At 35.7% G+C, this 71,526-nt stretch overlaps 5 protein-coding genes and 1 long non-coding RNA gene across 10 annotated transcripts; all 6 read left to right on the forward strand.

Moving 5' to 3' along the window:
* Positions 1-15,936: 15,936 nt before the first annotated feature.
* LOC149708999 (uncharacterized) lies at positions 15,937-16,881 on the forward strand. The gene is made up of 3 exons (XR_016380159.1): positions 15,937-16,101; positions 16,173-16,551; positions 16,655-16,881. It is a non-coding gene; the product is annotated as an uncharacterized LOC149708999 (long non-coding RNA).
* Positions 16,882-18,716: 1,835 nt separating this feature from the next.
* LOC149709000 (NPC intracellular cholesterol transporter 2 homolog a-like) lies at positions 18,717-22,814 on the forward strand. Its single transcript, XM_089864438.1, has 4 exons — positions 18,717-18,875; positions 21,615-21,728; positions 21,894-22,069; positions 22,575-22,814. The coding sequence occupies exons 1-4, from the start codon at positions 18,788-18,790 to the stop codon at positions 22,659-22,661; spliced, it is 465 nt and encodes a 154-aa protein (XP_089720564.1). The 5' UTR covers positions 18,717-18,787; the 3' UTR covers positions 22,662-22,814.
* A 117-nt stretch (positions 22,815-22,931) lies between these two features.
* On the forward strand, positions 22,932-28,632 carry LOC149709001 (uncharacterized). Of its 5 annotated transcripts, none has more exons than XM_089864433.1 (9): positions 22,932-23,068; positions 23,134-23,858; positions 23,913-24,842; positions 25,453-25,559; positions 25,625-25,727; positions 25,803-26,103; positions 26,700-26,914; positions 27,621-27,910; positions 27,985-28,632. In XM_089864433.1, the coding sequence occupies exons 3-8, from the start codon at positions 24,807-24,809 to the stop codon at positions 27,819-27,821; spliced, it is 963 nt and encodes a 320-aa protein (XP_089720559.1). In that variant the 5' UTR covers positions 22,932-23,068; positions 23,134-23,858; positions 23,913-24,806; the 3' UTR covers positions 27,822-27,910; positions 27,985-28,632. The 5 variants fall into 5 exon arrangements, with proteins under 5 accessions (XP_089720559.1, XP_089720560.1, XP_089720561.1 ...); XM_089864434.1 differs by having other exon boundaries at positions 22,971-23,858; positions 23,913-23,967; positions 24,412-24,842; XM_089864435.1 differs by having other exon boundaries at positions 22,971-23,858; positions 23,913-25,204; positions 25,271-25,559.
* Positions 28,633-31,687: 3,055 nt separating this feature from the next.
* LOC149709002 (uncharacterized) lies at positions 31,688-34,265 on the forward strand. Its single transcript, XM_089863895.1, has 7 exons — positions 31,688-31,770; positions 32,007-32,073; positions 32,149-32,310; positions 32,371-32,539; positions 33,127-33,347; positions 33,454-33,770; positions 34,001-34,265. Exons 1-7 carry the CDS (start codon positions 31,688-31,690, stop codon positions 34,263-34,265), a joined length of 1,284 nt encoding a protein of 427 aa, XP_089720021.1.
* Positions 34,266-54,058: 19,793 nt separating this feature from the next.
* Positions 54,059-62,421, forward strand: LOC149709003 (multidrug resistance-associated protein 1-like). Its single transcript, XM_089863198.1, has 12 exons — positions 54,059-54,311; positions 54,508-54,654; positions 55,963-56,053; positions 56,554-56,924; positions 57,633-57,800; positions 58,193-58,377; positions 58,904-59,009; positions 59,107-59,631; positions 60,278-60,477; positions 60,648-60,774; positions 61,459-62,228; positions 62,296-62,421. Exons 1-12 carry the CDS (start codon positions 54,117-54,119, stop codon positions 62,405-62,407), a joined length of 2,997 nt encoding a protein of 998 aa, XP_089719324.1. The 5' UTR covers positions 54,059-54,116; the 3' UTR covers positions 62,408-62,421.
* Positions 62,422-65,768: 3,347 nt separating this feature from the next.
* Positions 65,769-69,516, forward strand: LOC149709004 (uncharacterized). Its single transcript, XM_089863201.1, has 9 exons — positions 65,769-65,847; positions 66,818-66,881; positions 66,947-66,986; positions 67,061-67,137; positions 67,360-67,426; positions 67,488-67,649; positions 67,710-67,878; positions 68,757-68,977; positions 69,086-69,516. Exons 1-9 carry the CDS (start codon positions 65,796-65,798, stop codon positions 69,404-69,406), a joined length of 1,173 nt encoding a protein of 390 aa, XP_089719327.1. The 5' UTR covers positions 65,769-65,795; the 3' UTR covers positions 69,407-69,516.
* Positions 69,517-71,526: the final 2,010 nt, after the last annotated feature.

The following is a 71,526-nucleotide window of genomic DNA, read 5'->3' on the forward strand; positions in this document are numbered from 1 at the left end:
TTGGTTTATAAGTAAACTATTAACATAAGCATATGGTATCTCTAAGATTATAGCATGTAAGTATATAACAAATAATACTTTGATATTTACTAAATATTAGTCACTCTTTGTTCGTGCCACAGTTTCGAAGCATCAAAGGTCCTAGTTTTGTAATCCCCTAATAAGATCAATGTCAGAATTGAAATTGTTTGTTTTTATCTTACTTCTAAAGTTTTTCATGTTAGTGAAATGTATGTAGTTGGACTACACATGTATAAAAACATAGTTCTTCATATGATGGATTTTTTATAGTTAAAAATAATGATATTTTGACGAAATTCTTTTTTAATTTACCCTTATTTTAGGGCAAAGTTCTCATTGAACCATTTTTCAATTTTGCCTTTTAAAACTTCATTTATCTACAGGGAACTGCAATTTAGCCACTAAAACCAAGAATAAATTTACTATAAGAATGCCTAAGTCATTAGATTTTACGCTTCTACTCTTACGCCGGTGTTAGTGGACAAATAAGCCCCACCCCTTTCATGTCCGTCATTGCTCTGCGCTTTCCTATTGGATCCCGTGGGAATAGGTCATACACACGCGATTGACGTATGCCAACTAGAGAAAAAACCTCGAGAAAAGTAAACAGAAAATGGAGGCTGCCAGCGGTGCTGAAACGGTTAGGGAATGGTTTTTAATTGCCATTAATAAGTAAGTTAAAGGTTTTGAACCAAACTTAATGGATTTTGAATACGTGTCTCTACGTGAAAATCGTTTGTTCTATAATTGTTTCTAAGTCGAATCAAGTGTAGTATGCTTATGATTTCGTCAGTTCCAAAAACCAAACCAAGGCTTTATCTCAAGGTAAAAGAGATAGATGGTGAAAAACATAGAGTAAGATAAAATATTAAGTCCCGCCTTGGTTTCCAGCCTCCCCCACCCATGAGGGGGGGATTGTCGACTATCACGCGCGCACCGGATGCCTATTTAGGTCTTCTTATAGTAAATTCCTTCTTGCTAAAACCAAAGGCAAATCAAAAGAACCGAAAGTAGAGAAGCAGGAGATGAGATTGACGTTCCCACAGAATCCGTCTGTGCTAAAGGAAACATATTTAGGGTCCCATGCACGAGGTACTAGCGCGAGTTCGCACGTAAACTCAGTTTCATTTTCCAGTTCTGCACTTGATCACCAAGAGTTTTCTTCACATCGGCTGGAAGAGGAGGTCTTTCTGATGCGAATCCATTTCGTTATGTCTTTTGTAATGGTGACTTATAGTTTTTTAACTCGCTATAAAAATGTTTTACGGATAATTCAGGAAATTTTTAAAATTTTCTATTACTAAGAATCACACAATTTGCTGTCAAAAGAGTTTTAGCCCAATACTATCAGAAATTAACAAAATTTTGATGAAATTGGTTAAGCCTTGGTACTTCGTGAGCTATTTGAATATGCAGCAGCAGACGCCATTTTGATCGAAGCCAACAACGCACCGAAAAAAAGGCGCTCAGCAACTTATGACTTGGCGTTGCCTAAATAAACGCAACTGATAAAAACCGGATTTTCCTCTTGAGGGTTGTTGAACACAACCCTAGTTGGTCGAGCGAAGAAACCATAGAGAATTCGAGATTTCACGTCGAAAACATTACAAAGGGCACTACGGAAGTCTTCGTTGAACCCCGAGTGCCTCACTTTCAGTTAGCTCTATTTGCCTTTGCTAAAGCTAATCTAATTCGTGTCTCTAGTCTGTAAATTCTAAAGGGGGACTAGCTAACCATCAAACTCGATCAAACCGGAAGGGCTCTGATCAGTGGGAGAAGAAATCGTGCATGGCCCTGACAAGATGATTGCCTCAGTAATGTTAATGTTCAACACACCCGCAAATTATAAAATCATCTCCGACTTTAAGTCCCCCTTTCGGTGTAGCAGATAGGCCTTATAGAATGATGTGCTTTTTTTTCAATAAGTTACAATTATAGATAACCCCCCTTTGACACCTAAGGTTATCTACTTGAGTAATAATGATATAAATCACCCACTTTAACTGGCTGTCGATATAATTCGCCTTAGGGAATGGGAAAAACAAATTTAGCCATAGAAATAGCGGATTGTAATAGATTTTATATTGAAAGACGAACGTAATATAATTATGAAGGACTATTTCAATAACTTGCGAGAAAATTAAGATTACTTAATAATAATGTCTACGTGTTAGCGATAAAATAGATTAGTATTAAGGAAAAAAAATATATAATTTATTAATTTAAAAAAATTAAAAGTAGGCTAAATTCAGCCTTAAAAAATAATGATAGACTGATTAAGATTTTCTTATCAGCAATTTTGATAAGGAGTTGAGAATTCAATCGGAGCGTTTCTTATGTAACACCGTGCACTTTTAACGATCCTGACATTGAATGAACTAATTTTCTTTAGGTAAGTGTAATGTCTGTTAGCTTAATTCTCAAAAATATCACCTCAAGCAGGAAAGTAGTAAGTAGTTCAGTAACAATTATACATGTTAAACTTCACTTAAACCGCGTTTAAACGAGACAATTTGAATCCGTTTCAGCAGTTTTGGAAAGGCCTAATCCATTTTGAAGCATAGTTATGGCATGCTTTAAACAGAGATATGTTACGTTTTCACCTTTCCAAAAAGGTTGAAAACCGCTTCAAAATGTCCCGTGTAAACACGGTTTCAGATTGTAATGAAAATTTCAAATTTAATAAAAAATTTTGAATAGCATTCGCGGCCACACTTAGGACAGGCAGTCACAATAATAATTTATCCCGGTTCTCTAGAAATATCCTGCAATTTCGTTTATATTCTTACCTGTTCTTTAAATTAATACCTAACAAAAGTTTCTGTAAACGTCTTCGGTAATAGTTAGTGTCAGGAATCATTGTCGTGATTTAAGGTTTTGTAGCGTCCGTGTGTTCTAGCAGTCGAGAAAGTACTCGTTTATTCATGAATTTAAGAACGGCTTTAAACCAAAATGAAGGCCACAATAATACTAATTCTGTCTGTCTTTCAAGTAAGAGCTACATCATGGTAGTGCAACGTTTTTCAATTAGTTCCTCATCAGAATTATTATTCGTGAGGTTTGATTACATTTGGTTTGATAAGAAATACTTACTACTACTATAATCGAACGGAAAGATTGAAAATAATTCAGTTAGATCAATTGAAAATTTATTCCTGAAATATCACTGTTCGAGAAAGACAAGCGAGAATTGACTTTATTCGGTTTTGCAGTCCATATTCCTATTTAGTCTGTGCTAAGCTTTTGACAGCGTGTCACCAGGCGTCGCTTTACGAGAGTCTTTGACGTTTCACATGCGTCACTTCATGACAAGCTCTCAGTGGCTCATGACAATCTTATGAACTTATGCTATCAGGTAAACTCTAACAGAAGATAGTATTAATTTCGAGCTGCAGTTCGAACAACAAACAATTTGATCAACATCCATTTGACAAATCGAGTTTGATCAAACCGACCCATCATTTTTATATAATATAAAAAAATCAAGTTGATTTAATCTGGGGAGAAATCTGATCAGTTATCTAATTTCAGTTAAAAAACTATTCAATATACAAGGGCAAGAAATGAAATAAATTTTGTTGTAGATGTTTTTCTTTTTTCATTGAAACTCTTGAAAGTTAAGAAAAATGCACGAAGAATTTTTTTATTTTGGCTTCAGAACGACCAGCCCCGTAATAATTTTAGTGCATTAGTGTAGGAAGTTGGCCCGGGGCTCCCATTTAGGACGTATCGCGGTTTTACAAGTGGAATGAACCTTGATTTTTTTTTCATCTTCTTATAATCCAAACGGCTTTTCCCATACAAGCTCGCGCTTAACATCGTTGCGGCCTAGATTTATATTAATTGTACCCGGATCAAAGGTAAGGATAATTAGCCGCGGTTTAATAGCCGAGAAACGTTTTTCCTAAACCGGACAAAATGATGTATTTCTCTTTATATTTTTGATATGAAATCTTCGAAAATAGAATGAAAACTCGTGGGATCGTTTTAAATTGTAAAACTTAAACGTGAAAGTTTAAAGTGAAAGTCATTAAGATGGGGGCCTACATGTGTTAAAGATACAGGAATTAACTTCGTAAGGTAAATAAAGAATTCGAAAATCGGTCTTCACAATTAAAGTTGTAGTTAGTGTGAAACAAGGCAAAATTAAACCATAGTATTTTTCAAGCTTTTATAAATCTCCATTAGTGAGGTAATTCGGGTGAAATGTTGCATATTAACTTTAATTCACTATCATATAAGATCGAAGTCCTGGAACATATTATTTGGGGTGAAAACAAAAAAAAGCATTATATTGCAGCTATGTTTCTGTTGTCCCACGATAGCTGAAAATGTAATCGATTTATGCTTTATGTAATTTAATATTAATTTATCTATATGCGCATGCGCAATACATGGCAAATTTTCTATAGAGCGAGTCCTAGTGATGCCATCGAAGAAAAGACTTAAACAAGTCACGCAAATCAATGCTTTCCTCCTAGCTACGTGTGGTTGCGAAAGGAGAGTTCCTATTTGTCTACGTAGTACAAAGCCCATGTTTTCTAACTCTCTTAGACAATATACGGGACCGCCCTACGGTTAGTTTACATTACGTGCTTACTCAAAGAATATTATTTATAAAGCATTAATATTTAAAAACTGACATACAAGTCCTGAACGCAATAGCTAGGATTGGTTGTTCCTACATGGTATATAAGAAATATTTTAAGAAAATGACGTGTATCGCAATGCAGCGTGTTTTAAAACAACTTTCCAATTTTTATTCCATTTTCGCTGTGTCATAAAATATTGACAACCAAACCTACCACATAATCAGGAAAAGAAGTAACATAGAGAACGAAACCAATTATCCCTTTAGTCTCTTAATCAACTGACAGTGAAAGGAACCGAGGTGTAAGATACTCTGTAACAGAGAAACATTTTTCCAGAATTTTAATAGTCAATGGAAAATGCTTTTATTTCGAAATACAAAATCGCACCCATTTACCCCTTGTTAAGATACGGTTATCGGAATTCAGGGACGACATAAAAAGCTTAAGTAAACAATGCGTTAAAACTATTTTCTAACTCTCCCAATAAGAATTGTTAGCTGGATGCGAGTCTTATCTTTATCAGTTTCTCACCAGAATTGTTTTACGTGTGTTACAAACACAGATAAACAAACGAACGAACAAACATGATCACAAAGTTAGGCGTGTTAGGTAAAACAACTAGCAAAAATAAAAATTTACGCTTAACAAACATTTTTCCATTTCACTGTTGAAGTAGACAACATCAGAGAATCTCAAGAAAAGATAATATTGGTATCAAAGGTTCAAAATCTTTGCTCAATTTAAAATGTTTGAGTGAATTTCTGCATTCTAAGTGCTACCTTTGCTACTGTCTATACATTCGTATGAAAATCTACTAAACATTCAAAAATCTTTCATTACACTAGGTTTTTTGAATACACTGTTTATAATTGTAAAACTCCCTAGCTGATACAGATATTCAAACACAAAAGGAAAACTGCGCTTTGCAACTCAAAAGTTACTCTCCAACACCAAATTTTTAGAGCAATTCTAAATTAATTAAATTAATTAAATTTATGTTACTTACAATGCCGTGGATTCGTAATAATAGATAGCTGAAAAATCAATACTAGAGCCGAACCACGTTTAAAAAGTAAATAAAATCGTGTATGGCCTGGGGCGTTATGGCAAACCGCTATTGGATAGATTCCTCGTGTGGCAATAAATGGTCAGCGCCCCTCTTGGTATCGCGTAACTTCACGATGACACAACCACAATGATTCTAAATATCTTGATAGACAGGCTTATTAGGTGGTATAGAGGAAATCTTTTTTTTTCTCATACTTTTAGACCCTCCTCACTCACACAATGACTATTCGAAGCTTTCACGTTTAGGTTCAACGTGTAGTACTTTATCCTTGGTTAGTTTCAGGTTTTTTTCAAGTAGCTAATCTTCAAAATGAATGTTAATTGTTTCTAGTATTATTTGTAATTACAAGAACCTTTATTAATTTAAAGTTAAGATTAATGAGATGTGTTGGATCGTAACTCTGTAGTTCATAAACAGGGGCTAATAGCATCGGTATTGTCTGTGCTATGGACGTAATCTTCGTTTAAACGTTTCTCCTGCAAACTGGAAATATTTCAAAGTTGATGAATATAATTATATGTAGAACTGTTATTTGAATTATGTTAAATTTTTTGCAGATTTTTTATTGAAATTATTTTAATTGTTGTTGCAAATCTTCGAAGGAGTGCTTCTTGAATTAAGGGGCTGGGAATTTATTTTTAATCGAAAGAGAGGCGCTTAAGATAATGAATATCAACTGGAACCATGTTTCTATCTACAATTTTAAATAGGATATTGCAAATATTGATGGGAAAAGTTTGGAGATTTGTTGTTTTGGAAATATTTGCAGAACTATTGTAGGAAATATTTGCGGAAGTGAACGTTTAGGCACTTGTGTATATTGATAGATTAAAAATTTAAATGCCACATTAATTGACACAGTAAAAACTTTTATTTAAAACAAAATATACAATGGTTTATCGAAAACACGCCACGACTAGTTTTGCCTTAACAACTTGATGATACTTTTGCAATTACAAACAATTTCAACTAACTGGAGTTTTGAAAAGTTCTACACCTTCTTAAGGTGGATTCTCACACGGCGATTTTGGGCTGAATCTTTGTTCTATTTTAGTGTTGTCAAACGCCGCGTTTAGCTCATTGCTCCACCAATGAAAACGCGATAATAAAATCGTCATCAATGACGTATATTTTAGAGGAAAAGTTAGTGATTTTATCCTATTGCGGAATTAATCTTGGAAAAATGGAATTGTTCAGCGAAAAAGGTCCTAAAACTTCTAGTGTTTGGCCTTAAAGAATGTGATGGTAAATAGAGAGCCATTTATTTGAGCATCCATATTTTAAGAACACAATTTTTAAAGTTGGACCCTGTTCAGACGTATTTTCATTTAAATTTTTGTATTTTTAACTAAAGATTTGCGAATGAATTAACATTTTGGTAGATTTTCTACAGTAAATATGTGAATAGAGTTTAATTATAATGATGAATGTGAAGAAGATGTCAACTGAATAATCACAATCAAACTGTTGTTTAAAGAAATTGGGACAAACAGACAAAGATAGGAGAGCGCCCTCTTATTTCAATTTTGATAAAAGCAAATCACGAGACTTCGTTCAGATTTGCCCTTCCAAATATTCAAATCACGTGACTTTGAACAAAATTTGCCGTTCAAAATATTCAAATAACGTGACTTCGTTATATGTAAATCCGAAGGAATTGTTCTTTATTCGGAGTTAATTAATGATTGTAATACAATTTAACAGGGCCGGTATAAAAATAGAATTGTATTTATACTTAGCAGTCTTGTTTTTTACGGTTTATTATCTCAGTTTCCATAGCTGGGCTTTCTGATGGAGATGCTTATAATATCCTCGGGCTATAATCAGTGAGTGATGCGGGAACGGTCAAAAAACTCACGCTAAGTGATCCATCTTGTCTCGAATAACAACAACTCATCTTCCAATTGCAAGTACCATAAGTAACGTAACAGACAAGAGTACGACAGAAAAGGGGTTCCCTTAGTATTACATTGCAACAATATCACCCAGATTTGACCGAAACTCCTAGCCTTTAAAGCAATTAGAAATGAGATTCTTAAAACCGAGAGAAAACATTGAAGTGAGTGAGATTCTCAAAACCGAGAGAAAACATTGAAGTGAGTGAGATTCTCAAAACCGAGAGAAAACATTGAAGTGAGATTTTCGAAACCGAGAGAAAACACTGAAGTGAGATTCTCAAAACCGAGAGAAAACATTGAAATGAGATTCTTAAAACCGAGAGAAAACATTGAAATGAGATTCTCAAAACCGAGAGAAAACATTGAAACGAGATTCTCAAAACCGAGAGAAAACATTGAAACGAGATTCTCAAAACCGAGAGAAAACATTGAAACGAGATTCTCAAAACCGAGAGAAAACATTGAAACGAGATTCTCAAAACCGAGAGAAAACATTGAAACGAGATTCTCAAAACCGAGAGAAAACATTGAAACGAGATTCTCAAAACCGAGAGAAAACCTTGAAACGAGATTCTCAAAACCGAGAGAAAACATTGAAACGAGATTCTCAAAACCGAGAGAAAACATCGAAACGAGATTCTCAAAACCGAGAGAAAACATCGAAACGAGATTCTCGAAACCGAGAGAAAACATTGAAACGAGATTCTCGAAACCGAGAGAAAACATTGAAACGAGATTCTCGAAACCGAGAGAAAACATTGAAACGAGATTCTCGAAACCGAGAGAAAACATTGAAACGAGATTCTCGAAACCGAGAGAAAACATTGAAACGAGATTCTCGAAACCGAGAGAAAACATTGAAACGAGATTCTCGAAACCGAGAGAAAACATTGAAACGAGATTCTCGAAACCGAGAGAAAACATTGAAACGAGATTCTCGAAACCGAGAGAAAACATTGAAACGAGATTCTCGAAACGGAGCCTCCGGGATATCTAGGCCCATGCATGTCGATTTTTACGTGGGGAAATATCCAGTTTCATAGAGGAAATATTTTTACTCTTTGTGTGTACGAGGTGGCGCTTTAATGGCCGTTGCGACCGGGGTCTTCCATAAATTATCGATGACATTTTAGGGGCCAATTATAAAACTTTTATGAAAGAGAAAGGTTTCACCTTTAAATTAACGTAATTTTTTAGGGGCTATTCACTTTTAATTGAATCTATTGGTTAGATTGTATGGACAAAAAAGTAATTATGAGATTTTAACATCGTTGTTTTTTAGTAAAGCAGAACTTCTTGAAGTTGCTAAGTTTTCACATACCATTAGAGGACTTTTTACTCCTTCAAAACCTTTCATTTTTTAACCTTAACATTTTTATCCTTTACTTCTTTGGAATGATTGTTTAATAAAGGTCTTCGGAAATTTTCAAAATCATTTTTTAACTATCCGCGACCTCGGCTTCACCGCTCTACGTCTATACCTTGCCCTAATATTGTAGCAGTCGACGGGGTCATGAGGCTGAACTTGTTTATTTTACGGTGCTGAAAGCGCCCCAAGCGGGAAAACGCGGCGAACTAAATTAGTCAAAAAAATATTCTTGCTTCGCTACATGCATGGGCCTAGATATCCCGGAGGCTCCGCTCGAAACCGAGAGAAAACATTGAAACGAGATTCTCGAAACCGAGAGAAAACATTGAAACGAGATTCTCGAAACCGAGAGAAAACATTGAAACGAGATTCTCGAAACCGAGAGAAAACATTGAAACGAGATTCTCGAAACCGAGAGAAAACATTGAAACGAGATTCTCGAAACCGAGAGAAAACATTGAAACGAGATTCTCGAAACCGAGAGAAAACATTGAAACGAGATTCTCGAAACCGAGAGAAAACATTGAAACGAGATTCTCGAAACCGAGACAAAACATTGAAACGAGATTCTCGAAACCGAGAGAAAACATTGAAACGAGATTCTCGAAACCGAGAGAAAACATTGAAACGAGATTCTCGAAACCGAGAAAACATTGAAACGAGATTCTCGAAACCGAGACAAAACATTGAAACGAGATTCTCAAAACCGAGAGAAAACATTGAAACGAGATTCTCAAAACCGAGAGAAAACATCGAAACGAGATTCTCAAAACCGAGAGAAAACATCGAAACGAGATTCTCGAAACCGAGAGAAAACATTGAAACGAGATTCTCGAAACCGAGAGAAAACATTGAAACGAGATTCTCGAAACCGAGAGAAAACATTGAAACGAGATTCTCGAAACCGAGAGAAAACATTGAAACGAGATTCTCGAAACCGAGAGAAAACATTGAAACGAGATTCTCGAAACCGAGAGAAAACATTGAAACGAGATTCTCGAAACCGAGAGAAAACATTGAAACGAGATTCTCGAAACCGAGAGAAAACATTGAAACGAGATTCTCGAAACCGAGAGAAAACATTGAAACGAGATTCTCGAAACGGAGCCTCCGGGATATCTAGGCCCATGCATGTCGATTTTTACGTGGGGAAATATCCAGTTTCATAGAGGAAATATTTTTACTCTTTGTGTGTACGAGGTGGCGCTTTAATGGCCGTTGCGACCGGGGTCTTCCATAAATTATCGATGACATTTTAGGGGCCAATTATAAAACTTTTATGAAAGAGAAAGGTTTCACCTTTAAATTAACGTAATTTTTTAGGGGCTATTCACTTTTAATTGAATCTATTGGTTAGATTGTATGGACAAAAAAGTAATTATGAGATTTTAACATCGTTGTTTTTTAGTAAAGCAGAACTTCTTGAAGTTGCTAAGTTTTCACATACCATTAGAGGACTTTTTACTCCTTCAAAACCTTTCATTTTTTAACCTTAACATTTTTATCCTTTACTTCTTTGGAATGATTGTTTAATAAAGGTCTTCGGAAATTTTCAAAATCATTTTTTAACTATCCGCGACCTCGGCTTCACCGCTCTACGTCTATACCTTGCCCTAATATTGTAGCAGTCGACGGGGTCATGAGGCTGAACTTGTTTATTTTACGGTGCTGAAAGCGCCCCAAGCGGGAAAACGCGGCGAACTAAATTAGTCAAAAAAATATTCTTGCTTCGCTACATGCATGGGCCTAGATATCCCGGAGGCTCCGCTCGAAACCGAGAGAAAACATTGAAACGAGATTCTCGAAACCGAGAGAAAACATTGAAACGAGATTCTCGAAACCGAGAGAAAACATTGAAACGAGATTCTCGAAACCGAGAGAAAACATTGAAACGAGATTCTCGAAACCGAGAGAAAACATTGAAACGAGATTCTCGAAACCGAGAGAAAACATTGAAACGAGATTCTCGAAACCGAGAGAAAACATTGAAACGAGATTCTCGAAACCGAGAGAAAACATTGAAACGAGATTCTCGAAACCGAGACAAAACATTGAAACGAGATTCTCGAAACCGAGAGAAAACATTGAAACGAGATTCTCGAAACCGAGAGAAAACATTGAAACGAGATTCTCGAAACCGAGAAAACATTGAAACGAGATTCTCGAAACCGAGACAAAACATTGAAACGAGATTCTCGAAACCGAGACAAAACATTGAAACGAGATTCTGGAAACCGAGAGAAAACATTGAAACGAGATTCTCGAAACCGAGAGAAAACATTGAAACGAGATTCTCGAAACCGAGAGAAAACATTGAAACGAGATTCTCGAAACCGAGAAAACATTGAAACGAGATTCTCGAAACCGAGACAAAACATTGAAACGAGATTCTCGAAACCGAGACAAAACATTGAAACGAGATTCTGGAAACCGAGAGAAAACATTGAAACGAGATTCTCGAAACCGAGAGAAAACATTGAAACGAGATTCTCGAAACCGAGAGAAAACATTGAAACGAGATTCTCGAAACCGAGACAAAACATTGAAACGAGATTCTCGAAACCGAGACAAAACATTGAAACGAGATTCTCGAAACCGAGACAAAACATTGAAACGAGATTCTCGAAACCGAGAGAAAACATTGAAACGAGATTCTCGAAACCTAGACAGAACATTGAAACGAGATTCTCGAAACCAAGACAGAACATTGAAACGAGATTCTCGAAACCAAGACAGAACATTGAAACAAGATTCTCGAAACCAAGAGAAACATTGAAACGAGATTCTCGAAACCAAGAGCAAACATTGAAACGAGATTCTCGAAACCAAGAGCAAACGTTGAAACGAGATTCTCGAAACAAAGAGAAAACGTTGAAAAGAGATTCTCGAAACAAAGAGAAAACGTTGAAAAGAGATTCTCGAAACAAAGAGAAAACGTTGAAAAGAGATTCTCGAAACAAAGATAAAACGTTGAAATGAGATTCTCAAAACTAAACGTTGAAAAGAGATTCTCGAAACAAAAAAAAACGTTGAAATGAGATTCTCAAAACTAAACGTTGAAATGAGATTCTCAAAACTAAACGTTGAAATGAGATTCTCAAAACTAAACGTTGAAATGAGATTCTCAAAACTAAACGTTGAAATGAGATTCTCAAAACTAAACGTTGAAATGAGATTCTCAAAACTAAACGTTGAAATGAGATTCTCAAAACTAAACGTTGAAATGAGATTCTCAAAACCAAACGTTGAAATGAGATTCTCAAAACTAAACGTTGAAATGAGATTCTCAAAACTAAACGTTGAAATGAGATTCTCAAAACTAAACGTTGAAATGAGATTCTCAAAACTAAACGTTGAAATGAGATTCTCAAAACTAAACGTTGAAATGAGATTCTCAAAACTAAACGTTGAAATGAGTTTCTCAAAACTAAACGTTGAAATGAGATTCTCAAAACTAAACGTTGAAATGAGATTCTCAAAACCAAACGTTGAAATGAGATTCTCAAAACTAAACGTTGAAATGAGATTCTCAAAACTAAACGTTGAAATGAGATTCTCAAAACTAAACGTTGAAATGAGATTCTCAAAACTAAACGTTGAAATGAGATTCTCAAAACTAAACGTTGAAATGAGATTCTCAAAACTAAACGTTGAAATGAGATTCTCAAAACTAAACGTTGAAATGAGATTCTCAAAACTAAACGTTGAAATGAGATTCTCAAAACTAAACGTTGAAATGAGATTCTCAAAACTAAACGTTGAAATGAGATTCTCAAAACTAAACGTTGAAATGAGATTCTCAAAACTAAACGTTGAAATGAGATTCTCAAAACTAAACGTTGGAATGAGATTCTCAAAACCAGGAGTAAACATTGGAATGAGATTCTCAAAACCGAGAGAAAACATTGGAATGAGATTCTCAAAACCGAGAGAAAACATTGGAATGAGATTCTCATAACCGAGAGAAAACATTGAAATGATATTCTCAAAACCGAGAGAAAACATTGAAATGATATTCTCAAAACCGAGAGAAAACATTGAAATGATATTCTCAAAACCGAGAGAAAACATTGAAATGATATTCTCAAAACCGAGAGAAAACATTGAAATGATATTCTCAAAACCGAGAGAAAACATTGAAATGATATTCTCAAAACCGAGAGAAAACATTGAAATGATATTCTCAAAACCGAGAGAAAACATTGAAATGAGATTATTAAAATCGAAAGACACTGAAAGAAATTCTCTAAGAACCAAAACAAAAAACAACATTAAAATGAGATCCTAGACAGATTAGAGAACATCGAAATAAAATTCCTGAAAGGTTAGAGAGCAATGAAATAAGATTCCTGAACGGTTAGAGAACATTGAAATGAGATTCTTAAAACCGAGAGGAGATTCTCATATAAGTTAAATATTTTAATAAGATGCTTGAAACCGAGAGAAAACACTAAAATAAGATTCTCAAAATCAAGAGAAAACAATTTTCTAACATCAAGAGAAAACATTGAAATAATATCCTGAAAGATTAGAGTAAATTGAAATAAGATTCTTAGAAATGCCAGAAAACATTGATTTGCCTAAAGTTTTTCTTTAAACATTAAAACCTTAGCAAAAAGGTTTTTTTAAACCAATAAAATATTGCAAAAGCTTCTTATGAAACCAACTGAAAACACAATCAAATAGTTCATTTAAAACCAATAGAAAAACACTGACATTTTGTTCTCACAAAACCCATAAAAAATTTCATTTGTCCCTCTTAAAACGAATAGAAAGTATTGTGATAAGGTCCTCCAGAGAAAAATTCAAAATATTTGCACACGACTATTTAAAAACCAATCAAAAACACTGTCATATGGACGTCATAAAATTGTAGAAAACCCCTTTAAAGATTCTCTTTCTAAAGATTAGAAAACACATTCCTGATTTTCATATAAACAGCAACGTTAAGCATTATGCTAAATAAGCAGTTCAAACCTTTGGAATCGTACCTATGGCTCGATAAAATTTGTGGGTAATTAAACATACAAGGTGGAATTGCTCCGTTGTCACAATTAACTAGCATTACAGTGTTGGGTTGCATATAGAATTATTTAATAATTGTAATTGCGGTATTCTGCATTAATTATAAACAACCGCTTCATGAAAATCATTAAGCATCAATAAATTTAAATAGAAGGTGACACATCCGCTATTGTTAATGTTAGCAAGAAATTGCCGGTTAGGAATACTAAGATTAACTTATTGGGGTTAATTTATTCACTTATGCATGCAGAAATGGAGATTATGAAGCCATAACCCATCATTCATTTGCTATCCTTGTATGGAGTGTTCCGTCCAGTTCTGTCCTAGAACAGAGAGAGAGAGAGAGAGAGCGCGTAAAGGAGCGGTAACAACAAAGCCTCATCCATTACATATTGTATACCTAATTTGATTCGAGGAAGTCAAGTTCGTTTCCCTTGCAGAATCACCCGACTCAAAAGATGGGCTAAACGCGATAGCCGGGAAAGGGATTGGCACGGAACATCATGAACAAAAAAATTAAATTACGAAACCAATCTGCCAATCCCTAAAAACACCGGTTGAAGAAAAAGAATAAAATAATTACTTCCATTAGAAAAGAGAACGCGTTACCATTAGTCAAGAATGCGTAGAATTTCCATTTATTGAGATCTATCCGAACTGCCAAACCACTACGGATAGCAATTCCCAACGAGCACTAAAAAGATAAACTTACATGCTCAGGGTTTTTTTAGGTAATTATTCTTAAATTATTTCATAGCTTTTTCGAAGTTGCGTTCAATCTTTGGTCCGAATGACATATCTTCCCTTCTTTTTTTGGGTTTTTTTGATTTGAAATGAATTCATTTTGAACAATTTTTTTATTATCCCTGGCCGTTTATAAATTGGACACTAGAATTTATTTCTACGGAAAGTGTATATTTGTAACCAAATAATGACACAAAACCATGTGGCATACATGTTTTTCAGTACTATTTTATGACAATTCATTTTGTCTATGAAACCTAATTGTACTGATCCTCGTAAGATGGCGTGGGTTCGAATCCCACTTCTGACACCATGTTACAATAAGCAATTATACAAGCTTGAAAGTTAAATATTGTTTACTTAGTCTTAATAGAAAAATACATTACATGACTTGTAAGGTGCGTCCTATCTTATTAAACCCAAAAAACCCGTAACTCTCTTTATTGATTTTATACCTCACTAGGCGATATCTAGTTTGAACAATGTGAACTTATAAGAATTTATGATTTAACGTTCTTTATATAACACTAATTACGATTCATGACTGGAAATTTAATTGTTGATCTGAAAATCTCAGAGCACAGGGTTTGGGAAACGCTGATTTATAGCAAAGGTCAGTTCGTACATTACACATGCATACTAACACTGGCAATTTGAGTGTTGGTAGTAATAATAGAAAGAGGTACACTTAAATGGAGCTTCAATCTCCTAACCTCCTTTGCAATTACAAGACCTCTGGCCCCATCTTGAGCTGTCACTTAGGGAAATGAAAAATTTGCATTTAAAAGGAATACAATTAAGCAAGGAAATCGTGGTAATTTGTGCCTAACCACAGCCCACTCGATCACGCGCTATAGAAGCCCTTTAAAGAATTCGATTACCATGTGCAAGCGCGATTCCCGTATAATCGGGGGAAAATTCATAGGAACCCAAAATTAACATTAGGTTCTATGGGAGATTCAAGATTGTATGTTTTTTCAACATATCCTCTGTTCAAATGACCTGAAATTTTACTGATTCGAAGATATATTTAGTATTAGCACTGAATCTACCATTTTTGACATAGGTAAATCGTTTTTATAAAGAAAACCGTCCTTTCTAAATTTTTGAAACTCTTTAATATAATAAAACACGTCGAAACACACCTCTTATTAAAATTTCAGGTCATTTGGATCAGAGGAAATGGCCAAAAACCTTGGGTTTCGGGTAGGGACAGAGTTCACAACAGGCAGGCAATTGTTTCTGTTCCAGGGCAAACACACCACGAGGAGACGTTCCATAAGAAATTCGTCACCATGAGAAGTCCTTCTGCTCTTTTATAAAGGATGCATTCTAGTATTTAATTTTGTAACATACTTATGCAAAGTATAACAGGGTAGTTATGTAAGACCCATCCAACGTTACTTAACAATTGGGGCTGCAAAAGTTTTGATAATTTGCCCTGTTTATTCTAGACCCAGTAATCAAGAACAACGTGGGATTTCAGTATAGTCAAAACTTTGCTTTTATAAACGATACTGCATCAGTAAGAGTTCCAGAAATTAGACTAATTGGCAAAAATAGCAGAAGATAAATTAATAAAATATAAATCTATATAAGTAAAGGACCCGACTGACTGATAATCAAAGGTTCAATAACCTGCCAACGGTGCTTTACCCTGCCTGCATAGATAATTAACATTATTATCTATGCTGACAGGATTATCACTCTGAAATTTTCCCGGGTTGTTACTCTAAATAGTAACTACTCAATAATATCGAAAATGACTATTATACAAGCAACATATTAAAAATAACAATGACTCAATAGCCTTAATCTTTAATTCTAAGGAAGGTTTGTGTATGCTTACGTTATATATAGAGGGTTTGCCTGAAAACGTTATGCAAATTAAAAGTTCAGGGGAGCTCTAAACGACAATTATATGCTTTTATTTTAGCTCTGCCTTACCAGGGGTCGCTATTGATCAATAACCAGTTTGCCTTTGAAAAGTATGTTTTACTGGGAAACGTGCATTCATTACCGAATTTGAGTGTGATACTAATGGCAATAATTAGAACAATTAAATGACATGGTGCTCTTAGAAAATAATACGAACAAAATTGAGTTTTGAGAAAAAAAAAATTTCTGTTAAAAAAAACGTTTTTCAAGAGAAATGTTCCCGAATGCGCTACTGCCATCTCAGAAGTTTCCTAATACTAATATTAAAATAATTTATTAATTAAGATTCACATTTTATTTGTACTTAATTGCAACAGCTCTTTGGTTCTTAATTAACATAGAAGTATGGTATAATTGCTCTATTGTGCAAAATTTCATTTATATATTTCCAACGATAGACGGTGCTGATTAATGGTAGTTTTTGAAACTTCGGAACGGATTCACCCGATTTTGTAAAGCAACGTTTTGGAGGTATTTTGAGAATTTGAAGAATTTTGAGCGTTCATTATGAGAAATATTCAGAAATGGTTCAACCCCTTGGCCTGTACATAAAATGTACGGTTATGTGAGACTAAGGGAAACGTTGAAGTAGATAGTCAGTTAAACTGCAAGAGCTAATTTATATAGTTCGTAATATTTTTTTCAAAGCGGACTTAATGAGTCACTTCAATTTAAAACGAGCTTAAGACAATCATTAACCCAGCATTAAATTGCTGTCTTTTCAGTACAAAATAGTATAAAATTTACACGCATTATAATAATAATATTTAGGTTAAATCTTCCGTTATAGATTTTGTTATTAGATTTCAATTTCCTTTAATTATTATTTTTTAGTTTCGTCAAATAAAATAATATTCCGCCAGGGAAAAAATAAAAAAAAAAGTAGACCAAAACTTTTACATGTAATTATATTTTTTTTTACCAGTCCCACAAATTGTGACGTTGTACGTCGCGTGATATACGACTAAACAGAGAGATTTTAAATTCACCGGAGGGTAAATACCAGTTTGCTTTTGACTATGACATTCAATAAAACTTATCACGTGTGGTAACCCGTTGTTGTACTTTATGCACATCAGTTACGCCCTCAAGACGTAGCACACTGAATTAACAAGTTGGGAAAACAAAATAAACCTCACCAAGTCGAGATGCAATTTAGAGGTTTTTCTTAAATAATTAAATAAATATAATTGATATTAATTATTTTGATCGACATGAATTTACTTTAATTCTAGTTAAATCGATTTGAGAAACTGTATTACTAAAATCAATTTAAACATAGCTATTTTTGACCTTTGAATTCAAGCGTATGCCTCTTTAAAATATTTTTGAAATTTAGGGTATATATGGCGAAATAATCACAATAAATAACAAGAAAACCCGCAATTACGTGAACCTTTGGCGGAGACCCTGCCATTGAGAGGCTAGACGTTTTATTGAATAGTAATAGACCCTTTTTAAATGTTGGGGATACTAGAGAGTGGTATTACACCATCTTGTTGACATAAAACGGAATATCCGGTATGTGAATGAACCAAAGATAAGGTAAGGTGACAAAAGAAAAACTGCTTTTACGGACTGGTAAGGTTGAGTCCTCTCTAACGTTTTTGGCGCCAGCAGATGATTCACCGCTTTAATTTCCAGGGTTGTTTTAAATCTCTTTATTTTAAAACTATAGTAGAAGTCGTAAACTGCTGACTGTACAGGAAAAAAACCATCTGCTTTATTTTCATAATCTGCCGTTGTTGCTCGGGATTTTTCATTGTAAGTGAGATGGAGATAGTAATTTTATCTGAAGAAGAGCGGTCAAAAGATTAAAAGCCTTATCCTAATATTATTTTTTGTTCTTCTTTTTTCAAAATAACATGTGACTAAGCGGCCAACGAATATTTTAAAGATAAGCCGTTTCTCTGATATGCTTGTGTGCACGCCTACTTGGCAACGACTACTTTCTTTTCTACGCGATTGAACATTGTGTATTCGTGCGCCTCAGATTCCATCTATTATATCAAAGTATGATGGTACAAAACTATAGTCTAAGATAACGATTTAGAGAGGGTAAATTCATTGACATTGATTAGTTTGTGGAAAGCGTTGCCGTAGCGAAGTCTCTCCCAGTTTCGCTACCAATATGACAAACAGTCGAACAATTACAGCGGGTTTTCTAGTTTCTTTGTGTTTGGTCTGCTCGGTATTTGGGGTAAAATTCGAAGACTGTGGTGAGTTATTTACGTAGTTTTATTTCTGTGTCATATTTTGGCTAAATCAACTCAAGTTTTAAACGTGTATTCAACAAAAAGCTCTTAGAACTGAAATTATACCTTAGAACCCTTTACAATATAAGCCTTGAAGGTACGAAAAACGTTGTCGAAACTTAAAAAAATAGCATATAGCCTATTGAAAGCAATTTTGTAAAGGTACAGATTTTTCAGACCATGCATGGCTTCGTTAAAATTTACTTTCTGTAGTAGCAACTTAATTGAAACGCAAAATATTTCATAGTTCTTTATGGTAATCGTAAACCACTGGCCGTTATTTGAAGTTTTTCAGTCCCAGTCTCTCAGATGGTATATGTATGACACTGCATTGTCTAAAATATGAAACATAATATTATATGTTTAACCGGAGCCTCTGAGATACCTAGGTCCGCGCGTGTCGATTTTTATGTGGGGAAATATCCAGTTTCATAGAGGAAATATTTTAACCCAATATGTGTACTAGATGGCGCTCTTATTACAGTTGCAAAGGGGGTCTTCCATAAATTCTCGCTGATATTTTAGGTTCCAATTATAAAAAATTTATGAAAGTGAAAGGTTTCACCCTTAAATTAACGTAATTGTTTTAGGGGCCATTTATTTTTTATTGAATCTTTTGGTTAGATTGTGTGGACAACAAAATTATGAGATTTTAACATTGTTGTACTTTTTTAGTAAAACAAAACTTCTTGAAGTTGCTAATTCACAGTTTTATTATACCATAAGAAGAATTCTTTTACTCCTTCATAACCTTTCATTTTTTTTTAACCTTAGCTTTTTTATCCTTTACTTCTTTGGCATGATTGTTTAATAAAGGTCTTCGGAAATTTTCTAAAACGTATTTTTTTTACTATCCGCGACCTCGGCTTCACCGCTCTACGTCTATGCCTTGCCCTAATATTGTAGCAGTCGACGGGGTCACGAGGCTGAACTTATTTTTATTTTACTGTACTAAAAGCGCCCCCCAAGCGAGAAAACACGGCGAACTAAATTAGTTAAAAAAAAAAAATTCTCGCTTCGCGATAGGCACAGGCCTAGGTATCTCGGAGGCTCCGGTTTTGAGAGAATGATGTGTTTGTTTATTTGTTTGTTCTGTTAGAAATAGAATTTAACCGAACTAAATTGTTGATATCAGTTAGGCCTAACATCAGGGAACTGTTTTAGAAGTGGTTTTATAGAGTTCCTCAAGATTCGTTAAGCCTGTAAAGAACGTCCAAATCTTTGACTCGTAACATTATAGTTTTAGTATCAACCCCCAATGAAGCATTTTATTGAAAGTTGATAAAAATTAGGTTTAAAAAAAATGTCACTGGCTTGTAAAATTATTGCAATGAATCAGGAACTCGCAGAGGAAGGCAGCGTCTTCGAAGGAGAGTGAATGATCTGACATAGATTATTTATCGATTTTTACGGATAAAATAAACTTAAAAAACTTTCCAAGCCTTTCCTTCGATTTATTTATATTTTTAAAAAAGTTTTAAAAGTTGACATTTAAGACTAAGACTACTCGAAACAAAGGTTGCGGTCTCGGTCGTTAATTGGCCACTCGCATTGCCAGTTTTTCGTTATGAGGTCTTAAAGGGATGTACAATCCGTTATGTATGGGCGTGTCTATAAGACTCAAGAACTATATTTTTTACTAGTAGTGTTACTATTTCCTGGAGTAGTGATTAGGCTGTCGTCTGCTTGAACGTCTGTTTCTACGGTAGATGCCCATTCTGATAATGCTACGAACTTCACGCATGCTCTGTAGAGCTATATTTGATGGAAGATAAGTTTGATATAGGCCCCGCCCATACATAACGGATTGTACATCCCTTTAAGTTTAGAAGTCGACTTTTGAAGATTTGATAAGTTATATAAAATTAACGGAAAAGATTAACAAGTTTTATTTATGATATTGTTGGTAATTTATCAATATAAACGATAAAAAATGGTTGTCAGACCATTTCATTCTCAATTGACGTTGAAAGTGCGCTTTAAAAATTTTATTAACAGCTGTGTTAGCCGTATTTCGAGCGTAATATTGATAAATAAATGCAAATTTATGCTGAATTTCGAGTGATTTTTTTCTTCATGAAGTTCAAGTTTAAATGCTAAATATGCTATCAAATTCGTAAAATTAAGTGCGTCTAAGTGAGCTAGATAGGAACCAATTTCTAGGAACAGTTCTTATTTTATTCATATTGCAAGGTGCCCAGCCAAAAATTTTAATTCCTTATAGGAAAAATAGCAATTTTTTCCGGAATTATAGGACTAAAAATGCTCAAAATAATACTATTTTTGTTAAAAATCTCCAAAAAAATTGTATTTTACTTTCAAAATAGAAACTTAATTAAACTATAGTAGAAAAAAATCCTGGCCGAGTGTCAAGCCAATTGTGATCTCGATTAAAAAGCTCAATTTTGATAAATTTGATGCTAAACCATACGAAAACTTGGACTAAGTCGAAAATTTTGATATTATGCCTTCCATGAAATTATTGGATAATATAGGACAGGTTCAAAAAAATAAGATTTTATAGGAATTATTGAACCGCTAGGCTCCCTGATATTGAATTCGAATTTCATCAAAATAATCGATGTTTAATTAATATTATGGAGTGATATTTATTTATAGAGTTAATCTAACACACGTGGACACGTGGATAAAATATTACTTAAGTCATGTGATTCTTGAATTTAATAAACGTTTTTCTTACAGGAAGTGTAACTGGTAAAGTAGCAAGTGTTTCTGTAGTTGGATGTGCAGATGATGCGGACACTTGCGTACTTAAAAGAGGATCATTAGCTCAATTCGGCATCGTTTTTAAAGATCGTAAGTTTTGAAATACCAACACTATAAAGATAATTAAACAATTGATTCTCAGTTCGTTTCAAAAGTTCAAATCCGGAGGTTTCATCCGCCTTTGATTGGAAAACTTTCTTGTCTATCGTTATTACTACATACTTAAAACAACTTTATTGCTTTTAATTTATCCAGTTCAAGTTGCTAGTGCTGTAGAGGCGAAAGTACATGGAATTATAGCTGGTGTAGAAATTCCATTTCCGTTACCACAACAAGATGCCTGCCAGAAGAGCGGACTCGTTTGCCCCTTAGTTAGCGGGAAAATGTACTCTTACTCAACGTCCATCTCAGTACTGGAATCGTACCCTCCGGTAATAGTTTTTACTTAATAAGAAATTAATAACTATTCAAAAATCCAACTAATTTAGCAAAAAAAAATGAATTTTTTAAAACTCTATTTTCGAAAGTTTTACAACGTCACGATTTTGTAAAAACAAACTTGTTGTTAAGTGTGATTTAAGTAACGCACCTAGCTGTGCGATACTGTTTGTGTGTTTGATTTTGTACCCGGGGTATCACGAAAAACAAGGGTCTCCACAAACTAGTCATTAAAAGATCCACAACCAGTTTCAAATTCTTATTAGGAAAGCTATAATTCGAATTATTGCATGTTCCCATAGCTTTTAATGTCGTCCTTCAATTCTGCTAACCGTATATCTTCCAGTGCCAGCTCGAATATAGTAAAATTATTCAAAAAGTTAAATCTTCGTGAGATTTGTTTTTTCAGATTATAATGAAATACTTAAATTTTGAAATGATCTATCTTTGCCACTTTTAACCATTTAAATACTAATGTAAAATTGAATATCTTTACAGCTTAGTGTTGGAGTAAAGTGGGAGTTGCAGGACTCGTCTAATTCTAAGGATATTGTCTGCATCCAAATCAAGGCGAAGCTCGAATAGTGTTCGAGTTGTTCCTAATTGTAATATCAAAGAATTATTTTTTTTAAGATAATGAGAATTTTCCATTGTAACTACATTATCATTTAAAATTAGTAAATTCTATATTTAGAGTACTTCTAAATTTAAAACAAAATATATTAACATATATTGAAACATTTGCATTATTTCGTTTATCTAATTGCGGTTTTAATAGTGGCTTTTCAGTTGAAAACAAGTTGGGGAAACCAAATGTTTACCTCTCCGAGTCAAGACGAATATCATCATATTTTCCCAGAATATGCATTTTTTATTGCTACTTAATTTTAAGCTACTGCCGTTATAATTATGAATTATTTAGGTGGTGTAAATGGACCAGTTTCGATTCAATTAATGAAAAACAAACAAAGAAAAATGGAACAGACTTTAGGGTATATGAGGCTATTGATTCTCAGTAAATGATAAGGAAACCCGCAATTGCGTGAACCTTTGGTAGAACCCCTGCGATTGGGAGGCTAGACGTTTCCCGTAACCCTTGCCAATCACCGCGTACATCATAACCCTAAAGATGATAATGGAGTAGAAGCCAATATTTATTTCTGTGAACCGATAACGCGGTCCGGATATTGCATATACGTTTGCTCCGATTTGCCAACAGCGAACGCGATGACAGACTCACAGAACGTCAAGTATAATACCTCTTAGTGACGCCATCTTCGCTCGAAGGGGTAAAAATTCTGAGTTTTCAACCTATTAATAATCGAAAAATGTGTGCTTTAGCTGATCAAATTTTGTTTGATTGGTAACAAGTCTGTCAAATTGCATGAAATTGGATTAGAGCTAAGTATACTTTTAAGAAAGTCTTTCTAGAAACGCCAACGTAGGAAAATGAATGTATTAAAATGGTTGCTTAATAACGATCGATTATTCCAAACTTAAAGAGGTTCATTTTAAGGCTTAACAAAAGTTCTGCTAGTTGGAGTTTGTTCTGGTTCCTTGCTTTTGATTAAACCCTTTATTCGATATTAGTAGAGAAATATTACGGTACGCTATTATGAACCTTAAATGTAAAAATACCTTGGGAAAGGTAATATCAAAACTCAAGCGTGAAATGTAGGTCAAGCATAGCTCATGAGACTAGTATAATTTATTCGAGATTGCTCCAACTGTTCGTACTGCTGCTGAACCATTCCTGAAGACCACGGCTGAGCGTTCTTAAAGGTGGGTCCTTTAATTATTGGTCTTTTTCATTATTTAGCCACCATGTATTTTCAGATGTTGCATGTGAGTTCACTTCTAATAGATTTGAACTTACAATTGTAAGTAAAATGTAAGCGATTCTTTAATTGTTTATAAAAATGTGCCTGAAAGGACGTTTGATCAAATCAATGACCGTTCAACATCATAATTCTAATGAATATCATCCCATTGAAGAGGTTAACGGTAATAGTTAGTATAGGGCGCTGTAGGTTAGCTCTGGAATAGGTGTGCTAGCCACCACCCCTCTATGCCCACCTGTAAACAAGCCACAGGCTTAGTGTGGAAATCCCTTCATAGACAAAGCCTAGATTAGTATTTTTATTATTATTGTTATTATTACTTGAATTCTGATGTCACTTTTGTCACTACAACTAAAGAAAGTAGAAAGGGGTGGGGTAGAAGAAGGCTTGGTGGGAGAGATCTCGGTTTGAAATACTTCCTCTCAAGTGCGTTGATTTACTGCGCCTATTTATAAACAAGTTGGGAAACCAAAATTTACCTCTCCCGAGTCTAGACTATGACCAATTAAATATGCAACTACGTTCTTTAAAATTTAAAAAATGAAATATTCAAGCTTTATTAAGAGTTCCATTGACGACTCTATTGTTTGGTTTGTTGGTTTTCGTTATTAACTTTCATTCTCCCTATAAGCGTATTGTATAATCACCAATAGTAAATTGCTTGAATGATTTAAGTACTTGATGGATGTCATTAATACTAAATTTTGTTTACTCACGAAATACTTTCATAGCACACTTGGCTTTTTAAAACTTACAAATGCATTCAGGAAATTTTCATCATGATTGATATTAAAGGACACGCTTCAAGCTGATTGTAATACGGGAACCAGTAATGTTTCAACCTTCCTTCGTTTAGAGCATTGAATTTACAACCAATTAAAACAGCAGTATGGAAAATAACGAGAAATTCAACTTCAAATTCACTGTGAGTACGTTAAAGGCATAATATTATAATGTATACAGGGTGTTCCAAAAGGTTGGTGTGTTAAGTTCTATAGGCAATTTTGAGTCGAAATGTGCTTTACGGATGATCCCTTAAATTTAAGTAAAAGACAAAGTCAATAGTCAATACTAGTTTAATTAAGGGGACATCCGTAAAACACATTAATCATAAATTGTTTAGGATGTCCCTTAAGACAAAATATCATAGAACATTTTCAACTCAAAATCGCCACTGTTCTGTTCTATTTTTGGAATGCCTTGTATTAAGTTTGAGAAGTGACTCGACTTATTGTCAAAAAGTAAGATGTGAATATATTCTACCAAAATGATGCCTTGTATGGTCCTGTAAGTGATAACCCAGTCGAATCAACGTGAATTTAATCTAATTTAAATATTTGCATCTTTTCGAAGGCCTCATACGCTTCATTGGGCGGTTTTAACAATTAAGTTTTTAATTAATAAATATAAGAAATTGGCTTTTAAACTTCTTGTCAATTCTGACGCCTTAAACTCTGTGTCATACTTTTTGAGGATATATCATATCATTTAAAATTTAAAAATACTTCCTTCGGAAAAAAATTATAATATATTAGACAAAGTTGCCACCTGGAGAAATGGCCGATGTAATGGCTGGAAAATTCAGCCCAAGAATTATTTCGTCTGCTGCAAGTTATATACTACCAAATTTATTAAATATAACGTAAATCCGAAATTAAATCTTACTTAAAAAAAAAGAAAAAATAACTTCACTCTTCTTTGTGTTAGTCTTTCTTTCGTACCCTTAGCATCTGTCCAGAGAAAGCTCAGTAAATATGCCCGAGATACAAAGTCTAGAAATGTTTCATTGTTGACCGGTATGAAAATTGGAGTAAGTACACGCTTCTATTCTCCACTGAATGTTGCATTTTAGTACAGTTCATAATACTTCTATTTCCACGACCAGTTGGTGGATTCGGTTCTAATGAATGCTGTACCACATCCAAGTAATATACTGTCGTTTCATAATTGCCCTGGATTTTTGATCGAAGAAACAGTTTTATTTACTGGAATTCAAACTGAAACCAACGTTGGCAACAGAAGCTTTTCTTTCGGGGCAATAGACGAGTTGTTGTACGGAATAGCAATAATTGCTGTTTTTCTATCAGTTGTCTCCACAATCTTCGAAAATTTCATTCATTTTCCGTTACGTGGTTGCAAATATTTGGAATACATCTGGTTTCACACAACAGTTATTTTTATGAATGGTGAAGTAGTTTTAAGTAATCTTTATTTTAACTCAGGTTCAATCCCACTTGCTCAACAGGAACACTTATTTCCCTTTTATGAGACTTAATATTAATGAAAGCAGTTAGGAACAACAGAGAGTGGGGCACCATAGGCTTTGAACCTACGAAAAAATTAGTACTACCTTTCCCCCGCGGTTTATAAGGAGAAACTATTAGTATAGCATAAGTTCATAAGATATGTTCCATAAGTTTGTCACTGGTTACTGAGAGCTTGTCATGAAGTGACGTAGGTGAAACGTCATAGATCCTCGCAAAGCGACGCCTGGTGAGGCGCTGTCAAAGGCTTAGTTCAAACTAAATAGGATGATGGAAAGCAAAACCTAGTGTAGTCAATTGTCGCGTCGTTCACGGTCTACCTCTCAGAAAGTCTCTAGCATTACGAAGTATAGGAAGTGTCATACTTATGGAACATAACTTATGAACTTATGATATAGCAGAATCCAACCCTGGAAGCATGAAATGAAAAGAAAAACCCTACTTCCTAAAGGATATTTTTTTTTCTTTCTGAGCCTGGATTCCATTTTGATAGGTTTACTATTTCTATCAATTGCTAGCTTCCAAAATATTTCCCAGGCGTTTGTCAACGAAATTTCTGTTGAGTGGTTGGTTTCTTGCAACGTCGGTTTTAATGAGGTCGCTTTCTGGTAATTTGAAAAGTACCCTAACCGTATCTAAGTCATTGCGAATCAACAACTTTGAGGATTTAACGAACAGTGCTGGCACTACTCCCTTACTACGAAATTCAGCTTACGTCCAATATCTTATAAAAGTAAATATTACCAGAAATAAATTGGAAAAAACGATTCTACAGAGGGGAAGTTTACAGCTTTAGAAAATATGATCTGCATTTGTTTGGGTTTTAGGAAAATGGACACAGAAAGTTGAATTATTGAATTGTTAAACATTTATTTGAAGAAAATGAGGAGGAATGCAGTGAATTTCTCCGGAATGACTCTTTTTGATACATTTTCTACAACCAGTTCTTAGTGTAGACGCGATGGCGATTATCTATTTATATGCAATCCGAAATTTCTTCATAATGTCTGACCTCAACTCTTAGATTTTTGAGATTTATTGCAAAATGATGGGTAAACAAGAATCGTAGAATACGCAAGCAAAAACACCGCACCAGCGAACAATATTTTTTAGTTCTCCCAAATTCCTATGGGCCGTTGCCCTTATTCTTTTCTAAAAGGATACTGAACCATCAAAATTTATCTTTACAATATTACTTCATTGTAATTTCTCATTTTAACATTTGACGAAGAAAGATTAGTTCTAGCAAACAATGGCTTACGTAAAGAGCCGAAATATTTTCAGTTTACAAGGTCTTCCTGTATTCCCGGAATTTCGACACATATTAATGACACCTGGCGGATTTTTCCAAACTGTATACTTTCCTTCGTAGAATGATTTCATAATCCACCTGTGATACACCTTAATTTCGGATGAAATTTTGAACTTCTCTCTTTCAGCAAAGACACCAAGATCCTATCATCGCTGCTCTGTTTACAAACTTCAAATATGTAACAAATTTTTCACCTAAAATTTTCGATGTTTACAAAAATGGTACTAGCAAGTACGCCGTATTACACGGTATCAACATGGTTCAAGCGATGATAAATAATAATCCTGGTATTTCACCGGGTCTACATCGAATGGGTGTGAAAGTCTAAATCGGGAAAAAGGTTTATCACTGGGAATTTTCAGTGTTTCCTTTTTCCAAACATTTACCCAGACGAATCCTGGAAAATGTGGATTATCTGTAAGTTCATATCGACTTTATTTATCCAACAAATATGTGAACATTTAACATTGAAAATTGGTTTTATTACTCAGAACACACAGGTATGTGGAAACGGCTCAGTCACAGCGGGCAATAAGGGTTAGGGAACGTAGTTTTGCACGGTTCAAGGTTAACGAAGGGGATAACGCTATTCAACCACTCAAGTCAATATGCCTGCAAGAGTTGTCAACACCATTTTACTTCTGGTCTTTCGGAATGGTTGTGTCGTGTCTTTCCTTATTCATCGAGATTTGGATTTGGATAAAATCAATATCAAAAAGAAAACGAAGCCGCGGAAAATTATTCAAATATCACCATTAACTTTTATTTAAAACATAAATGAAAATGAATGTATAGCCAATTAATTAATTTGTTGCAATATATTACTGTATTTTAAAATGCATGTCTTAGAGTTGAGAGTCGGCAATCTACCAAATACCGCAGTAAATTACTGATTTATATCAAATAGTAGTACATTTTTAAATTACTAGTGATTTGGACAGGATATCGCTTATCTTTTAGCTCATAAAGATAATAAGCTACCCGTTGTTGCTTGTGTTGTTTTAAGGGACTGAATACCGGAAAAAACTTCCTATCGACGTGGAGACTAAACAAAAATATTCTTTGGAACCACTCTTATGAAATATTCGCATGAAATTCTTTGCAGCTTCTAAATTCAATAAATCGATGCTTAATAAGTTTTTTTTTTTGGAAATTGTCAATATATCATGCAATTTAATAGCGTTTTCTTGTGAAATGGAAACAAAACTTCGAGAAGTATTGTAAGGTGACAACCTTGTGGTGTGAAAGATTTTGAAGCAACTATACGGGAATTATCCCAAAGTATTTGAGACACGATTAAAATAATTTCACCTTTGACATGAATAAAATCTTCGTGAGCTTTGTTTTTTCAGATTAAAATGAAATATTTTTAACCCTTGATACTAAGGTAAAATTGAATATCTTTATAGCTTAGTGATAGAGTAAAGTGGGAATTACAGGACTCATCTAATTCAAAGGATATTGTCTGCATCCAAATAAAGGCGAAGCTAGAATATCTACGACTAGAATAGCATTCGAGTTGTTGCTAGTTGTAATATCAAAGAAATATATTTAAAAGAAAATGAGGATTTGCATTGTAATTATTAATCATTTAAAATTAGTACATTCGATTTGTCTCGTACGTCTAATTTCCAAAAAAATATGTATATATAAACGTATATAAAAATATATGCACTATTTCGTTTATTTGTGTAATGGAGGTTTTAATAGCGGCTCTCCAGTTGAGGTTCTTTTGAAGTCGAGGGGTTAGTCACTTGAATAATCAGGTGTACAGAACCGCTGAAATCGATTACTTTGATTTCTAGAATTCTTAAAAAATCATCAGTAATCACAATCATTCTTGTGGGTAATCAAAGGTAATCAGAAATCTCCGATAATCACTGGAAATCAAGTGAAATCTTGAGAAAATCAGAAATAATCACATGATTTACAAGTAATGTTTTGTAATCACAGCGGTAATCACACACACTCAATCGAGGAATTCGAAAATCCAAAAGTAACATCATAATCAGTTGCAATAGAAATAATCACTGCATTAATCGAAATTCACGAAGAATCCAGTAGTAATAACGGCATACACCAAAAAATCACCGGAATTCAAGCAGGAATCACAAGTAATCTGCGGCAATAACGGGAAATCAGTGCAAAGATTATGGAAATCACCGAAAATAGTCGTAATCATAAAAATTCAGGAATAAGTAATCAGGTGTACAAAATTTATCGAACGACTAGCCCCTCGTTTGAAGTCTACAAAAGTTCTGCTAATAGAGTTTGTTCTGGTTCCTTGATTTTAGTTTAAACTCTTTAATCGATATTTGTAGAGAAATGTTACTGTAGACCCTTAACTTCAACGGCACAAAAGAACCTTAAAAGTGCGAAAGGCAATTACAACTCAAGCGTGAAAAATAGGTTTAGCTCAGTTTTTTAAAGCGTAGCTCACGAAATAGAAATTATTCAGAATAATTTATTCTTGATTTCTCGAACTGCTCGCTTTGCGGCTGAACCATTCCAGGAGACCACTGTTGAGCATTCTAAAAGGTTGGTCCTTCAAATATTTTTATTTTTCATTATTTGGTCACCATGTATTTTCAGATTTTGCAAGTGCAGTAACTCACTAAATACACTTGACTGTAAAATAGTACTAAAAGACTAAGGGTTCTTTAAGCATGTGTCTGAAAGGATGTTTAAAAATTGCCAGTTATACATCAAAAATGTTAATTCTGATGTAGAATATCTAATTTTATTCGTTTCTTGAAGTCCGTCAATGAACAATTTGATCTTTCACTATTTCGAAGCGGACACAGTTCATCTTTTCGAATTGGTTCATCGGCGGTTTAGTTCTCTTGTTGAATCCAAAGTCGACTTCTTTATTAAATCAATTACCCGTGCTATAAAATAGGCTTCGGTATTTTGTTTTACCTATTAATAAATTAACAGAAGTAATCCCTTTTAAATTTACGTACACAAAAGACAAATAAATCGTAGTTACCTGTTTTACATGAAAATTAATAAATGAAGTGAATACTAGTAATTCATATTTATTTTTCAGGATTCGGTTTAAAATTTGATTGGGAAAAATCTACGATGAAGAGCGTTTCAATGCAAATAAGTTTTCTTTCAATGATAATAATTAAAGGTAATCATGCAGGGAGTCAATCTTAACCCATGTTATAACATCTGCTTCCATCATAATTATGTGTAAATAGTTAAATGCTAACAATGTCAAAAAGCTGGCAACCAAATACGCGCTACAACCGCTGATGTGAGGCAAATTGAGTTGGTCGCGTGGGAAAGTTAAGCAGAGATAAAACATAGGAAATTCCCTCTCACTCACAAGGCTGGGGGGGGGGGTTGAACTGGAAATCCATAACCGCCAGTGCATGAAAACAAAAATGTTTTCTCAGATATTTCATGGGCTTTTGACTTATCATATAGGTATCATGGCGGAGGAAATTTTCCCATACGTTAAAACATCTGACACTCAATTTATAAAATACAAGTAAGTGTTTTGATTGAAGTTTATTGTGTACTAAAATAAGGAAACTGTATTGATTTCAAAAAACAGATTTTCAAATGTAACCAACTTAACTATAGGCATTGTTACCGTGAGTGTGCTCGTACAGACGAGCGAAGTTTTAAAAATTTCATTTTTACTTCTCCGAGTGACGATGACGTCACGGAGAGGTATAGCACTGGACGTGTCTGTGTGAGTTTGTCTGTCACCACGTTTGCAGTTAGCAAATCGGAGCAAACGTATATGCAATATCCGGACCACTTTCGCAGATAGCAATATTGGCTTCTACTCCTTTATCATCGTTAGGGTTAAGATGTACGCGGCGATCGGTTGGGGTTCGAGAAACGTCTAGCCTCCCAATGGCAGGGCTTCCACCAAAGGTTCACGCATTTGCAGCTTGATTTATCATTAACTCTGAATCAATCTTCTTATATACCCTAAATTTACAAAAATTGTAGAAAAGGTGTTCAGTAGAAGCCAGACGTTAACAATAGCAATTTTCTAAATTAATTTTAGGAATAACATTTCTTGAAACGACTTAACTAGAATTAATGTACATCACTGACGATTAAAATAATCAATATCAATTATATTTATTTAATTATTTAAGAAAAACATCGTCTCGACTCGGAGAGGTTTATTTTGGTTTTCCAATTTGTTATATATAACTTCATATTCCAATGCAGGAAACAACTTATTTAGAGATTCTGCATACGCAGTTTAAAAGCACAATCCAGTACTTGAACAGAATGCACAATATCAAGTAAGTTGCTCCAATTTAACCGAATTCCATTCTTCCAGTCAATTTTTTTTAAAAGAACCTGTTATTTCTCAATTCCTATTTTTCCCAATATACTAGAAAATAGGCTTAGTAGTTTAACTACCGTGAATTGAATTAGATTTGCATTAAATTTAATGGACTGTGTATACTTATTTAAGAATAGATTGAATCTCAATTTTATAGCTTCGATAAAAATCGATTTTATTCACTCCTTGTAGTTTACAAACGTCTTTTATTTTTACGGAGAATATTCCGGAAGTTTATCAAAAGCCCGAAATCTATCGTGTAAGTTTCGGGACGTATGACAATCACATATTAGGCTGGGCAAAATAACGCTTCAAATTACCAAATTTTCACCAGAATGTCCATTTTGTGGCAATACCATGGGAACTAAGTCTATTCGAGAAAGAAACATTTTGGGCATCCTCTGGTTTGGTTGGAGTGACCGAAACAGCCATCATGTCGAGAGCCCCTCGAAAATACATTTCATCCAATCTCGATATTCTAAAAATGGATTCGATGGCAAGTTTTAACTTTTACCTCAAAAAAGGATTTGTATGTACTATTATAATTTTTGATTAGGTGAAGCATCTGATATTGACATCTCTGTTGTCTGTGGCTTTCATTTTGACGGCGAGTTGTGTTATGTACGGGGAATATAGATTAACTGCTAGTCGTCAATGCTTACTATCACTGACCTATCGTTTCGTCATTCATTTGTGGGACACTGTTTCTGTAATCTTCGCTGAACGTGAGTCCTTGGTATAAAAAGATGGTCAAGCCCATAATTAAGCCACCCCGTTTTGTATTCTCGCTATCCCTACTTCAATAAATTTACTTCAAGTGTAATATCCCTAGTATACCGGTGAGGGGGGGGGGAATATTTTTTTTCCTTGGCTGAAAATCACACGCAATGCTACCGAATTGCAATGCTGCCAATTTTCAGCACTCCAAATTGTCGCGCTCTCAATTGTTATACAACCAGTAGGTGTCACCCGTGACCCAAATGTCTCTCACTCAGTTGTCGTAGCGCAACTCTCAAACCCTCTCACAAATAACGTCTGTAGACGAGGCTGTATAGTATCAAAATGTCGATCCGAAGGTCTGCGGATTGGATTTCGGTCTGGGAACCAAAGTTTTGGGTCGTTGAGAGTAATAGTTAAAAATAACGAACGTAAAATTTTACAGAAATTATGTCAAACTTAAAGCATAGCGCGGCTCCAGTGGATCCCCTACAAGGGGACTTTCCTCCTGAACTCCGGGTTTGGCTTGGCAAAGGCTTGTGGGCGGGATTTATACATGCAGGTATGTTTCAAGAGTCAGAATTTTCCTTTGCAGCATATCCTCGAATCAGGGTTCGAGTTCCGGATCGGATCATCTGTTTGTTTTGGCTCTTGGGTTCTGTCATTATTGTTATCTTCTTGACATCGTTTATGCAATCAGATTTGATGACAGAAAGCTATTCTTATATCGATTCCGTATACGATTTAATCGATGAAGAATCGATTCAACCACGAATACTGCATGGTTCAAGTTCTAGCAATTACTTGGAGAGAAAGGTGACACTGACGAAAGCTGCAAACGAGATTTATTAGACCCTTTTGATCGGCAGCTTAATCATGCGTTAAATTAACTCAAATAAAGATTTGGTTTTTTTTTAATTAGTCACAAGAAGATCATAAAATAAAAAACTGGTTTTTAAAATTGGATACGTCTTGTTTCGGCACTGTCGTAGACTTTTTTGAAGTCGATTATTTTATGGAACTGTGCGATGGATCGAAAGCTTTCATTCTCAATAAACCAAACATCTTGTTTACCATCGGCTTATTGTTGTGGCAGAATATTGAGGATCGTAACAAATTGAAGGACCTTTGCCAAGGATTGTATTTCTCCAAATCCAATAACCAGGAATACATGAGTTTTCTCGTCAACAAATCTTTTCACGATACTCACCCTGAGCTCATGGAAAGCGCCGGCTTATCGTAAGTCGATCACTAGGAACATTGTTCTAGTTTCCAACACAAAACGGTCGATTGTTATGCAATGAAACCGACAGAGCGTCAAACTTGAGGGTTTATTTCCAGATTCTAACCCTGGTACTAGAAAATATGATACTTACATACAAAGTTAGCATTACAGCTACTAGAAATAAGTCACTCTTAGTTTTGTTGCAAGCAAATCATTTCCAAGTGTAAAAACTTTTGATTTACAGATTGCTGGTTCTCTTCGAATCGAAGCCTTTCGACTACTTGTACATTGGCATTCACGAATCTCTGAAGATTGTGACTTGGCAAAAAACTCAAAAGGAAGATTTCACACTAAACCTGACTGCCTTGGCATTCTATTTCAACATTTTATTTATTGGATATCTTCTTTGCATCACTGTTCTACTCTCGGAAATTTTCGTCGCGAACATCATGCGCAAATTAAGGGGAGCCAAGAAAATATGGCGGCCGCACTCCAGAATCTTCAACTAATGTTGTCATTAGTCTGCAATGAACGAGACAATCTAGTTTAATGAAGTTTATGTAGTGGTTTTCTCCTAAATGTTAAGGTTAAATTTACAGGGAGTAAAAATAAACTTGTAAGTACTTGCAGGAGCAGATGACAAAGGAGTCTCGGACGCTAGCTTCCACAATATAGAGGGCAATGGGACCCGCGTGCGTCACAGCTGTAGCGGTATCGTTTGCCATAGAGGCGCTATCAGACATTATAGCAGACGATGCTTTTGGTGGATTATATCTGGCACCAAAGTCTGCTGGGAATTTTTTTTGTAATAACGGACTAACGGTGGCTACTGAGGTTCGTCTTACCCGATCGCGACATAAATATACACAATATAATTACTTTATTCAAACAGCTGTAATCGTTGGTATTAAGATAAAAGATAAGACTACATTTTGCGACCTTAAAGGTAGGAATTAATTGACTGCTACAAGAGGTTGGAAACGAAATCACTGTCTCTTACTTTTTGGGTTTTAAAAGATCGTGAGTGATTTCTTTTCCCAACCTCTTGTAGCTATCATTTAATTCAAGAAGAAATTTAGAAAAATTTGGCACTGAAACACATTTTAGTTTTTTAAAAGATTAAAAAGTCGTTGAAATCCATTTTTTAACTCTAATACTCGTTAAGCCTAGGCTAATTATAAGCAGACGATACGTATTTTTAAAGAGAGGCTCCAGACGCGATTTCCCAGATCTCCTTTCGAGACTTTGCAGCCACGCTATTAGTTGGAAAATAAGGCTCAAATTTCCTACGAGAGGTGGCACTGGCGTAATGATTTTGGTTAATATCCGTGACGTTCGCGGATCCCATTGCCCTCTACATTATGGAAGCTAGCGTCCGAGACTCCTTTGTCATCTGCTCCTGGTACTTGCAGAGAGTTGAAAGTTCTCTCTCAGAGTCTCTATGAATTAGTTTTCTACTATCCATCGAAACTGTACGCTTAACAGGATGCTTTTGGTAAGCTGTGGCATAAGGCCAATCCACAAACTCTCATGCATTGTTATGAGATAGACCTGAAAATAAACGACAGGCTTAGTCTGAATATCGCTTCAATAGATATATCTTTGCAGAAGTGAGATGAGACTAGAAGTGAAGGGCTCTAGCATTGATAGTAGATCCTGGCACTAGTGAACAAATTTGAGGATTTTCCCACGCGCCTACACTACTGAGAAAAAAATTGGTCGAGTTCAAAAAACATTTCCTAACTCCTTCCCCTCAACCTAAAGCGGCCGAACACGGACGCGGCTCCTGAATCTAGTTCGGCCGTCTACCACCGCGAGCGTCTCACGTTTTGGAGGGAAAATTCTGAAACCTCCGCTAGAGGGCCAACCGTTGCTGTGTTATCAAGAATATTCACTTTCGCCGAGTGAAGAATTTGGTTAGCTCAGTACTTCTGGTCTCATCTCACTTCTGATCTTTGTAATAGTTTATCGAAAATATTTTTTTGTTTAAAGAACAAAACATGCTTAGGTATTATCAGATCTGATCGAAGTTTTAACTTCGGAACAGTCCCAAAAGCACAAATGACAGAAGCATTTTTAAATTATATCTTTCAAGAATACAGCATAATATGATTAAATTTAAATATACCCACAGCCTCACAGTTTATTTTTTTTTTAAATGTTTTTTTAGACTTTTTTGCTTTCAATGATTTTTAGCAAAACTACTGTATAAAATTTAAGACATAAACCGTATGATGCTAAAATAGGTTTTGTTCGGAAGTTGCGGCCTAGTATTAAATTTTCGGACATCTTTTTAGCAATTTCCATAAGAGAAGAAAATTAAATGACCGAAGTCCCAGATATTACATTTTTCAGTTTAAAGACATGATTATAAAACATCAATTATTTAAAAAAAATACGTTTCACAAAAATTACACTTGCATTGTTTTCGAAAGAGCACGTGCAAAGACATCATTAATTCTATATTACTTTTAGGCATTAAAAGAGTGAAAAGTACTAGAATAAATATCCGAGTATGGATAGGGGTTATTTTCAAAGGTTTCTCTTTTCGAACTATTAGAGGAAACATTGTCTCAACGACCTAAATGCAACCGAAGGATGGAATTTTAACTTTCATCATGAGAGGTAAAAACCTTTGGTATAATATTGCGTTCTTTGAGAACTGATGTAAAAGTTGAAGTTGAAATAATTCGGTATGACGCCGACTTGCTGTTTTATGAGGAACAAAAGGTAGAGTAAACGTAAATCATGAAACACGTGAATGTGCACCAAAAAATGGTGGGATGTGTATCTATTTCACTATTAGGCTTACTTTCCCCTATTATTTGATATATAGTAAAGCTTTAACACGAAAAATTTCGAAAAAATGCAAAGTTTAATGATAAAGCATTTTGGGAAAATGTGATTTTGACGAGAAAAAGTTATATAAGTAGCCTATTATTTTTCTCAAATAATTGATATCTTGTAATCATGTCTTTAAACTGTCTATTATATCTGTACTTCGGTCTCTTATCATTTACTTTTTCTAGTTTTTGTCCACTTAGACATGGTTTTTTTTATTAATATCTGTTCCTTCAGCCTTCATTTTGATTAAGATTGTTTAGAAACAGTTGATTTTTAAAATCAAAGGATATTTTTTTTTTCTTTCTGATTCTGGATTCCACTTTGATAAGTTTAATATTTCTATCAATAGCTAGCTTCCAAAATATTTCCCAGGCGGTTGTCAATGAAATTTCTGTTGAGTGGTTGGTTTCTTGCAACGTCGGTTTTAATGAGGTCGCTTTCTGGTAATTTGAAAAGTACCCTAACCGTATCTAAATCATTGCGAATCAACAACTTTGAGGATTTAACGAACAGTGCCGACACTACTCCTTTACTACGAAATTCAGCTTAAGTCCAATATCTTTGAAAAGTAAATATTACCAGAAATAAATTGGAAAAAACGATTCTACGGAGGGGAAGTTTGCAGCTTTAGAAAATATGATCTGCATGTGTTTGGGTTTTTGGAGAATGGACACAGAAAGTTGAATTATTGAATTGTTAAGCTTCTATTTGAAGAAAATGAGGAGGAATGCAGTAAAATTCTCCGGAATGACTATTTTTGATACATTTTCAACAACCAGTTCTTAGTGTAGACATGGTGGCGATTATATGCAATCCGAAATTTCACCATAATGTCTGACCTCAACTCTTAGATTTTTAAGATTTATTGCAAAATGATGGCCAAACAAGAATCGTAGAATACGCAAGCAGAAACACCGCACCAGCGAACAATATTTTTACCTCTCCGTGTGACGTAGTCCAGGAGAGGTTCTGTAACGGCCGTGTCTGTGTGTGTCTGTGTGTCTGTCTGTCCGTTGTTACACCCACGTGACCGCGTTCGCAGTTTGCGTATCGGAGCAAACGTGTTCGCCATTTCCGAACTGCTTTCACAGTCACGGAAATGGCTCCTCTACTTGAGTTCTCCCACCACCATCTTCTGGTCTTTGTCCATCCCACACGGACACCAGTCTGTACTTACTGGCTTCTAATCACCGCCGTCTTCTGGTCTTCGTCCATTCCACTTGGACACCAGTTTGTACATACTGGCTTCTAATCACCACCATCCACTGGTCTTCCGTCTATTCCACATAGACACCAATCTGTATCATTGGCTTCTACTCAATTATCATCGTTTGGTTTTAGGATATACGCGGCGATCAGCTAGGGTTACGAGAAACGTCTAGCCTCCCTAAGGTGGGATTGGCCACCAAAGGTTTTCGTAATTGCGCTTTTTCCTTACTATTATAATGGAATCGAATCGTATATATACCCCAAAATTTGAAGAAAGCGGGCAAGAGGGGTATCCTTCACTTTAAACGTCAATATTAGCAAAGTTTGAGAAGATAATAGGTATAACTTTATTTTAAACGATTTAACTATTATTAATGTTAATTATTGAAGATTAAAATAATTAAAAATAATTATATTTATTTAAATATTAAAGATAAACCTCTCGTGCAAAGAGAGAGATTATCATTGCCTCCTATATCTATCAAGGCCCGTGCATTGTGATATATTTCATTCATTGCCTCCTATATCTATCAAGGCCCGTGCATTGCGATATATTTTTCAAAACAACAACAAAAATGGGAAACCCCAACTCAGAAACATAATAACGTTTTCATTGGATACTTAAGTTTATATAATATTCTTGACACGGAGAGGTAAAATTTTGGTTTTCCCAACTTGTTTAAACAATAGTTCTCCCAAATTCCTATGGGCCGTTCCCTTATTCTTTCCTAAAGGGATACTGAACTATCAAAATTAATTTTTACAATATTACTTCATTATAATTTCTCTTTCTAACACTTGACGAAGAAAGATTAGTTCTAGCAAACAATGGCTTTCGTAAAGATCTGAAATATTTTCAGTTTACAAGTTCTGCCTGTATTCCCGTAATTTCGACACGTAATAATGACACCTAGCGGATTTTTCCAAACTGTATACTTTCCCTTAGTAGAATGATTTCATAATCCACCTGTGATACACCTTAATTTCGGATGAAATTTTGAACTTCTCTCTTTCAGCAAAGACACCAAGATCCTATCATTGCTGCTCTGTTTACAAACTTCAAATATGTAACAAAGTTTTCACCTAAAATTTTCGAAGTTTACAAAAACGGTACTTGCAAGTACGCCGTATTACACGGTACCAACATGGTTCAAGCGATGATAAATAATATCCCTCGTATTTCACGGGATCTACATCGAATGCGTGTGAAAATCTACACGGGAAGAAAGGTTTATCACTGGGAATTTTCAGTGTTTCCTTTTTCCAAACAATTACCCAGACGAATCCTGGAAAATGTGGATTATTTGGAAGTTCATATCGACTTTATCCAATAACTATATGAAAATCTAACATTGAAAATTGGTTATATTACTCAGAACTCACAGATATGTGGAAACGGCTCAGTCACAGCGTGCAATAAGGGTTAGGGAACGTAGTTTTGCACGGTTCAAGGTTAACGAAGGGGATTACGCTATTCAACCACTCAAGTCAATATGCTTGCAAGAGTTATCAACACCATTTTACTTCTGGTCTTTCGGAATGGTTATGTCGTGTCTTTCCTTATTCATCGAGATTTGGATTTGGATAAAATCAATATCGAAAAGAAATTTATTTTAGAAAATATTATTAACAACACAAATTAAAATAAATGTATAGCCAAATATTTAATTTATTATAAAACATATCTTGTATTTAAATATGCATGTTTTATAGTTGAGTTGGCAATTTACCGAATACGGCAGTAAATTACTAATTTATATCATATAGTCGTTGCACAGTTTTAAATTACTAGTAATTTGGACAGAGTATCGCTTATATACTCATAAAGATAATACTACCCGTTGTTGCTTGTGTTGTTTTAAGGGACTGGATACCGGATTAAACTTCCTGTCGATGTGGAGACTAAACAAAAAATATTCTTTGGGACCACCCTTATGAAATATTCGCATGAAGTTCTTTCCAGCTTCTAAATTCAATAAATCGATGCTTAATAAGATTTTTATTTGGAAATATTTAATATATCATGCAGTTTAATAGCGTTTTCTTGTGAAATGGAAGCAAAACTTGGAGAAGTATTGTAAGGTGACAACCTTGTGGTGTGAAAGATTTAAAATGATTTGGAAGTATTTCAAGTTCATTTGTGAAGAATGAAGCATTTATACGGGAATTATCCGAAAAATGTTTGAGACACGATAAAATTACTTCACCTTTGACATGAATAAAATCTTTCAGATTATAATGAAATACTTTTACCCCTTAATACTAAGGTAAAATTGAATATCTTTATATCTTAGTGTCGGAGTAAGGTGGGAGTTGCAGGACTCGTCTAATTCAAAGGATATTGTCTGCATCCAAATAAAGGCGAAGCTAGAATAGCATTCGAGTTGTTGCTATTTGTATTATCAAAGAAATATATTTATAAGAAAATGAGGATTTTCCATTGTAATGACTAAGCATTTAAAATTAGTAAATTCGTTTTGCCTCGTACGTCTAATTTGTAAAAAAAATATATATATATATAAACGTATATAAAAATATATGCACTATTTCGTTTATTTTTGTAATGGAGGTTTTAATAGCGGCTATCCAGTTGAGGTTTTTTTGAAGTCGAGGGGTTAGTCACTTGAATAATCAGGTGTACAAAACCGCAGAAACCGATTACTTTGATTTATAGAATTTTTAGAAAATCACCAGTAATCAAAATCATTCTTCTGGGTAATAAAACGTAATCAGAAATCTCCGATAATCACTGGAAATCACATGAAATCTTGAGAAAATCAGAAATAATAATAATCTAAGCTTTGCCTACGAAGGGATTTCCACACTAAGCCTTGGCTTATTTACAGGTGGGTTCCTTTACAATGCATAGAGGGGTGGTGGCTAGCCCCTATGCCACAGCTAACCTACAGCGCCCTATACTAACTATTACCGTTAACCTCTGCAAGTTTTGATGGAAAGGAGAAACCGGGTTAGACCGCGGAGGAAAACTCCTTTAACAAGCGGGGAGAGAACTTGCAAACTCTACGCAGAAGGATTTGTTCCCAGATTTTCACCCGGTGCCACAGTCCGGGATCGAGCCCGGGATCCTCTTGCTGCGAGGCGAAAGCGCTAACCGCTACGCCACTCCACCTTATCACATGATTTACTAGTAATCTTTTGTAATCACAGTGGTAATCACACATACTCAATCGAGGAATTCGAAAATCCAAAATAAGAATCATAATCTGTTGAAAAAGAAATAATCAGTTAATCACGAAGAATCCAGTGGTAATCACGGCATTCACCAAAAAATCACCGGAATTCATTGGAATTCAAACAGGAATCACAATTTATCTGCGGAAAAAACTGGAAATCAGTGTAAAGATTATGGAAATCACCAAAAATAATCTAAATCACAGAAATCATGGAATTCGTTCAGTAATCATCAGAATTCACATAAAAATTCAGAAATCAGTAATCAGGTGTACAAAATTTTGGCGAATGACTAGCCCCTCGTTTGAAGTCTAACAAAAGTTCCGCTAATTGAGTTTGTTCTGGTTCCTTGATTTAAGTTGAAACCCTTTAATCAAAAGCGGATTATGCTTCACACATAAAGTACGTAAGTCCCACTTTTCCATAGCTTTGGCCATGGATTTCATGACATTCCCGAAGTAAAAACTAAGCAGACGAAAAAGAATGCCTTTAACCAATCATAAGCCCCTAACCGTAGATAACCGCTTTAATGCCAGACCAATCGGCGACGGCTATTACTATTTTCTTGCATGGGACCTCGACTCGACCTCGCCGTCGACATAACCGGAAAGCTCGGAAGGCAAAATACCGTAATCGTTCGTTAGTCGTTACGTTATATTCAACGTTTTAAAGCTCAAGTTTCGAAAATTTTCGAGTCATTTAATAAGTCTTCAACTAAATATTATTAATTTTTTTTTTAATTTCAACAGAAAAATAGCTCTGCGAATAATAGTAGACTTGAAAACTACACTAAGCCTTGGCTAGGTATCAGCGGAATCCCGATTCCCCAGCCGCCAGTGGCTAAGCTCGCCGTAGCCGCGGCAATAGAAAACATTCCTCGTAAAAAACAGATGCACGGCGTCTTAAAAGTCCAAGCAAAAGCTACCCAGATTGATAAGATCTTTTTGCCTTACTCCCAAATAATCTTTCGTATTGTGAATAGTTTTAACTAAAGAATATTTTAGACACTCTACTCAATATTTATAGTAGTTCCCTAATTTCAACAGAAAAATAGCTCTGAGAATTATAGTAGACTCGACGAAAACTACCCTAACCCTTGGCTAGGTAACAGCGGTATCCCGATTCCCGAGCCGCCGGCGGCTGAGCTCGCCGTAACCGCGAGAACAGAAAACATTCCTCGTAAAAAAACAGATACACGGCGTCCTGAATAGTCCAAGCAAAAGCTACCCAGATTGATAAGATCTTTGTTCCTTACTCCCAAATAATCTTTGGTATTGTGAATAGTTTTATCTAAAGAAAATTTTAGACACCCTACTCAGTCTTTATAGTAGTTCCCTAATTTACGTACCAGGTAAATTGGTTCTTAAGGCGGAAGGATCGCAAGGATCCGAAAGAGCCGCGTTACCGAATTTTGTTCCTCCGCGTAAGGGGAGGTTCTTTCCTAGGAGCTTAGAGAATATCGTGTAACTCTCCCAGGCACCTGTTACGTACTTCATGTGTAAAGCCTAATCGGCTTCTGCTTTAATCCATATTAGTAGAGAAATGTTACTGTAGACTCAAAGTTCAACGGCACTAAAGAACCTTAAAAGTGCAAAATATAATATTGCGAAAGGCAATTACAACTCAAGCGTAAAAAGTAGGTTTTGCTCAGTTTTTTAAAGCGTATAGCTCACGAAATAGAAATTATTTAGAATAATTTTTTCTTGATTTCTCCAACTACTCGCATTGCGGCTGAACCATTCCAGAAGACCACTGATGAGCATTCTAAAAGGTGGGTAATTTCATTATTTGGTCACCATGTATTTTCAAATTTTCCAAGTAAAATAACTCACAAAATACACTGGACTGTAAAATAGTACTAAAAAAACTAGTAGTTCTTTAAGCATGTGTCTGAAAGGATGTTTAAAAATTGCCATTTTTGCATCAAAATTGTTATGAATATCATCACATTTCAATTCTGATATAGAATATCTAATTTTATTCGTTTCTTGAAGTTCTTCAATGAACAATTTGATCTTTTACAATTTCTAAGCGGACGCAGTTCATCTTTGGAAATTGGTTCATCGGCGGTTTTGTTCTCTTGTTGAAGCCAACTTCTTTAATAAAGCAATTACCGGTGCTATAAAATAGGCTTTGGTATTTTGTTTTTCCCATTATTGAAGTAACAGACGTAATCCCTTTCAAGTTTTGCATACCCAAAAGAAACATAAATAGTTGTTACCTGTTTTACCCGAAAATGAATAAATGAAGTGAATACTAGTAATTCATGTTTATTTTTCAGGATTTGGTTTAAAATTTGATTGGGAAAACTCCACGATGAAGAGCGTTTCAATGCAAATAAGTTTTCTTTCAATGATAATAATTAAAGGTAAGCATGCAGGGAGTCAATCTTGACCCATGTCACGCATCAATATGTAAACAACATTTGCTTCCATCACAGTTATGTATAAATAGTTAATGCTAACGTATTATGGATTCTCAACAAGGTCAAAAAGCTGGCTACCAAATACGCGCTACAACCGCTGATGTGAGGCGACTGTTGGTCACGTGAGAAAGTTGCGCAGGTACTCAGGGAGAAAACATAGGAAATTCCCTCTCACTCACAAGGCTGGGGGGGGGTGTTGCAAGTCATTTCTATACAGAAAGGGCATCTAAGCGAAATGCTCAGGGCCGGATTAAACAATTTCGCACCCGGGGGCCGAGATAATGTGCGCCCCCTTAAGTCGGAAAAAAAGGAACAGCAAATGTTGCTAAGGGGGAATAGTTTAACTCAATGCGCCCACAACAAGCCTTGCGCCCGGGGGCCAGTGCCCCCTCGGCCCCCCTTTAATCCGGCCCTGGAAATGCTTGTGAAAAGCAAGAACTGGGAATCCATAATTCCCTTACATAACTGCCAGGGCATGAAAACAAAGATGGGTTCTCAGATCTTTCATGGGCTTTTGACTTATCATATAGGTATCATGGCTGAGGAAGTTTCTCCATACGTTAAAACATCTGACACTCAATTTATAAAATACAAGTAGGTGCTTTGATTGAAGTTTATTCAGTGCAAAAATAACGAAACTGTACTGATTTCTAAAAACAGATTTGCAAATGTAACCAACTTAACTATAGGCGTTATTACCGTGAGTGTGCTCGTTCAGATAAACGAAGTCTTTTGAAATTTGATTTTTACTTCTCCGAGTGAGGACAGGTATCAAGGTTTGTCCACACTATCGGTTTTTCGTATGCTTTTCTCGCGTACGTAATACCGATTCTTATGTGGACTAGCAATGTGCCTCGAGCGCGAAGCAAACAAACTCGTGAAGTGAAAAAAATAACGTAGTGTGGACGTACCTTATATATACCCTAAATTTACAAAAATTGTGAAAAAGGTGTTCGCTAGAAGTCAAACGTTAACAATAGCAATGTTTAAAATGATTTTAACAATAACGTTTCTTAAAACGACTAAACTAGAATTAAGGTAAATTGCTGACGATTAAAATAATCAATATCAATTATATTTATTTAGTTATTTAAGAAAAACATCTTAATTGGGTAGATAGCCCTCGTCTCGACTCGGAGAGGTTTATTTTGGTTTTCGAATTTGTTTTATATATATACCTTCATATTCCAATGCAGGAAACAACTTTTATAGACATTCTGCTGTCGCAGGTTAACAGCACAATTCAGTACTTGAACAGAATGCACAATATCAAGTGAGTTGCCCCAATTTAACAGAATTTCTTTCTTCCAATGAAATTTTAAAAAAACAGTTTTTTCTCAATTCCTATTTGTCTCAATATACCAGAGAATAGGCTTTGTAGTTTAACTACCGAGAATTGAATTGGATTTGTATTAAATTTAATTGACTGTGTATACGTATTTAAGAAAAGATTGAATCCCAATTTTATAGCTTCGATAAAAATCGATTTTATTCACTCCTTGTAGTTTACAACCGTCTTATATTTTTATGGAAAATGTTCCGGAAGTATACCAAAAACCCGAAATGTATCGTGTAAGTTTCAGGACGTATGACAATCACATATTTGGCTTGGCAAAATAACGCTACTAATTACTAAATTTTCACCAGAATGTCCATTTTATGGCAATACCATGGGAACTAAGTCTATTCGAGAAAGAAACATTTTGGGCATCATCTGGTTTGGTTGGAGTGACCGAAACAGTCATCATGTCGAGAGCCCCTCGCAAATACATTACATCCAATCTCGATATTCTGAAAATGGATCCAATGGCAAGTTTAATCTTTTACCTCAAAAAAGGATTTGTATGTACTATTATAATTTTTAATTAGGTGAAGCATCTGATATTGATATCTCTGTTGTCTGTGGCTTTTATTTTGACGGCGAGTTGTGTTATATACGGGGAATATAGTAGATTAACCGCTAACCGTCATTGTCTACTATCACTGACATATCGTTTCGTCATTCATTTGTGGGACACTGCTTCTGTAATCTTCGCTGAACGTAAGATGGTCGAGCCCATAATTAAACCAGCAGCGTTTTGTATTCTCGCTATCCCTACTTCAATAAATTTATTTCTCCCTAGTATACCGGTGAGGGGGGAATTTTTTTTCTTGGCTACGAGGCAACGTGAATCACACGTTGCCAACGCCCTTAGTCATTGCCATTTTTTAATATTTCTACTACTACTACTGAGCTTAAACTATAAGTTCCATAAGAAGTTCATTAAATTAGCTCTGGGACTCCCCTCTCTTGTGTAGCGGTACTGAAGAATTGCTATAACGTTTTTCAGACCTTTGGTTTAGGTGCAACTCCTACTCCAAAATTTGCCCTATTGGGACTCTGGGAGAGAACCAGCTATTGTCTGAAAAATCATGCCTCGCTCACGTGAAGAGAGATTTCCAGGAGAGGAGCTCGAAATTTCTAACAGGCTTTGGAAATGGAAAAAAGAACCCCCATCTATGAAGTTAAAAGTTCCTAACTCTGCAGAGACGTACGCTTTACCAGCTTTTGTAATTGTTTACTTCCTAGGCTAATTTAATGAACTTCTGGTTCCATCTATATCTTGTAGCATAGGTTTATAAGATATGGAACATGAAACAACCATAGTATGTTTCACCAGTCAGCATTATCTTTTGCAGCATATCCTCGGATCAGGTTTCGAGTTCCGGATCGGATCATCTGCTTATTTTGGCTCTTGGGCTCTGCCATTATTGTCATTTTCATGACATCGTTTATGCAATCAGATTTGATGACAGAAAGTTATTCTTATATCGACTCAGTATACGATTTAATCGATGAAGGATCGATTCAACCGCGTATACTGCAAGGTTCAAGTTCTAGCAATTACTTGGAAAGAAAGGTGACACTGACTAAAGCTGCAAACGAGATTTATTAGAACGTTTATATCCACAGCTCAACCTTGCGTCTAATTAACTCGCATAAATGTTTGATTTTCTTAATTAGTCAAAAGAAGACCATAAAATTAAAAACTGGTTTTTTAAATTGGATATGTCCTGTTTCGGCACTGTCGTTGACTATTTGGAAGTGGATTATTTTATGGAAATTTGCGACGGATCGAAAGCTTTCATTCTCACTAAACCAAACATCTTGCTTACCATCGGCTTATTGTTGTGGCAGAGTGTTGAGGATCGTAATAAAATGAAGGACCTTTGCCAAGGATTGTATTTCTCCAAATCCAAAAACCAGGAATACATGACTTATATCGTCAACAAATCTTTTCACGATACTCACCCAGAGTTTATGGAAAGCACTGGTTTATCGTAAGTGCATGTCGAGTCATGTCAGCCAAGAAAAACATATAAATGAAAAAATTGAAAATTATTATCTCCTTCCTCATACATGTAATGAATATCAGCTACTTCTGTTAAAAACCGTTTAACCACTACCACAATGGCGGTTTGCTCATTTTGTCGCCAAAATGAGATTGTAACGGTGTTTATATAATCATTTGCTCTCTCATTGCCCAGCATATGCATTAAGATTTGTAACACGGTTGCACAACGTACCGCTAATCAATTTTAAGTGTGATTTGAAGTAGGTTAGCCTAGGAAGTAATCAAAAGTGGGGTCTAAGAGACAATAGGTTGTCAAAGAAACCGACAGCGTCAAACTTGAGGTTTTTTTTCCAGATCCTAGCCCTGGTACTAGAAAATATGATACTTACATACAAAGTTAGCATAACAGCTACTAGAAATATGTCACTCTTAGTTTTGTTGCAAGCAAATCATTTCCAACTGTAAAAGCTTTTGATATACAGATTGCTGGTTCTCTTCGAATCGAAGCCTTTCGAGTACTTGTACATTGGCGTTCACGAATCTCTGAAGATCGTGACTTGGCAAAAACCCCAAAAGGAAGATTTCACACTAAACCTGACAGCCTTAGCATTATATTTCTACATTTTATTTATTGGATATCTTCTTTGCATCACTGTTCTACTCTCGGAAATTTTCGTCGCGAACATCATGCGCAAATTAAGGGGAGCCAAGAAAATATGGCGGCCTAACTCCAGAATCTTCATCTAATGTGATCATTAGTCTGCAATTAACGGGACAACCTCAATCCAGTTTTAACGAAGTTTATGTGATGGTTTTCTCATAATAGTTTAGGTTAAATTTACGGAAAGCAGAAAGAAAACGTACTTGCTGAGAGTTGAAATGTCTCTCCCCATTTATTAGTTTTCTACTATTTATCAAAACTGTGCTTAACAGATTGCTTTTGCTAAGCGGTGGCGCAATGCCAAGCCACAAACTCTCACGCACCTGAAACCACGGGTTTAGTTCAATAGATAAATGTTTGTAACGGTTCGCGTAAATATTTCAGAGTTTAAAGAACAAAACATACTTAGAATAAGAACCGTACCAACTCTTAATTTTTCAACTGTTCCAAAAACACAAATGACACAAAAATTATGAAAAACATCGAATACTTCTTTCAAGAATACAATTTTATATTATTCAAATTATACAGGGTGTTTGTGAAAAGTCCATCAATAATGGAAGGGCGTATTTATTGGGCCATTTTGAGTCGAAAATGTTCTATGACATTTTGCCGTCCGAGCCACGTTTTTCGAGTTATGATTAGAATATTTTAGGGATGACCCCTTAATTAAATTAACGCTGTCTTTCAATTTCTTAATTAAATTCAAGGGGGTCATCCGTAAATTACTCCAATCATAACTTGAAAACAGTGGCCCGGACGGAAAAATGTCATAGAACATTTTCGACTCAAAATGGCCCAATAAATACGCCCTTCCATTATTGATGGACCTTTCACAAACACCCTGTATATGCCTACAGTCTCACAATTATTAAAAATATATCGCAATGATTTTAATATCCAAAACTAGACAAGATATAAAAAAATTCAAACGATGCTAAATGTGATTTTGAACTTCAGACGCGGTCTGGTATTATATTTTAAGACATAGCAACCGTTTTGGAATTATAGTAGGATTTTTACTAATAGAAAGCTTGTCAACAATGACACAAACGCTTGATAGAAAACGCGCCTTAACTGTGAATTTTTGTTACAATATTTAATTTAACTATAATCTTATCATTGTCTAGCGTAAATAGGAGTACCATCGTAATATTTTTAGGATCAAGACATGGTTTTATTTACCTGAAAAAAAATGTAAATTCAAAATCTCGATAACCTACGTCTGAAATAAATAAGATAATTGGTTTCAATCGAAAAGCAAACGACGTGAGGAATTTCAAAAGGCACAGTCTCTAAAAAATAATTAGAAATAACTCCTTTGTTTTCGTGTATTTTGCATTAAAAATGATGATCAAATTTCCAAATGCATTCAACCAGAATTGCAAAAACTGACAATTCGATTCCATACAGGTAAACGGTGAAAATAAGCAACAGAAATCTTAAGGTCAATCCTTTCGCGTCTTGTAATTGTTATTTTTCCGTATGAAGAACTTTTCGGTAATCAGAATGCCTTTCTCATTCTGGATTCAGTTTTTCGTGTGCCCACTATTCGTCCAATGCTGTCAACAAGTAAATGGCTATTACTATTGTCAAGCTTGTTGTCATTTTAATTAATCACGTGACAATTCACCGGATGTAAATCATTAGTGTATAACATGGCCACTAGGGGGACACTAGATAAAAGAGAGATGATTCGCATAGACCGGGTCACTCTTGAATTGACAGTCAGACATTTTAGTAATTAATAAAAACTTTAATCGTAACCTTATGGAGTCGTTATTAAACGGAAACATAACAAAGCTGAAGGTCTATTAGACCTATAATTCAATCTATTTCCAAGTAACCTATGAACCCTATATTAAAACCAGGGCTGTGCGAGCCTAGATTTTTGGCTTTCGAGCTGAGTCCCAGCCTTGAAAAACGAATTCGAGTATCGACCCGTGTCTTAAATGTGATAAAGTGCAAACGCTTTGCGTTTTCCCGTAACCTCTTCTGGCTTCGAAATGGCATTTTCAGCTCTAAATAGGCGGTAATGATGTGGTAAAAGCATTTACGCCAACACTGTGTTTGATAATTTTAATACTGTTTAAATAAATGCAGATATTCAAATACACCTCAATATTTGATTCGAATATATTTGAAAGGATATCAGGAACTAGGGAACAGGACACGTTTGTCTCAAACCAAAAATTTCCAAAATATGATTATTTTAAATTTCATAGAACCCTAGCCCTATAAAACAATTCGATTTGCTTTATGCTCCAAATAAAATAATTTAATAAATAAATTAGTTACTATATTAATTTTTATAAATTAATTAAAATAACATAGCTTTTGATTCGTTTCATACTCCCTTTGAAGTTAAGAAACTGCCCAAACCTTATGAACGAAGGACTGATATACTCCCTTTAAGGTTATGAATCCCTGGCTGTATAAATTAATTTCAAATCGATTACTAAATTTACCTTCCCAACTGCAGTTGATTTACTTCTGGTGAAAACTAAATTTATTTGAATTAATAAGGAGTCAACTCAGTTAATCTTATCGTAATATCGTGAAAGTCAATCCTGTGGTATTGAAATTCTCTAACTATTTCTTCAACCAACTTCAGCAAAGAAAATCAAAAAACTAAAGGTAAAGTCTCCGAAAACTGGGACTTGATTTGTGATAATAATTTTACACGTTTTCAACAGCAACTCCGTGATGTTAAAGTGGGGCGGGGTAAAAGTAGAGGTGGAAGGCATTTCTCCTTTCCGCGTCTATTCGCGCGCCCCTGGTGGATAGTACTTCATAATATAATTTATTTAAAAATTAACGCTTGTAAAAAGTGGAATAAAAGTAAATTTTGTTTTGTATGTAGAACACTCGCGTTTTGCCAAGGTCTGCAGTACAGAGGCTTTTACTTCCTTCCTCTACGCACAGTCACTGTTTATTTCAAAAAGTTGAAAACATCAATTTTGTCGGAAACGGAGAATTTTTAAAGGTGAATGAAATAATCTTGATGGATTTAATTTTTAAAATGAACGAATAATTTTTGAGAATTTTAGGCCTCATCCTTTGGGCTAAGTGGCGAAAGGCGATCTGGACAGTCCACAGTAAACTCGTGAAAAAGGGCCCCCAATGGTTAACGTTGATATGTTGTAGCAATAGGCTGACACGGACCAAATATCAGTCACCTACTCTCAATGCTTATGCCTAAAAGCCTAATTCCGATTATCTTAAATTGAGGTTCACAGTCTTGGTTTTAGATTTAGAAGAGCTATGCACTCTTTATAGTTTTGACATGGTTTTCTTTTTTGTAATTTGAGAATTGGACCTATCGTCTCTTTCTTCAAATTGATACGAATTCTTCAATTCATTAAAGTGTTAGACTATTTTTAAAAGGATAAATTGTAAAAATAAGCTTTACTCTTTAATTTATACAAATATAGTCTGTAATCAGCGATCCAAAGATTATCATATACCCTTCCCTTCGAATAAGGACAAAATGTACTGTTCATAAAATAACGATTTTATCTTCTGAAGTCTGGCTTTTGTAATTCAGCTCCAATATAGACGAATTGGTTTTAAAATACAGTTGTGATACTCGAGTGAAACTCGATCAAGGCCTTTTAAAATACTGTTTTGAGACATCACCGTTTTGGTTTACTGGAAAACGTAGGAAGGATTAGTTAGACGCCGATTAAACCACAGCGACTAGTCTGTTAAACAAATTGCTGAAAGTTATTGTTATTCATCTTCAAATGGGTTCCTTAATATTGGATAACTTTTGTAATTCTCCATTTTGGGTACGTTACGTGATTACTACTTTAAAAAGGATGTGATTATATTCATAGATGGCGTTTGCTTTTAATTATGAAGTATGTAATCATTTTTAACAGGACCTCAATTTGACATGGTACACGGATGATCCTGACTTCACTCCTTGTTTTCAAAAGACGATCCTGGTCTGGGTGCCTTGCGCGATACTCTGGTTGTTCCTCCCGCTGGAAATCGCGGTGATCGTCAAGTCTGAACGGCGAAGCGTTCGCTGTTCTCATCTATCCATTACGAAAAGTGTAAGACCTTATTGAGCGAGGAATAACTTTGTACGGCACAAAATGGGCTGCACAGGATGGGAGCGTTCTCGGCACTGATTATTTCTCCTCTCGGGAAATTATTTTAAACTCCAATGTCCGAGAAATTCCGAAAACGTTTAGATGTAGTAGTTTTTCTGCTTTTTTCAGCTCTTGGTTTTGTTACTGGCCGCAATTGGCGTCTTAAAGTTTGTTAAACAAATATACTACGGTGATTTTCATGTTGTTGACAAATTGGCGGTCGCTCTTCAATTTGGAACTTTCGTAAGACACTTTTATAAAATCCATATGATGAAATAAAATGAAATCGCGTGTTGCAGGTCTTGGCGTTTTTCCTCATTATTTACGGCAGAGTGGGTGGTACGGTGTTGTCCGGAATCCTAACAATATTTTGGCTCCTCTTAACACTAACGCAAACTATCACACTGAGATCCACTATCATGAAATACTATTTACAAGTAAGCGTGGTTTCTTTTACACTTTATAATTATATAATGGCAAAATAACAACTCGAAATATTTCAGAACGAGAGAGATGACTATTTCGGGCTGGTAATTGAGTCGGTAATTTACCCATTAGTTGTAGTTACTCTTGTATTGCACACATTGAGTGACACCTCTCCGCACTACGAGAAACATACGTACGCAATCGAGGTCAAAATGGTAATACTCCATGCATTTTTGTTATAAGTAGTTTATGTATTATAAGTTCGACACTGGAGCTCTTGCCATCTTGATTGTAGTTCTTGATTTAACTCTCATTAAGGTTTTTGTGTCGAACTTATTTACAGTAATGCATACAGCTCTTAGGAATCATTGAGCCCAATGGTAGTTTCTATGGGGTTTTTGTTAGTCGGGCTAGAGTAATATTCATGACGCCTCATAAGTTTCAAGTCTTTCAAACTGTGCAACTGTGTAACGCGACTTACGCGAGGTTAAAAGACCGCGCAAGGTTCAACGTGCAGCGAGAAAGATTATTCGCCAGGTAAATTTTGTCCCACAAAATCTGCCCAGATATGATGAGAAAATGTCTACACAATAATTCCTATAAGCTGTTTGTATTCCTGTTATGGAACATATAAACTTTATTTTCTATTAAAATTCCTTAACGAATAGATGATTATTTTTTTAACATAAAGAAATCAAGGGAAGATGAAGCATCGTTTTGTTCACGCGTGGTTCATTCATGGCTTACCAGGTAAATCTTTCCCAGTTTTGTGTTCTTATAATTTGCCCTTACCCAAAAAGTTATTACAGTGCAGCTAATTTTAATTCTAACATTCATGTTTTTATTTTAAATTTTGAACGAATTGTAGCGCCCTGTGGAAAGGTTGGAAGAAAAATCTGGAGCCATCGGATGTGTACGACTTGAATGACTCGGAGCGAGCGCTCACTATCTCGCGCCTTTTCGAAAAACACTGGAAGCTCCAAGCTGAGACCAACAGTAACGGCGATGAAATGGAACAACAAACCAAAACCAAATATCAAAGAGAGTCAATCACTTGGCCCCTGTTGAGGACAATCGGGCCTTGCATGACTGTTGGAATGGTCTTTCAATTTCTGTCTGACGTAGTGTCTATTGGTCCAGCTCTTTTGACAGGGTAAACAATTAAACTTTAAAAGTGATTCTAACAGTGGTTGAAATTGCAAGTGCATGACTGTCCACCATGCAATGAATTAAGTAATATTTCGAACCAGTTTGCAAACTTATGTTTCCAGTTCCATTATTGACTACTCGATGAGCAAAGATCCTTTATGGAACGGGATTTTGTACGCTTGCCTTTACGGTTTGGCCGGACTTGTGCAATCTTTCTTGCAAGAAGGCAGCGCCATTTTCCACACTAAACTAGGACTGAGACTCAAATCCGCCACCATGCACGTTCTGTACAAAAAAGTAAGTTTTAGGGTTATTGTAATATTGCGATGCTACTTCATTAATGAGATTCGTCGAAGCAGATATTTCGCTTGACGAGCAGCGATCGGCGTGACCTGACAATGGGCGAAATACTGAACACAATGTATGTCGACACGAACAGATTCCAAGTTCTTTCGCCGCAACTGGGCCTGTTGTGGTCGGTCCCGGTACAAACAATACTGTGCTTCGTCTTCATGTATCAAGAACTGGGATATTCAGCCTTTGCTGGCATCGTACCTATTGTTGTTCTTTTTCCACTGAACTACCTCAGCACCAAGAAATATAAAGAATTGCAGGTAAATGTTATCCAACTAAAACACCAGAGGTAGCGCTCTTTTATTCTAGTATTTTTAGACCGTTCCATTATTGGCATGCCTGAAGAGAACTTCACAGGGCGTAGGGGTCCGCCAAGAAGCACCGCTAGAGGCAGTGCCTCCCGCGTGTATTGAACTCTGGCGTAAATGACATCTGGTGTTGCCTCTTGGCGAATATATCCTTTCGCCCCTACTCTGTGATTTCTCTTCAAGTGATTACAGGAATGGTCTATAATCGCGAAGAGCAGATCATACGCCGCAAGGTTTTTTTGAAAATATCTAGGGCCTCACGTTACTGTTCGCCTAATATTAATTTTTACTACAATATCAAGACCGGCGAAGTGTGCGAATGGTTTCATTAATCATCTCATTTATTAGATCGAGCTGATGAAGCAGAAGGACAACAGAATGAAAATGATGAGCGAAATCTTGAACGGAATCCGCGTCTTGAAGTTGTACGCCTGGGAAAGATCATTCCAGAGAATAGTTCTTGAAGTCAGGAAGAAAGAAACTGCACTCATGAAGAAACAAGGCCTCTTCCAAGGAATAAATGGATTTATATCTCTTGTCATATCGGTTTTGGTACGAACGTAAATAATTTACAAATGGATTATTATTATCGATTATACAGCCACAGAGAGGTGTAGGGATTTCAGCTCCGTGTTAGTTTCTTCTCCAAGCGTCTATTTGTCGTCATCTAACTGATAACTAATCAACTTCACAACTCTTTTACCTCAATATTGATTTGAAGTTCCTACAGATATTGTTTCTTTTTCAGATTACTTCACCGTGTTTCGCCGTGTACGTATTAATTGACGACGACAACGTTCTCACTTCGAGGAAAGCCTTCGTCTCCTTTCAGTTGGTACGATTATTAGCGACGTCAATGCTTACGTTACCGGATTTAATAAATATCCTAGTTTTGGTAAGAACGCCGTCAGGGAAGGTCAAAAGATTAATCTACAATTTGAATCTACTAAATTTGTTAACTGATTTCCAACATTCAAAGATTTGAAAGTTTCTTGATTTTTGAAAATTTTAAATATTTGGCATGTTTTGGTCCATATTTGTGAATATTATGAAAAGTTTATAGAATATAACAAAAGGTTTCGGTTTCCCACCTTTGTTTGTAGTTGCCACCTTATTAACTTAGCAGACGACGCAAGTCAACCTCTCACCCCATGTTAGATAGTTTTAGCTACGTTATTGAAGAAAATCGATGTTTTTGGCCTTAGTTTATCTATGCTTAACTACTGATTTTACTGTTCATGTTCAAGTCATCGGCTAGAGTCATTCCAGCAAGCCTGATAGCGAATTGAGCGAAGTTCTTCAAAACAGTCAGTGTTTGTACGCTTCCTGGATAACCTGGAAAGTCTGGTTAAGTCAGGGATTTGGAAAATGAGGGAAAACATCAGGGATAAGTGAGGGATTTAAAGTTTTTTCCTAAAAAGTCAGGGATATGTCAGAAATTTCGTTTGGTATATCAAACCATGCTTCGGGCACTGCTAAATATGGACCAGGTGTGATGAATACTGCTCTGGTAAACACCTTAAAATAGTCGGGGATTGGCAAACTTTGGTCAGCGATAACCTAGAAAAGTCTGGTATTTTCAATATGAAAATTTCGTCCGAACTAAATTGTTAACATGTAAAGATTTTCCTGGAAATTTAACGTCTTTTACAAAGCTCGTAAATCTGATTCAAAGGGAACGCAAAAGAATAACTTCACTTTTAAAAACAAACCAACTCTAAAAAGTAAAAGATTTAAAGGATTTTGATATTTTAACGATTAATTTTCTACTCAGTATTTGTACCACAACTCATCGAACTATATTATGCCCAAGATACTAGAAACCGAAGTTACAGTAAATAGGCCCAGGCGTAGCTCTCTTGATTAAGCTCAATTTCCGTGACTCGAATTAAAGTAGGAAGGCTTAAATGGGAAGTTAAGAGTACGACCTGGCACAATTTCGCCTGCTAGATCGAGACTATTGGTTTTAATATATGTTGTCTTGATATTATGTATCATTTGTTGTCATCGCGTTACTGCAAAAGAAGGATTGAAATTATAGTTGGCGTCGTTAAATAACGGCAACTAATTTAAGGTACAAAACATTTTCCAAACAAAGTAATATTGCTTTTAGAAAAAAGAATCGTACAGGATTGTCACGTTGACCTTCCCTTTAGTAAAAACATCTCAAAATGACGCAAATTCACTAAGCAATTCCTTGCAGACACACGTTTCGGCAAGAAGAATTGCAAACTTGTTGAGTCGTGGGGAAACCAAGCATTACGTAAAGCAGATGGCTAACGACGCCCAATGTGGTATGCCAAATATTAATTAGCGACTTGAAAAAAAGAGATAGATCGCTTGTTAATTCCGGCAGCTATTCCTAGACAAGCGGATGTATTTAAGCACAAAATTCATTGTGGTTCAAAAGTAGATGCGCGAACTTGAGTGCGGGGAAAGGGGCAATTGAAAGATCTTCTTCAAAACTTAACCCACCAATTCGGGGAATTGGTATAAACAGAATGTATCATCCTATAATCATCACGCTTATTCCCAAAAGTAGCTTTTTTCCCCGGGTGAAAAGAAATTGCGGGTGGGATATCCTTAGGCTTTGAACTATAGCCAAATTTAGATGGAAACACCGCAAGGATTCAACTATCTCTTTGAAAAATCTTATTTGTCAAATAAGCTAATCAATATGTCGTTCTTGTAGTGGATTCGAAGGCCTGAAGTCACGTTTAGATTGTTACCAGATATTTTTGAAGTATTCGGTCACCATTCGTTATTTTGATAAATGTTTACAATCAAATTTCAGCAATTGAGATTAAGAAGGGAACGTTTCATTGGAACCTAAAAGACAAAACAGCGGCATCTCTTCAGGACATCAGTTTAAAAGTGTCCCGCGGCTCGTTGGTGGCCGTGGTGGGTCCGGTGGGTAGTGGCAAGTCTTCCCTCTTGTCTGCTCTAGTGTCCGAGATGCAGAAGGTGGAGGGGGAGGTGAGAGTGGCCGGAAGAGTGGGATACGTCACTCAACAACCCTGGATACAAAACACCTCACTCAGACAGAATATACTATTCGTGGACGATATGGACCAGGAAAGATACAACAACGTCATACGCGCATGCGCCCTACAACCGGACCTCGACCAGCTACCCGCTGACGACGAAACGGAGATAGGAGAAAGGGTATGTATTATCATACGCAGATTATCTTCTTCTTTAAATGTCCATCATTAGGTCTTTGGTGGAACGCCTCCTGCCCCTTACCTTTACGTACGTCACGTGCCAAGAGAAATCGGGCACGAAAACTAGAATCAGAGATTTTTACTTCTCTGAGTGACGATGACGTCAAGGAGAGGTATTACACTGGACGTGTCTGTGTGTGTGTCTGTCTGTCACCGTGTTCGCAGAAAGCAATTTTTGGCTTCTACTCCCTTCGTTAGGATTAAGAAGTACGCGGCGATCGGCTAGGGTTACGAGAACCATCTAGCCTCCCAAGGTCTGGGCTTCCACCACTGGTTCACGCAAGTGCGGGTATTCTTAACATTAGTTGCGAATAAATCGCCTTATATACCCTAAATTAAATTACCAAAAATTGTTAAAGTGGCATAAGTTTGAATTCAAACGTCGACAATAGCTTTGTTTAGAACGATTTTAGGAATAAATTTTCTTAAAACGATTTAACTAGAATTGAGTTAAATTAATGACGCTTAAAATAATTAATATCACTTATATTTATTTAATTATTTAAAAAAAAACTTCTTAATTGCGTCTCGACTCGAAGAGGCTTATTTTGGTTTCCCAACTTGCTTATTTCCCTAGTGACGCCGCCAACCTACGAACAGGATGATTGCTTTCGTTTGTAATGTGTTCGTTTACAATTTTTCATGATAGGGTATCAACTTGAGTGGTGGTCAGAAGCAAAGGGTCAACGTAGCTAGAGCAATTTATCGCGATGATGATGTTTATCTCTTTGATGACCCGTTGGGCGCGGTTGACTCGCACGTGGCCAAACATCTCTTCAACGAAGTCATCGGACCAAAGGGGTTACTTCGAAACAAAGTAAATAACGCTAGTCTTATATTTTCTATAAAAGCGCTAAGCGACCATTAATGAGTGGACAACATGTCGTTTAGTTTAAATCCTGATAGTAGCAAAAGCGGATTATTCTTCACACACAGTAGTTGAATATGGCGTCTCGGAAAGTAATTAGTTTATTTACTGAGAAATAAATTTCAGCTGGCATCTCGTGTATACATATTTATCTAAGCTGAATAGTTTTATTTGTAAACCCGCTCTAGTTCAATAATAGTGACACAAAAAGTAATCAAAAAACTGTATATTGATGATGTGTGTGACTAGCTATCGCAAATAAACCCTTTGTAGTGTCTCGCTTTTAAAAGTTGCTACTACTTGGTTGTTCCTTGCTCATATGACAATTCAATCTCTTACAGACGAGAGTTTTGGTGACGCACAACTTGAGCTTCATCCGAGATATGGACGAGATCTTCTTCATGAACAACGGACGAATCGTCGAGAGGGGAACCTATGACGAAATCATGAGTCGTCAGGGAATGGCCAGAGATTATTTCGCGCAACGCGTGAGTGACTTAAGCGACGAGAATAAAGAAGAACCATCGTGAGTAAATTTGGAGCTATTTGTAGTTCGAAATAGAAAAGCGAAAAAGTCAAGTTGTTAATTATGTACAAAATAACTGAACGAATATCTTTGTGGACAACCACCATGGGGCGTTTTCAATTTGTAGAGATATCCCTTATTTTATTTTATAAATTCCTTTAAGTTGAACCATGGAGACTGTATTGTTAGAGCAGCGCGAAGCAGTTCGAGCCACTGGCTGGGAGTAGCTCAAGATCGGAACCATAAAATTTCAAATTCTTCGGAGAGTTGTTCTGTCAATGCTATGAAGCGCAACCTCCAAAATGAATGTTAGTCACTAACTAAAGGCACACGTGACTTAACGACAGGTTATGGGAACGCCCACAGGAATACTTCTTGTATAAGAGAGCGGTTTTTCTTGTATTGAGCTAGAATTACACCTCAGACTGTGATAGGTTCCCTGGGGCTAAAAATTGGCTCGCCTACAGACTCATGTTTGAAGCTGCTTTTGTAATTTATGAATTTTGATGTAAACAAATTTTGGTAGTGCGTTAAATATCAAAGTTGAGAGATCTCATCTTGCGCCCCAACGAAAAGTCTCGGATGAAGATGAGGCAAAACTCGTGACTAAAGAGACGCTCAAAGAAGGAAACGTATGTGCTCTTTAATATACGAGGAGAGTAAACTTTTTGCAAGAACCAAGACTTTCTATACATTTTCTCTCGTGCTGATGTTATTGCTCGTTTTCAGATATCCGTATCACATTACAAAGAATATTTTAAAGCCTATGGTTTAACATGGTGTGCGATCATCGAAGTAACAGTCACCAGTGTTGTAGTCCTTAATTTCACGTCAATGTACTGGCTTTCTCTGTGGTGCGCGGACTCCAAGGAAGATTTTGAAGCGAACCCAGACTTAAAGGCAATCCGTATAGCGGGCTTAGTTGCTTTTGGTCTAAGCCTATCCATTTTGGCAGTTATCCCTATAATCATTAACGTTTTTCGCTGTCTTCACGCTACAAACTACCTGCACGAGAAAATGCTCGACAGCATAGCTCGTTCTCCCATGTCCTTCTTCGACACGACCCCCGTTGGAAGAATACTCAATCGTTTCTCCCAAGATATCGACACCCTCGACCAGCAGCTACCATTAATATTAGAGCTAACCAATTGGGGATTGATATTTTTAGTTGTTTACACCTTAGGAATTGCAGTATATTTACCATTATTCATAATTCCCTGCATTGTTGTATTCGTTGGATACGTTTTACTTCAGGTAGGAACTCGATTTTAATCTCCTGTCGTATGTAATTATTAAGTAGAACTCTCAATTGTTAATTGTCTTGGTTAAAGACAGAATTCGTAAAGAGGAAGGGCTTGTCACTTTTGATCTTTCATAATCTTAGAGTTGCTTGAATTTCAGAGCGAGCGCTACAATTGACACTATTTAAAAATAAAAAATAAATTTAATATAGTTAAGATTGTTTTGTATGATTTTATAGTAAGTTTTATTAAGTGACGGGAAAGAGGCCTTTGCGTAGAGCTCGGCATTTTCGATCAATTATCTACTTTTATTTTATCTTTATCCATACCCGAAAATTATCCACAGAACTTACATGTTAAATCGTATTATAATCCACAAATTTGTTTATAAATAATCGGTTATCCACCAATTTGATCGAAAATGCCTAGCTCTACCTCTGCGCCACGACTTTACTAAGACTTCTCCACTCTGAGACATAACTTTTCCCGCGATATTAAAATAACTATAAATCTTCGAAATATCCCTTTAAAAGTGTTTTAGCACTAATATAATTTATTGCAAAGTGAAGACAGCATGCACGTTTTACCCGCGGCGTGCGTGAAACCACTCCTGGGGGGATTTACTTCTGAAACTGAAGATTTTCCCATATCTTTTGCAGCGTTTCTTGATGTCGAGCAATCGTCAATTCAAGCGTATAACAAGCTTGAGAAATTCTTTCTTATTTTCGCACGTGGGAGGATCAGTGGGTGGCAACACTGTCATCAGGGCGTGTGATGCCCGAGAGAACTTCGAAAGACACTTCCTGAAACTGATCGACGAATGCACTGCCGCTAACTACATGATGAACATGGCCCAAAGGTATCTCATTCACATAAATAATTGCGTCATTAAAGCTTGGTTTCAATTGCCTCTTTTTCGTTTTTGGAGCTACGGCTTTTTTAGCATCTACACTAAATTTTATACCTTTGGGTATACCAAAGGGGATTCCACGTTTTTCTTCAAGTCATTAAGATGCAATTTCTTTCCAGATGGCTGACAGTACGATACAATATCTTGGGAAATTGCTTGATGTTTTGCACCGCAATTTTTATAGTTTTGAGCAAAGGGACTCTGTCAACTGATTTCGTGGGATTGATCCTGGCTAATGCCGATCGGGTAAGCGTTATGAATGAAGACAAGCGAGTAAATCAGTCTTTTCTACAAGCTGAAACCTCAGCTGGTTTTTCGTTTAACTCTTGATGCGTGCGTAATAGTGAAACGTCGCTTGAGTGGGACGATACAGACCCATAATTCCCGAATAAACAAACAGTATCTCGAGATGGAATCGTATGCAAGGGTTTGAATGGGAGATTGATATAGCGAAGTGAAACATAATATCACTTTAATCTAGTTTAGCGATGGTTTAATTTTAGGTCAATTACATGTCCGCCATTCCAGTACGTTTCCAAGAAAATGCTTAATTGCCATTTCATGACTTGGCATTGACATGTTTTTTAATCTCTCCCAGTGACGATGACGTCACGAAGAGGTACTACACTGGACGTGTAATATCTCCTAGAAATGGGGTAGAAAATTTGAGAAACGGGCATGACCTCCTGGCACCCTATCCACTATTTGATCAAGACTTTTAATTTTTCACTTTAGTTGATGGACCATTATCCTTACATTAAAGTCGTTATCAGATCTTATTTATAATAAAAGCTGTTATACTCTTCTATCTGATCGCGTATTATGAATGTTCCAGTATTTTAAACATAAATTAACCAGGCCTTTCTATCAAGTGGAACAATTATTTATTTTCTACAAATTAAATTCCAATTTAATTTTTTGAAACCACAGCTCCTGCAATTGCTGAAAATCTTTATCGCTGCCACTACGGGTTTGGAATCAAATGTCGTCGCCATAGAAAGAGTTGACGAATACTGTCGTTTGGAGTCTGAGGCCGAGTGTGAGAAACCAGAATGTCAGCCGCCAGCTGACTGGCCTCAACGAGGACAAATCATGTTCCACGACTATAGCACCAGATACCGAGAAGGATTGGATTTGGTCTTGAAGGACATAGATGTCAAGATCGAACCCGGAGAGAAGGTAGGCGTGGTAGGGCGGACAGGCGCGGGAAAGTCGTCGCTGACGCTGGCGCTCTTCCGTCTCATCGAGGGGGTGCGCGGTCAGATTGTCATAGACGGAATGAAAGTGGAGGAAATAGGCTTGTCTGCTTTGAGATCGCGACTGACCATCATCCCCCAAGAGCCCGTCCTTTTCTCGGGCACACTCAGACTCAACCTGGATCCCTTCGATCAACAAGACGACCAGCGACTGTGGGCCGCCTTGGAACACTCGCACCTAAAATCCTTCGTGGCGTCACTCGAGCAAGGACTAGATCACCCCGTGACCGAAGGAGGTAACAACCTGAGCGTCGGTCAGCGTCAGTTGGTTTGCTTGGCTCGAGCCTTGTTGAGGAACACCAAGATCCTGATCTTGGACGAAGCAACGGCCTCTGTTGATATGGACACCGATGATCTTATTCAAGAGACCGTCAGGAAAGAATTCGCCAACTCTACTATCATCACCATCGCACACCGAATAAACACCATCTTGGACTACGACAAGTTAGTTTAACTGCCTATAAAAGGTTTGAAATGATTGGCTAATTTTATATCTCTTAACTCTTTATAGGGTGATGGTTCTCGATCAGGGTCGAATTGTGGAAATGGATTCTCCAGATGCTCTCTTGAGGAATGAACAATCAATGTTCTACGATTTGGCCAAAGATGCCAACATAATCTAGATCACCTATTAATTATGCACCTATGCATTACGTTTAACGTTATGTCCATTTCGTTAATGGTCTAAGGAATAACCTCTCTCATTTATAACAAATGAGTAACGTCACTTGGTGTTTAATTAGTAAACAACGCATTTTAATTGTTTCAACTTGTTAAGATATCTATTTTTCTTTAGAGCGAGTTAAGATATTTATAATTCGTTAACAGTCTAAGGAATAAACATTATCATTCATTTTATTTTTAATAGAGCGGGTTAAGATTTCTTTAATCTAAACTAAAGAACTTCTTTTAAAAATTTAGCTTCCATAGTAGAATAAAATAGCTAACTCGTAATATTCACTAGGTCTAAATTGTTAAAAAAATTACTCTTTAAGTTCAACCAGAAGTGAGATGAGACTAGAAGTGAAGGGCTCTAGCATTGGTAATAGATCCTGCCATTAGTGAGCAAATTTGAGGATTTTAAGCCGCTTCAATCGCGTCTACGCTAGACAGAAAAAAATTGGTAGAGTTCCAAAAAAATTTCTTACCCCCTTCCCCTCAACCTAAGGCGAAACACGGACGCGGGTGCTTGAATCTAGTTCGGCCGTCTACCACCGCGAGCGTCTCACGTTTTGGAGGGGAAATTCTGAAACCGCCACCAGAGGGCCAACCGTTGGTGTTTTATCAAGAATATTCACTTTCGCCAAGTGAAGAATTTGGTTAGCTCAGTACTTCTAGTCTCATCTCACTTCTGATTCAACACATATAGTCTGCAATCAGCTATCCAAAGATTATCGTTTGATCTTCAAATGGGTTCCTTGATATTGAACGATTTTAAATGATTTGGAAATAATTAAAGTTCATTAGTGAAGAATCTAGCAACTATTTGAGAATTATCCCAAAGTATTTTATACACGATACAATGATTTCACAATTGACATAAATAAAATATTCGTGAGATTTGTTCTTTCAGATAATAATGGAATTCTTATATTTTAAAATCATCGATTTTTGCCACTTTTAACTCTTCCAATAATAAAATAAATAAAAATAAATCAAATAAACGTCGTCTGCCCCTTCGTCTGCCAAGTTGGAATTTCCTAATTACGATTATTCCAATTAATTGACCCTAAAATTGAAGAGAGCAGCCGCGCCATTTTTAAAATCACGCGAAAAACTCACACACAGGCCGTTATTGGCCAAATGGCTAGCGAATAGGAAAGCTAAACCTTTAGCAGACGAGGTTTTTCTGCTTAGTTTTTATTCATATAGGTGAGTCAAATGTGTTTAATTGACGCGTAAATGTATTTAAAAACTCAACTCCCCACCAAAAAGTTCGACGTATACTTCGTGTATAATTTAACAAATTCGTCTTATTCTTTACCTGAAAGCTTTCAGGTGTGAAATGATTTTCACAAACACTGTATTTATGACTTAACGCGAGATTTTTAACTTCAAAATCATTCTTTAAGTCAGCTGAATTGGCACCCAAAGCATCAACTTTAGGCAAAGCTTTTTCGTAAATGTCCCTTAAATCTTCTCGCGCATGAGTTATCCATTTCCTTGTCAGCTCAGGGTATTTTAATAAACTGGGAATCACGAATAAGCTTACATTTTTACATCTTGAATTGCTTTTACAGCAGCCAATAATACAAATAGGCGTATTTTTGCATTCAAAGCTGAAGGCAACCTTCAATATATCAATAAATATCGTCGTCTGTAGTAGAGAAATCTAGCTTTCCTATTCGCTAGCCATTTGGCCAATAACGGCGTGTGTGCAAGTTCTTCACGTGACTTTAAAAAATGGCGCGGCTGCTCTCTTCAATTTTTGGGTCAATTAATTGGATTTTAATCGTAATTAGGGAAATTATAATTTTTTTTAACAATAATTTCGATATCTCCTAAACGAAGACGTTAATTTAAGGTATAATGTTAGGTACCCTGAACTTTTTCCTTTAAAGGCCGACTTCCAGCGAATAGGGTTCTTGCGAACTGAAAACCGAGCATCGAGACTAACAATGAAGCGACCGTGCCGATTTTCGAAGCCCCGCTGGGTCAAAAGTTGGAAGGGTTCTCGCTAACTGAAAGCCGTGCAATATGGTTCTAGCTAACTGAAGATGAACAATAGAAATCCTTTTAAATTTATTTCTTCTCGAATTTTTGCTTTCCCCTGAAGGAAATTCTCTATTGTGTATCTTCAGTTCACTAGAACCACATTACACGGCTTTCAGTTAGCTAGAACCCATCCATCTTTTACCCCAGCGGGGACTCGAAAATCGTCACGGTCGCTCCATTGTTAGTCTCGATGCACGGTTTTCAGTTCAATAGAATTCTTTTCGATGGAAGTCGGCCTTTAAGTTAACAAAAGTTCTGCTAAGCGGAGTTTGTTCTGGCTTCTTGATTTTGGTTAAACACTTTAGTCGATATTAATAGAGAAATGTTACTGTACGCTCTTAAGTTAAACCGCACTTAAGAACTTTAATTTGAAAAGCAATTGGTACTCGAGCGTGAAAAGTAGTTTCAGCGCAGTTCTTTATATAGCGTAGCTCACGAAAGAGAGATTAATTTTTTTTATTCTTGATTGCTTTAAATGCAAATGCTCGCACAACGGCTGAACCATTCCCGGAGACCACAGCTGAGGATTCTAAATGGTGGGTCCTTTAAATATTTGTCTTTTTCATTATTTTGTCACTATTTTTTTCGGATTTTCCAAGTAAAGTAGCTCACTAAATACCTTTGACGGTAAAATAGTAGTAAAAAACTGTAGATTCTTTAAATATTTACAAAAATGTGTCTGAAAGAATGTTTGACCGATGCCAGTTCTACATCATAATTCTTATGAATATCATATGTATTTCAATGCTGATGTGAAATTAGACGTTTCGAATTCCGTGAATGAACAATTTTATCTTACACAATTTCAAAGCGGAACACAGTTTATCTTTCCATAAGCAGTTCCCGAAATAGCAACCGCGATTCCACAAAAACAGTAACGTTGTTCAAAACTGCTGTTTTAGAAATAGCGGCTGCTGTTTTTAGCTTGAGTTTTGAAAAATTCATAACCCTAAAATTTACCATACCAACTAAGGGCAATAAGGTCATCACGAGGGCTTCTCCATTTTTCCTATATTTGCAAAGATGATTCGATTGTCTCTGGTTCATCGGGGGCTTTATTCTCTTTTTGAATCTAAGGTTTTGCCATAAAAATCCGGCTTCTCAACTAAAGTGATTACCGGGCCTGTAAAGAAGGCTTTGGTACTTTTTTACTCATTATTAAAGTATTAGAAGTAATCCCGTTCAAGTTTACGTACCGAAAAAAAAAACATAAGTTACATGTTTTACTCGAAAATGATTAATTGACATGTTTATTTTTCAGGATTTCGTTTAAAATTTAATTGGAAAGAATCCACGATGGAGAGCGTCTCAATGCAAATAAGTTTTCTTTCAATGATAATAATTAAAGGTAAGCATGCAGGGAGCCTATGACCCACGTTATCCACAAATATGTAAGATTTTTGTTAAGCCTAATTTTCAAATTTTTGTTAAGCCTAATTTTCAAATTTTTGTTAAGCCTAATTTTCAAATTTTTGTTAAGCCAAATTTTATAAATGTGCTTCACCAAATTTTCAAATTTTTGTTAAGCCAAATTTTATAAATGTGCTTCAACTAATAAATCAAATATGTGTTAGTTAATATAGAAGTCATTGTTGTCACGCTATCGAAGACGCAACTTTTTGATTGAAAAATACCTTTACTTGCTTTGAGTGTACATTTTGATTTAAAATTGAAATTAGCGTTTTCCAAAATAAGACGGTTCATCCATAACATTTGGCTCAATAGAAAACATAACGTCAATTAGGTACATTTTCCATTTCGATGAAAAAGAGTATATAGCTGATATCCAGTTAAAATTTAGTCAAAATGACAAAAAACTGAATTTTCATTGATGATGGTAGCTTTTTTGGGCGGTTGCTGAAAAAAAAACCAAACTAGTTTTGGTTGCGGATTGAGCTTGTTAAAAACCAGGCCAAAGAACATGCAAAGCTACAAGCAGCCGTGTAAATGGCCGAGCTTGAGCTGGTACAGAAAAGATTTAAAGCAAATACGGTTTTTACGAGCTACAATCGTGCACGTAAATAAGCCTTTAGAAATGGGAATCCATAATAAGTTAGTTTTTATAAATATCCCTGCTTCCATAACGCACTTTACGACGCTTGCTTTAAACCTTAAATATCTGTTAGTAATCTTGAAATTTCTTATATTACAAAACGTATTAAAATAAGAGCTTTGAATGTTCAAAACTAGAATTCTTCTCTTCCGTGGTCTCAGAATTTTAACCTTACATCACCGCCAAATTTTAAATATTATAAATAACGTTCCAGTGCACGAAAAGAAACTTCAGATCTCATATAGGCTATTGACTTAATATACAGGTATCATGGCAGAGAACATTTTCCCATATGTTAAGACATCCGACACTCAATTTATTAAATACAAGTAAGTGTTTCGATTCAAGTCTTTTTATGTGATAAAATAACGAAAATAATTGATTTCTATAAAAGGTTTTCAAATTTAACCAACTTAACTATTGGTGTTATTACCGTGAGTACGCTCGTACAGATGAGCGAAGTCTTTTGAAATTATATTTTAATACTAAGCTTCAAATTCCAATGCAGGAAACCACATTTTCAGAAATTCTGCTGTCGCAAGTTAACAGCACAATTCAGTACTTGAACAGAATGCACAATATCAAGTGAATTGCTCCAATTTAACCCAATTCCTTTCTTCCAATCGGTTACGACTAATTTAAAATGATTTTTTTCGCAATTCCTTCTTGTCCCGATATGCTAGAAAAGAGGGTTGAAAGATTCATAAGACATTAAATTTAATTGTCTATGAATACGTATTTAACCATAATTAGAATCTCAATTTTAATAGCTTCGATTGAACTTGATTTTCTTTTCTCTCCTTGTAGTTTCCATTGGTCTTATATTTTTTTGGAAAATGTTCCTGATATATATCAAAAACCCGAAATCTATCGTGTAAGTTTCGGGACGTATGATAATCACAGAATAACATTTCTAATTACTAAATTTTCTCCAGCATGCTCATTTTGTTGCAATACCATGGGAACTAAGTCTCTTCGAGAAGGAAACATTTTGGGCACCATCTAGTTTGATAGGTGTGACAGAAACGGTCATCATGTCGAGAGCCCCTCGCAAATACATCACGTCCAATATCGATATCCTGAAAATGGATCCAACGGCAAGTTTAATCTTTTACCTCAAAAATGAATTTTTATGTACTAATATAATTAATAATTAGGTGAAACAACTGATATTGATGGCTCTGTTTTCTGTGGCTTTCATTTTGACGACGAGTCGTGTTATTCACGGGGAATATAGATTAACTGCTAGTCGTCAATGTCTAGTATCACTGACACATCGTTTTGTCATTCATCTATGGGACACTGTTTCTGTTATCTTCGCTGAGCGTAAGTCCATGGTATAACAAGACAATCAAGGCCAAAATTAAGCTAGTAAAATATTCCATAGCGGTAAAGGGGAATCGTTTTTCTAAGGCTGCGGGGCGACGTGAATCACACGTCAACAACACCCTGCTTAATTCCTAATTTACGTTGTAACCTTCTGTAGTAGTTTAGGAACCTACCTAGTTTCTACTCCTGGGGTGTAAGGTTAATATAGAGGATTAACAACCTGTGTTGCCATTGACCTTTTCCGAACTATATAAGGGTAGACTGCTTATGATAATAAGTCAGTCACTCTCTGACCCAGGTATTGGACTTCAACTGCATTAGTAATTATTATTTAATTTCTTTAGTTGTATTAAATGCAAGTCGGAATTTAATTATCAGTTATTTAGTTTAATAAAAGTATGAATGAACTTATGTAACGGGAGTAGTTTAATTTCAGAGTTAGCCAAGGCTTTTATGGCCACGTGGGGCGAGTTTAGAAATCTCGCGAGCGCGGATACAACGTTATTTAAGACTTGTACTACTACTGTTCGGGTATTAATATTTGTCCCATCGATAACCTGTAGCTTAAAAGAAACCAATATACCTATGGACAAAATCGGCAAAATGCGGGTCTATATGGAAATTTCCCGCTTGGACAGCGTCTACCTCCTTCTATTCTCTTGGACGGGCCGCCATCTCTGTAACCAGGCTGTTCGCGGTTCGGTGCGCGAAAAAATCAAAATTTTACGATAAACATTTATTGCCAGTGCACCTAGGAGAAATACTATTTTTAAATTAATGAACAAATGATCTTATTCTACTACACAATAGGTGTACATGCAATGTGGCTAAAAAAAAGGCAAAAGTCAGCTTTACCATTTGTTTTTTTATTGCAGCATATCCTCGAATCAGGATTCGAGTTCCTGATCGGATCATCTGTTTATTTTGGCTCTTGGGCTCTGCCATTATTGTCATCTTCTCGACATCTTGTATGCAATCAGATTTGATGACAGAAAGTTATTCTTATATCAATTCAGTATACGATTTAATCGATGAAGAATCGATTCAACCGCGTATACTGCATGGTTCAAGTTCCAGCAATTACTTGGAGAGAAAGGTGACACTGACGAAAGCGGCAAACGAGATTTGTTAGAACGTTTAGAACCGCAACTTAACCTTGAGTATAAGTAACTCACATAAATTTTCTTGCTCTTTTATTCATTAGTCAAAAGAAGATCTTAAAATTAAAAACTGGTTTTCTAAATTGGATTTGCCCTGTTTTGGCAATATCGCAGACTTTTTTGAAGTCGATTATTTTATGGAAATTTGCGACGGATCGAAAGCTGTCATTCTTACTAAACCAAATCTCTTGCTTACCATCGGCGCATTGTTGTGGCAGAATGTTGAGGATCGTCACAAATTGAAGGACCTTTGCCAAGGATTGTATTTCTTCAAATCGAATAACCAGGAATACATCACTATTATCGTCAACAAATCTTTTCACGATAGTCATCCTGAGTTTATGGAAAGCGCTGATTTAACGTAAGTCATTTGAAACATTGCTCTAGGTTCAAACACATAAGAGTCGATTGTTATAAAGTATATGGCTACGATAGCAGCTATTGATGCTAAATTTCCGAGTCCAGTCCGCCGAGAAAAACAAATAAATAAAATAAAAATAAAAATAATCCACTAGCTAAAAGCGTCGTCTCTTTATTGAGAGCCATGTGCCCAGTGAGAGACAGAATGGCAATAATTCCTTCTTCTAAAGACCATTTTGCTTGGACATAGTTATGGTGACATCAGTCCCCTATTATAAAGTGTCCCACATTCTAATCTCATCACGTCCGGACTTAAATGGGGACAACAGGCAATAAGGAGTTTCAAGACTATAACAATAATATCTAACAGAAAAGAAGCTTTTAGGGTCCACTATATGGGACAAACGACGATCTTCCTCCTAGAGCTTAACATAGCGGGTGGGTTAAAAAGGAGAGGGGGTCGGAACAGTCCCTTCAACCGGTATGGGGTTCTTTTTCCGCAACCTCGCCCTGGTACTAGAAAACATGATACTGACATACAAAGTTAGCATTACCACAATAAGCCATGTGTCACACTTACCCAGGTAGCAAATTCACGTTGACACAACGTTTAAACGTAGCATTGAATAAACGTGTGTATTAACGTTTTTAAAACGGTGATCATGTCACCTTGAAACACGGTGTTTACACACGTGTTTATTTTGTCGCAAATACATGAGAAATCTCATCTATTTCTCGTTTTAAAAACGTATATTATAAAGTAGCTTAACGTGGATAAATCGTGCGTTAAACGGTTCCAATTAGGTTTATTTTTCGGGTTATTTGAACGTGTGTAATAAGTTAATCTAACGTGTCTCAAAAGTTAATTGAACGAGTGTAACAACTTAATCGAACGTGCACAAAAATTTGTTTAATGTGTTTTATATGTTAGTTGAACCTGTGTATAACGTTGGTTTAACGTATTTATTAAGTAAATTACACGTGTTTAATAAGTAAATTACACGTGTTTAATAAGTAAATTACACGTGTTTAATAAGTAAATTACACTGTTTAATAAGTAAATTACACGTGTTTAATAAGTAAATTACACGTGTTTAATAAGTAAATTACACGTGTTTAATAAGTAAATTACACGTGTTTAATAAGTAAATTACACGTGTTTAATAAGTAAATTACACGTGTTTAATAAGTAAATTACACGTGTTTAATAAGTAAATTACACGTGTTTAATAAGTAAATTACACGTGTTTAATAAGAAAATTACACGTGTTTAATAAGAAAATTACACAAGTTTAATAAGTAAATTACACGTGTTTAATAAGTTAATTGAACCTGTGTTTTAAATAAATTGAACGCGTTTAATTAGCCATTTCAAATGTCAAATTCGTTAACTGAGGCGTCTAATCAGATATTTGAGCGTGCGAAATAGTTTAATTTTACGTGTGATAAACACGTTAATTAAAAATGTTAAAGACAATAATTGAACGTGTGAAATAAGTTAATTGAACGTGTGAAATAAGTTAATTGAACGTGTAAATTTGTTTAATTAAACGTTTATAATAAGTTAATTGAACGTGTGCAATAAGTTAGTTGAACGTGTGTAATAAGTTAGTTGAACGTGGGTAACTAGTTAATAGCAAGTGTGTAATTACTTAACTCGTGTTCTCAAAGTGGAACCGAAACATTGCCAGTATTAGCTTCGGCATTTTCATTTATAGATGCAATCCGAACCAATATCACAGCAATGACAGGACTAATACAAAGCCTAGTTTTCAGTTGTTATGTATAAATGTAGTATAGCTAAATCAAAAGATAACAAGGCTATTGAAATATTAAAATTAAACGATTTTCTTGGAGTTTTGAAACGAAACATAGCTTTATAGCTATACAAGTACTAAAAGAATCGTAATTCCGAAACACATTTACCATATTTTCATTTTATATTTAGCAAAAACGAAAAAATTACAGTTTTGTAAGAGTTCTATTCACGCCAATACAAGGGAAAAAAGCAATAAGGGAGTATTAACCGAGGAGTAGAAACTGAAAACTTCTTATTATAAAAATTTATAGCTCAGGCCTATGCATTACATGTCAACAGTTTTTTAAATAAGCTCTAATTCCTACT

This window comes from Phalangium opilio, unplaced genomic scaffold (genome assembly GCF_054372755.1).
Source record: "Phalangium opilio isolate 3A_F unplaced genomic scaffold, DU_Popi_V2 ptg000013l_1, whole genome shotgun sequence".
NCBI classification, from domain to species: domain Eukaryota; kingdom Metazoa; phylum Arthropoda; class Arachnida; order Opiliones; family Phalangiidae; genus Phalangium; species Phalangium opilio.

Excerpts from the sequence above, each read along its gene's own strand:
- LOC149709004 (XM_089863201.1), top strand. The coding sequence starts at position 65,796 with ATGGAGAGCGTCTCAATGCAAATAAGTTTTCTTTCAATGATAATAATT. Across the intron at positions 66,882-66,946 it reads ACTCAATTTATTAAATACAA|GTTTTCAAATTTAACCAACT; the intron begins GTAAGTGTTTCG and ends TTTCTATAAAAG. Across the intron at positions 67,138-67,359 it reads AACAGAATGCACAATATCAA|TTTCCATTGGTCTTATATTT; the intron begins GTGAATTGCTCC and ends CTCTCCTTGTAG.
- LOC149709001 (XM_089864433.1), top strand. The coding sequence starts at position 24,807 with ATGGAAAATAACGAGAAATTCAACTTCAAATTCACT. Across the intron at positions 24,843-25,452 it reads AATTCAACTTCAAATTCACT|ACAAAGTTGCCACCTGGAGA; the intron begins GTGAGTACGTTA and ends ATAATATATTAG. Across the intron at positions 25,728-25,802 it reads TGACCGGTATGAAAATTGGA|TTGGTGGATTCGGTTCTAAT; the intron begins GTAAGTACACGC and ends TTCCACGACCAG.
- LOC149709002 (XM_089863895.1), top strand. The coding sequence starts at position 31,688 with ATGCAGGAAACAACTTATTTAGAGATTCTGCATACGCAGTTTAAAAGC. Across the intron at positions 31,771-32,006 it reads AACAGAATGCACAATATCAA|TTTACAAACGTCTTTTATTT; the intron begins GTAAGTTGCTCC and ends CACTCCTTGTAG. Across the intron at positions 32,074-32,148 it reads AAAAGCCCGAAATCTATCGT|AATGTCCATTTTGTGGCAAT; the intron begins GTAAGTTTCGGG and ends AATTTTCACCAG.
- LOC149709000 (XM_089864438.1), top strand. The coding sequence starts at position 18,788 with ATGACAAACAGTCGAACAATTACAGCGGGTTTTCTAGTTTCTTTGTGT. Across the intron at positions 21,729-21,893 it reads CGGCATCGTTTTTAAAGATC|TTCAAGTTGCTAGTGCTGTA; the intron begins GTAAGTTTTGAA and ends TAATTTATCCAG. Across the intron at positions 22,070-22,574 it reads TACTGGAATCGTACCCTCCG|CTTAGTGTTGGAGTAAAGTG; the intron begins GTAATAGTTTTT and ends ATATCTTTACAG.
- LOC149709003 (XM_089863198.1), top strand. The coding sequence starts at position 54,117 with ATGAAGCAGAAGGACAACAGAATGAAAATGATGAGCGAAATCTTGAAC. Across the intron at positions 54,655-55,962 it reads TAATAAATATCCTAGTTTTG|ACACACGTTTCGGCAAGAAG; the intron begins GTAAGAACGCCG and ends AATTCCTTGCAG. Across the intron at positions 60,775-61,458 it reads TCCTGGCTAATGCCGATCGG|CTCCTGCAATTGCTGAAAAT; the intron begins GTAAGCGTTATG and ends TTGAAACCACAG.